The sequence below is a fragment of the Mixophyes fleayi genome, chromosome 7, assembly GCF_038048845.1.
Source record: "Mixophyes fleayi isolate aMixFle1 chromosome 7, aMixFle1.hap1, whole genome shotgun sequence".
NCBI classification, from domain to species: Eukaryota; Metazoa; Chordata; class Amphibia; order Anura; family Limnodynastidae; genus Mixophyes; species Mixophyes fleayi.
Window position 1 is genome coordinate 12,728,819 of NC_134408.1, and position 68,278 is coordinate 12,797,096.

The 68,278-nt window shown below is 41.6% G+C and overlaps 5 protein-coding genes across 5 annotated transcripts; 4 read left to right on the plus strand and 1 right to left on the minus strand.

Annotated features, from left to right (window-relative positions):
• The first annotated feature begins 3,900 nt into the window (after positions 1-3,900).
• LOC142098621 (E3 ubiquitin-protein ligase TRIM11-like) lies at positions 3,901-6,245 on the plus strand. Its single transcript, XM_075181456.1, has one exon. The coding sequence runs from the start codon at positions 3,950-3,952 to the stop codon at positions 5,540-5,542; it is 1,593 nt and encodes a 530-aa protein (XP_075037557.1). The 5' UTR covers positions 3,901-3,949; the 3' UTR covers positions 5,543-6,245.
• Positions 6,246-17,500: 11,255 nt separating this feature from the next.
• On the plus strand, positions 17,501-19,081 carry LOC142098623 (E3 ubiquitin/ISG15 ligase TRIM25-like). The gene has a single exon (XM_075181457.1). It carries the CDS (start codon positions 17,501-17,503, stop codon positions 19,079-19,081), a length of 1,581 nt encoding a protein of 526 aa, XP_075037558.1.
• Positions 19,082-31,059: 11,978 nt separating this feature from the next.
• On the plus strand, positions 31,060-32,641 carry LOC142098624 (E3 ubiquitin/ISG15 ligase TRIM25-like). Its single transcript, XM_075181458.1, has one exon. The coding sequence runs from the start codon at positions 31,060-31,062 to the stop codon at positions 32,629-32,631; it is 1,572 nt and encodes a 523-aa protein (XP_075037559.1). The 3' UTR covers positions 32,632-32,641.
• A 3,290-nt stretch (positions 32,642-35,931) lies between these two features.
• Positions 35,932-45,493, plus strand: LOC142098456 (butyrophilin subfamily 2 member A2-like). Its single transcript, XM_075181301.1, has 3 exons — positions 35,932-35,967; positions 36,841-36,921; positions 44,816-45,493. Exons 1-3 carry the CDS (start codon positions 35,932-35,934, stop codon positions 45,491-45,493), a joined length of 795 nt encoding a protein of 264 aa, XP_075037402.1.
• Positions 45,494-55,167: 9,674 nt separating this feature from the next.
• On the minus strand, positions 55,168-59,442 carry LOC142097349 (tripartite motif-containing protein 75-like). Its single transcript, XM_075179105.1, has 2 exons — positions 59,291-59,442; positions 55,168-57,411 (listed from the first exon to the last, which is right to left on the minus strand). Exon 2 carries the CDS (start codon positions 57,408-57,410, stop codon positions 55,806-55,808), a length of 1,605 nt encoding a protein of 534 aa, XP_075035206.1. The 5' UTR covers position 57,411; positions 59,291-59,442; the 3' UTR covers positions 55,168-55,805.
• Positions 59,443-68,278: the final 8,836 nt, after the last annotated feature.

Consider the following 68,278-nt stretch of genomic DNA (forward strand, 5'->3'; position numbering starts at 1 on the left):
CGGTGATATCTTGATTTATTCCACTAGTCTCACAGAACATCGAGCCCATGTATACCAAGTCTTAGAACCCCGAAGACCTAACAAGTTATTTGCCAAAAGGGAGAAATGTGAATTTGAAGTCTCATGTCTCTTTTTTAAGCAACATCATATCTGTTGAAGACTTCTCTATGGATACCATCAAGATCCAAGGCATATTGAATTGGGCAGTGTCGGTTAATTCCAAGGCCATCCAAAGATTTTTGGAGTTCTCTAACTACTATACGTGTAGTACAGTTACAGGTGTCTCTAGTTATATACACTGCTCCGGGGTATTATACAGAGTTACTCCCGATGCACATGTGAGATGCTGTACACTATAAGAAGGTGAATTTGCACTTTAACAGGCCAAGGCGATTGTCTTCATGGGTTCGATTCTTTGGATTCTCTTAACACCAGAGAAGTACGGAGGGTTATCCACAAAAATATGACAACGGTATCTTTCAATATAGCTACAGTTTATTCAGGAGGTGGGCCCCTGATATAAGTTTGGAATTAACGTAACAGTTTCTTAGCAAGTTGCTGTCAAGTTTCACACCATTCACATGTGAGAAAAAAATCACGTTCACAATACAAGTAACACTACAAGTAACATTTTTATTATATTGGAACTCTGTGTCCCGGACGTTTCAATCATAATAAATCTTTAACCCATCCATAAGTAATTGCATAACATTAAGGGGCAGCATGGTGGCTTAGTGGTTAGCGCTTCTGCCTCACAGCACTGGGGTCATGAGTTTGATTCCCGATGTCCCCCCATTATATAGTTCAGCACTTTTCTGTAGAGGTGGTGCACAGGAGGAGTTGTCCCTAAATTTTGAAGTTACTTAGCATTGCGGATGAGTAAACTGTGCAGCTTAAAGTGAGTATAATTTCTACACTTTAGAACTGTCTCCTGATATATGTATCACACAGACTAAGAGGTATATTTACTAAACCGCTGGTTTGAAAAAGTGGAGCTGTTGTCTATAGCAACCAATCTTATTCTAGCTGTCATTTTGTATAATGTACTAAATAAATGAGGACTAGTATCTGATTGGTTGCTATAGGTAACATCTCCATTTTTTAAAACCAATAGTTTAGTAAATATACCCCTAGGCGATTTTAGTTTAGAAAGTTTTTTTTTCTGTTTCCTGGGGTATTCTTGAGTCATTTAATGCTCTCTTGCAATAAATTAGACACATTTAATAGAAGTTTGAACTCAATATTCAGTGTTTTTTAGTGTTTTGGCAAGTTTATGGAAATTGCACAGCGGATTTAAACAAGTTTTCACAGTTCTGCATAACGGCTTATCTGACTCTTTTCCTTTCTATATGAACGATCAGTTGTGTTTGTGGAAATGAACGTAGCTAGGCAATAGGGATGCCAACAACAAGATGGAGGATGTCTCTGAGATGACAGTTAGTTACAGTTATAAGGTTCTGTCCCTGGACACACATCACACTTATCTGGTGATTAAACATAACTAAATGTTCAGTACATTTCTTCATATGATCTGTGAGGAATAAATAATACTGATATACTACTAAATATGTGAAACTATTTGCTGTTTTCCTGTCAGAGTAACTGTCACTTGCAAACAGGAAAATATATCTCACTGTCTCATCCTCTTCTGTTATCTCTATCTCTTTATCATTATCTCTTTATAATGCTGTCTTTCTCACACTTTTTAATATTTGTCTCAGATTTCTTTTCTCACTGTGTCTCACCAGCTCTGCTCACTGCTGCTCCTCTGTCCCTCTATCAGTTCTCTTGGTCACTGCTGCTCCTCTGTCTCTCTATAAGTTCTCTTGGTCACTGCTGCTCCTCTGTTACTCTATCAGTGCTCCTGCTCACTGCTGCTCCTCTGTCCCTCTATCAGTTCTCTTGGTCACTGCTGCTCCTCTGTCCCTCTATCAGTTCTCTTGGTCACTGCTGCTCCTCTGTTACTCTATCAGTGCTCCTGGTCACTGCTGCTCCTCTGTTACTCTATCAGTGCTCCTGGTCACTGCTGCTCCTCTGTCAGTTCTCCTAGTTACTGCTGCTCCTCTGTCTCTCTATCAGTTCTCTTGGTCACTGCTGCTCCTCTGTTACTCTATCAGTGCTCCTGGTCACTGCTGCTCCTCTGTTACTCTATCATTTCTCTTGGTCACTGCTGCTCCTCTGTCCCTCTATCAGTTCTCTTGGTCACTGCTGCTCCTCTGTTACTCTATCAGTGCTCCTGGTCACTGCTGCTCCTCTGTCAGTTCTCCTAGTTACTGCTGCTCCTCTGTCTCTCTATCAGTTCTCTTGGTTACTTTTGCTCCTCTGTCCCTCTATCAGTTCTCCTGGTCAATGCTGCTCCTCTGTCCCTCTATCAGTTCTCCTGGTCACTGCTGCTCCTCTGTCCCTCTATCAGTTCTCCTGGTTACTGCTGCTCCTCTGTCCCTCTATCAGTTCTCTTTGTTACTGCTGCTCCTCTGATTTTCTATCAGTTCTCCTGGTCACTGCTCCTCTGTCCCTCTATCAGTTCTCTTGGTTACTGCTGCTCCTCTGTCCCTCTATCAGTTCTCCTGGTCACTGCTGCTCCTATGTCCCTCTATCAGTTCTCCTGGTCACTGCTGCTCCTCTGTCCCTCTATCAGTTCTCCTGGTTACTGCTGCTCCTCTGTCATTCTATCAGTACTCTTGGTCACTGCTGCTCCTCTGTCCCTCTATCAGTTCTCCTGGTCACTGCTGCTCCTCTGTCCCTCTATCAGTTCTCCTGGTCACTGCTGCTCCTCTGTCCCTCTATCAGTTCTCTTGGTCACTGCTGCTCCTCTGTCCCTCTATCAGTTCTCCTGGTTACTGCTGCTCCTCTGTCATTCTATCAGTACTCTTGGTCACTGCTGCTCCTCTGTCCCTCTATCAGTGCTCCTGCTCACTGCTGCTCCTCTGTCCCTCTGTCAGTTCTCCCAGTCACTGCTGCTCCTCTGTCATTCTATCAGTACTCTTGGTCACTGCTGCTCCTCTGTCCCTCTGTCAGTTCTCCCGGTCACTGCTGCTCCTCTGTCATTCTATCAGTTCTCCTGGTCATTGCTGCTCCTTTGTCCCTCTATCAGTTCTCCTGGTCATTGCTGCTCCTCTGTCCCTCTATCAGTTCTCCTGGTCACTGCTGCTCCTCTGTCCCTCTATCAGTTTTCCTGGTCACTTCTGCTGTCACTCCACCTCACTAGCTGTCTCTATCTGTTTTCCTTTACATTCTATTTTCCAAGGCTCCTCAGCCCACTCTCTGTTGTTCTGCTTCCTTACTGAATCTCTCTAAGCCGAGACCTTTTTTTAGGGTTTTCCCTGGGTTCTAGTGTCTCTCTTGTATTACCCTGTGACACTGTCCTGGTCCTAGTTTCCAGGTATCACACATGCGCAGTAGCGTCATGCCATCAGGTCACGTCAGTGTCCCACTTCCTGTTACACTAGACCACCGGTAAAGACGGAGACCGCGAATAGCGCTGGTTTCCAACACGATCAAGATCCGGCTGGAGGCTCTGATACAAGAGACTGAGGTGAGAAGTCCTGATGGACACATGCAGAGATTTATTTATCACAGGTCCAGGAACACACAGGACCCAGGGGTTACAGAACAGGAACAGGCTGCAGACCAAATTCTTACATACAGGTAACAGAAATCCAAGGTGTATTATTCCTTATATTACACAAGTTTCCTAATGAACACAGGTGATGACATCAGAATGTACACATTTTAACATGAGATATCAGAACCACTGTTTATATAGTCACTAATATGACTTGTGTATTATAATGTTATATGTCACAGCTTTATTCTTTTTCCAGATAGACATTCACAGATATACTTTCACTGTCATTACATATCTCTCTGGACGAGACTGCTCAGCCCCACCCTGTGTACTGGACTTTGTTATAAGAAAGTTTTGTTTCATCACTTCCTGTGTTCTAGAATGGCGTCTGCAGACCTGAGAGCTGAGCTGAGCTGCTCCATCTGCCTGAGCCATTATACAGATCCTGTATCACTGAGATGTGGACACAACTTCTGCCAGGACTGTATTGTGAGTGCGCTGGATACACAGGAGGGGTCTGGAGCTTATTCCTGTCCTGAATGTAGAGTAAAGTATCGGGAGCGCCCTCTGCTGGAGAAGAACAGGAAGCTGAGTAACATTGTGGACCTTTTTCTATCTACTCAGCCAGAGCAGGAGGAGACCAAGATCTTCTGTACTTACTGTGACTCTTCTGTGCCGGCTACTAAATCATGTCTGCAGTGTGAAGCTTCTTTTTGTGATAAACACTTAAGAAAACACAATAAATCCGCTGAACATATTTTAATGGAACCTACTGTTTTCTTGATGGACAAAAAAGGCACCATATATGAGAAAGTTGCAAAATATTACTGCTTTGAGGATTCAAGCACTATCTGTATGTCCTGCTGGGTGGCTGGAGACCACAGAACTCACCACGTGGAGCTTCTGAATGTGGCCTCTGAGAATAAAAAAGAGAAACTGAGAAATGTTACTGAGACCCTGAAGTCTGAGAGAGAGGAAACTGAGAGAAGAGTCCAGAGACTGCAGGATCACAGGAGAGAGGAGAAGGAAAAAGCCACTGGTGTCACTGAGAGAGTCACTGGTCTGTTTAGAGACATCAGGGAGAAGTTAGACACTCTGGAGAGAGGAGTCCTGAGTGAGATCTCCAGACAGGAAGAGAAGATCTCACGCTCAGTCTCTGATCTGATCTCACAGCTGGAAATACAGAAGGACGAGCTGTCCAGGAAAATTATTAGTATTGAGGAGTTGTGTAAAATCACAGATCCATTAACTGTCCTGAAGAAAGAACTGGAAAGTGATGTCATCAGTCACAGGAGCTGTGATGTCATCAGTGATGTAAGAGTTGCTGGATGTCTGGATGAGGGAATAATCTCACAGATGTTACACACGGAACTTGTACACTTTACTGATAATCTGATTGATCTGAAGATAAACAGACAGTTCTCAGTGATGGAGAAATCAGACATATTACTGGATATAAAAACAGCCTCTAATGATGTAATTGTTTCAGAGGATCTCAGATCTGCTTCTCGTACTGATGTAAATCAGAACAGACCAGATGGACCAGAGAGGTTTATATCCCGGCAGGTATTAAGCTCCTGTAGTTTCTCATCTGGGAAACATTACTGGGAAGTGGATGTGAGTAAAGCAGAGAAATGGCTGATAGGGGTGGCCGGTCATAGTATAAAGAGAAAGATGGATGGTTATGAATCATTCATTGGTTATAATGACAAGTCGTGGGGCCTGTACCGTAAAAACCACATTGGACTAAGCCATAACAATGTACATAGAATTTTAGAAGAAATAAATCCAGGTTCTCCTGTGCAGACAGTGGGGATATATCTGGACTATGAGGCCGGACGTCTGTCCTTCTATCAGCTGTGTGACCCCATCAGACACTTACACACCTTCACAGCCACCTTCACCGAGCCCCTGCATGCTGCGTTCCATATACATTCCAATACATGCATCAAAATAATAAAGGGAATAGTGTAACAATTAAATTCCTGACAAAAACCTTTTTTTTTTAATTTACTGTGAAAAATGTATAACTGAATATAGCTATAATATATTCCTGTGTGTGTTTTTAATTTTTCAATTGATAGCTGCTCTGTACCCATCACATATATTAAAGTTTTCCGATTCTATGAAGTTGCGGCTGAGAATTTTACCAGCTTAAGTAAACTGAAGCCTTCGAACCTGATGCTGTGCTGAACAGTTTGCATAGTATAAATTGAGCATATTCTCCCTGCACATGCCCACGAATAAAACGCACAGATATAACCAACTCTGCATCATCCACTGGATCTGCCTCCTCCCACTTATTTGCATACAATGCCACTGACATTAAAGGGTGTAGAGGCATATAGCTGAATCATTTTATTATTTTTATTTTTATTACTTTTGTAAAAGCCATTTTGTTCCAACATTTTCTGTCATTTGCTTATTGATCTTTGTTTAACAAGAGAACTGTAAGGATATAATTGTGTTGCAGAGAATATCAGGCTGTGTATTCTACCCACAGAGCAATACTGAAATGGCATCTAGATGACTGTACTTTAGTAGTGTGTAACATTATGTGGCTTCTACCTATATATTGTATGTATCTGTTTGCTTGTCCTCTTATTCTCACCTCATCGCTCATTTTCTGTGTCAGAAAATATGTAACCTGTCACTTACAGATCTTTTATCTTATTAATAAAAATATAGAAATACACCTCTCGGCTTTACCACATATTATTATAGTACAAGGGGTTCTCCTCACAAAGCAACATATTTAGAGTTGTATGTGTGAGGCGACTGCCCCCACCACAGACAGAGCCAGACACCCTCTAAGGCAGGGGTAGGCAACCTGCGGCTCTCCAGGTGTTGTGAAACTACAAGTCCCAGCATGCTTTGCCAGTAGATAACCAGCAGAGAGGTGGCAAGGCATGCTGGGATTTGTAGTTTCACAACACCTGGAGAGCCACAGGTTCCCTACCCCTGCTCTAAGGAGAGGAGTAATTCTTCCAGGCACTAGGGGGGTTCCTAGTGCCTGGAAACCCCCCCCCCTCCAAGCCTGGGGCACTGTATAATTGAGGTGGCTGGACCCTGCTCCTGCTTCACGCCGCTCTGCTTGAAAAGGGAGAGCTGCGTGCACCTAACAGTATTGTACGCAGGATTGCCCATGTATATTATGGGGATAGGAAGAGTTGGAGAGCAGCCAAGCACTGTCTAAAATTATAGCTACGTCCCCATGCATGCTGGTCATGCCCACTGGCGGCGTGGTGTGGAAACCCCCCTCTACAAATCCTGCATTTGCCCCTGTAACCACAGAGGTTTTCCGCCATGAACACTGGCAGGAAGCAGGTGACACACTATTGAAGACTGTCATGTGGAATGTCAGTATATTTCTATTTACATGATCACCCCGCTACTCGGAAAAATGAGGTTAGGTTGGAGTGCCCCTTTAAGGACGGATTCCCACTGGATGGAGAAAGGGAATGGCAATAGGAAGCGGAATCGTAAGGTGAACATTTCTGAAACAAATGATTAAGCAGTGTTTATCTCCTATCGAATATAAAAACTTTAATTGTATTTTGTTTACAAAATGTACATTTTGCCTGTTTATAATTAACAATGCCTGCAGTCCAGTGTAACACATTTACTGACATATTGGGGTTATTTTCTAACATGGTGGAATAGTGTAAATGGGCTGTAACCTGTAGCAACCAATCAACAAGCACTGCAGATCAGTCCAGTAGAAGTTACACCAATGAGAGAAGATGGTTACTGCACATGACCACTTCCTAGCCCTGATTGTGGTCTTCTTGGACCTCTAGTAACTGTCCTGGGCTTACATGTAACTGTAACAGGCAAATTGGTATAAATTTCAACATTGTTGGGGTATCGGGGTTCACCTTCAATCACCTTCAATGTCAGTCAGATCTTCCTTGATTTTCAGTCGACTGGTGAACAGAAAAACACTCAACACATGTGTTAGGAACCCCGCTAGCCGGCACAACACAACCCGGGGTCTACTCTACCAGTCAGGTATTCACTGGAGGTCCTGATGATGGGGACAGACTGGGCTGCAGACTGGCAGATTGTCGTGAAGTGTGCACCGGCTAGGGAGAACCCAAGCAGCGGAGTGGAGTCCAAGCAGAGGTCAGAGGCCGGCGGCAGTCAACGGTATCACGGAATAAGCTGAGGTCAAAGGTCACAAGCAGACAGGGAGGTAAGTATTCAAGCCAAAGGTCAGGGTCACGAGATACACAAGCGGGGTCCAAATTCAAGCCAAGGGTCATACACGGGTAAGCAGTAACAGGGTCCAATAGACAGGAACAAGCAGGGAGCAGGCTAGCAGACTGGATACAGAACTATAACCGGCAGTGAGGCTGCAAACCTCACTGCCTTAAATACTAGTGGCCACCAATCAGAGCCTAGCTCTGAATCACACACAGCCCCCTGCCTGATTAATGAATCAGGCATAAATCAGCCCACAGGCTAGTTAAATCAAGCTCCAGAATGTAAAGTACAAGATACTATCTTCTGCGCATTCGCGCCCGGCTTCCTCTGTTGCCGGGACGCAGCGCAGGGAACAGAGCTTCCGACCGTTGCCTTGGCAACGGTCGGCCAGGATCCGGAAGTGACGCCCCGGTCGTCATGGCGACGGCCGGGACGTCAGAGGACGGTAATGAGTGTCGCGGCGGTGCCCGTCTAACAACATGTATGATATAATGCTGAGTAATTCTGATTCTGTTGTAACCAGAGCTTACTTCAGGGTCTTTTTTTATACAGTAGAATATTAGAGGTATAGAAGCTTAACAACCAATTATAAGACAGTAAATTATTATGAAAACAAAATGAAAGCAACAAGCTAATTATGCGTACTCTGCATCTTTCTTATTGATGTTTTTATCTTCTCAGCCATTCTGCCACCAGTGTTGTTGTTACTTTACATAGAACGTTACGTTCAGCTGTGCGTCCTATGATTGTTAATGTTCTCTGAGAACATCCTGTTGTAACATTGTTTCAAGGCTTCAATCTGTTTCTCTTCTCATTCTGAGTACAATATCTGCTAATTTCTTTTAAGGCTATAACATATTATTTTTTAAAGCTTAGCACATGATAGATATTAAATCAATAATCATACAATTTTATTCTTACACTCCCCTCTTCTGATTAAATATCTACTTCTAACTTCTACCTATCAGTCATGGTGATAATCAGCATAAGACAGTTAGCACTTACCTTTACACTGTATGGGATCTTAAGGACACCATATAGATAGAATAATGATTCATTCAGCATGTATCCCTTGGTATCTTTATCACCATAACTCTTCTTTCCCTGTTTAATGTCTTATCCAGGTGTATAGAGGGGGATACTTTGCTGATATCTATTTAGAACTCTCCTCGTATTACATGTTAGGAACAGTTCCATATAATCATTATAGTTAGTTCAAAAAGAAACAGTAACAATGGATAAATCAAGATATTCATTGCTTTCTTCATGGAATAAAATCCATTAACAAATATGTCCCACTAATGATGTGACAATCCATTTTTCAATTCCATCCCACAATTGTCTGCTCATTCTGCTCATAGGCTTTTTTTTAGCTGATTTAGTATCTGACCCGGGGTTCACGCCTGCCCTACGATTCTCATCAATCAAATCACAAAAAGGATATAAATTTTCATTTTTGTGCACAGATTAGGCAACCAGCCACTAATGCCTGTGCTGCTTGTGCAAATCCTGGTGCTATCCAGTATTTATTTGTTAGTGCTACTATAGCACCCTTCCCCAGGTGCACTTTCCCATGTACTTTATTGGCCATAATCGGGTAAAGTGCTTTTGGCAGACATAATTGCTGACCTTTACACCCTTCTCCTTGCACTTCTAGTGCACCTAGTCTAGTCCAAGCTCCTTTCTCATTCTCTGTTGCTTTCTTTTACATAGCTTGGAGTCTGGGGCTACCACGTAGGCAACTTTCCCTTCTGGGATTGGCGTTACATCAGCTTCTCAAGCAGTTTGGTCTACCAGTCTATTTCCCTCTGCCTCGGGCATTGTTTCCTTGGTGAGTGCTTTCACCTTAATCACTGACAGTTTGGCAGGCATCTGATAGGCAGTAAACAATTCTCTTATGTGGTTTGCATGTTTTATGGGTCTGCCCAATGACCCCATAAAGTTTCTGCTTTTCCATATTGGGCCATAGTCATAAGCTAAACCATAGGCATAGTGTGAGTCTGTATAAATGTTGACTTTTTGTCCTTCAGCGTATATACAGGCCAACGTCAATGCTTTTAACTCAGCTTCCTGTGCTGACATGTCTTGGGAGTGATTGCTGAATCAATATGTGTGTCTGTGTAGTAACAGCACAACCTATATACGGTGTGCTGTTTATGTAGTAGTGTGAGCCATCTACATATAGATCTATGTCAGCATCAAGGAGTGGTGTATCATTCAGGAAGTGGTGTATAATGTATGTTTGTGAGGCCCAAAGTCTCTAATTGCATAAGTTCAATACAATGATGATCAGAAAAAAAAGTTTTTTGTTTGTGTATTTCTTCAGTTTCTTCTTCAGATGCTTCACTCAAGTCCTCATATCCCCTGTCTGATGATTCATCTTCTTTGTGACTCCCCTTACTCCTCTCTTTTGAATCATCCATGGGGAGTAGGGTTGCTAGATTGAGGACTGTGAATCTAGTAATTGTTACGCGTGAGGCGCAAAGCAAGGCTACCTCATATTTAGTTAATCTAGACAAATGTCTTGTCCTTGCTTGATTGAGAATTTCTGTGACTGCATGTGGAACTTGAATAACAAGTGCATGGTCCAATACCATATCTGCTACCTGTTCTTTTAGTATTGTTGCTGCTGCTACTGCTTTTATACATGATGGAGAGCCTCTTATAACTGGGTCGAGTTGTGCTGAATAATAGGCCAGTGGCCTTTGTTTCGTTCCATGTATCTGTGTGAGGACCTCTAGAGCATGTCCTGACTACTCATGGCAGTACAATGTGAATGGTTTCAGGTAGTCTGGCAGTCCCAAGTGCTGGTGCAGTAGAGATGGCTTGTTTCAAAGCTTGTACTGCGTTCTCTATTTCAAAAATATTGAGCGCTTCTGTTCCCTGTTGTTTCCTCAAGCATTCATACAATGGTTGCATAGGAATTGAAGCTGAGGGGATCCACTCTCTGCAATACCCTATGAGCCCCAAAAAGTCTCTGATTTCTTTGACTGTTTTTGGTGTCTTCATGTCTCGTATAACTTTAACTCTTTCAGTTGTAAGATGTCTTGCTCCTGCAGAGATACAATGTCCCAAAAATCTTACTTTTTCCTGTACTAGTTGCAACTTGCTTGGTGATACTCTGCAGTCTTGTTCGGCCAGGAAATATAGTATATGATAGTGTTTCTGCTTTGCATTCTTTTTCAATTTCTGCAGCCACCATGAGATCATCCACATATTGGATAAGTTGAGTAGTTGGATTAATAGGCCTCCATCCTTGGAGAATTAGTGCCATTGCCTCTGAAAATTCTGATGAGCTGGTGGCTCCTCCTTGAGGAAGTCTTGTCTAACAGTATTGGTTTCCATCATTGGTGAAGGCTAGAAGAAGTTGACTATCTTCTCTAATGGGGACTGAGAAGAAAGCGTTTGCCAAGTCGATTACTGAGAACCATTTTGCATTTGGGGTGATGCAGGTTGCTGAAATATGGGGGTGATGCTGGATGCTGTAATGTGGGGGTGATGCGGGTTTCTGTAATGTGGGGGTGATGCAGGTTGCTGTAATGTGGGGGTGATGCAGGTTGCTGTAATGTGGGAGTGATGCTGGTTGCTGTAATGTGGGGGTGATGCTGGATGCTGTAATGTGGGGGTGATGCTGGATGCTGTAATGTGGGGGTGATGCTGGTTTTTGTAATGTGGGGGTGATGCAGGTTGCTGTAATGTGGGGGTGATGCGGGTTGCTGTAATGTGGGGGTGATGCTGGTTTCTGTAAAGTGGGGGTGAAGCAGGTTGCTGTAATGTGGGGGTGATGCGGGTTGCTGTAATGTGGGGGTGATGCTGGTTGCTGTAATGTGGGGGTGATGCTGGATGCTGTAATGTGGGGGTGATGCTGGTTGCTGTAATGTGGGGGGTGATGCTGGTTGCTGTAATTTGGGGGTGATGCTGGATGCTGTAATGTGGGGGTGATGCTGGACGCTGTAATGTGGGGGGTGATGCTGGTTGCTGTAATGTGGGGGGTGATGCCGGTTGCTGTAATGTGGGGGGTGATGCTGGTTGCTATAATGTGAGGGGTGATGCTGAACGCTGTAATGTGGGGGTGATGCTGGACGCTGTAATGTGGGGGGTGATGCTGGTTGCTGTAATGTGGGGGGTGATGCCGGTTGCTGTAATGTGGGGGGTGATGCTGGTTGCTGTAATGTGGGGGGTGATGCTGAACGCTGTAATGTGGGGGTGACGCTGGACGCTGTAATGTGGGGGGTGATGCTGGTTGCTGTAATGTGGGGGGTGATGCTGAACGCTGTAATGTGGGGGTGACGCTGAACGCTGTAATGTGGGGGTGATGCTGGTTGCTGTAATGTGGGGGGTGATGCTGGTTGCTGTAATGTGGGGGGTGATGCTGGACGCTGTAATGTGGAGGGTAATGCTGGTTGCTGTAATGTGGGGGTGATACTGGTTGCTGTAATGTGGGGGTGATGCTGGTTGCTGTAATGTGGAGGGTAATGCTGGTTGCTATAATGTGGGGGGTAATGCTGGACGCTGTAATGTGGGGGGGTGATGCTGGTTGCTGTAATGTGGGTGGGTATTGATGTAGTATGAGTGTGTGTGTAGGGTTATTTATTGCTGTAATTTGGGTACTAATAATGTATTGTTATAGTATTTATTGATGTAATTGGGGTGCTAACAATGTATTGTTGAGGTTCATTAGGAGAAATAAATACCCCCCCCACACACACACACTCATAGTACATCATGTTGTACTGCACCAGCAACGAGCACTGCGCCAGCATCAGTGTGCAACAATATAGTGCGCGGAGCCCACAACAGGTGGGCCTGTGTGCTTTAAATGCCAGGGCTGATTCTTTGTCCCAGTCCGGCCCTGTACCCTCCACCCCCTTCCTGACCCAGTCGTGCTCCTTAGCATCAGCCCCAGTCCTCTAGGGCGAGGAGCTCAGAGCTTTGGTGCAAAGTAATGTTTTTTGCCCAATCGATTACATTGGATGAAAACAAGTAGAGGAGTCTAGGTAAGTATGAATACCACTGCACTACAGAAAAAATGAGGCTACTATTAATTATTTAGTAAAATCAGGGCACTATTTTATTTAATTCAAATCAGGTGGCGCCTGTATGTATATTTATATGATCACGAGGCACCAATATTATTATGAATATATTCAGGTGGCGCCAGTATGTACGGTATATTGATATAGTCACGGGACACCAGTATTATTCTGAATATATTCAGGGGGCACTATTTTATGATTTATATTTGTATAGGTGACACAATTATTTTATTTTATCACTGGTACCATTGTGCCGGGCATCCCTAGGTGTGGGGTCCCAAAAGTTTATTCAGATGCCTCCCTAGAGGACTGGGACCAATGCTAAGTAGCACGACCCAGTCAGAAAGGGGAGGAGGACATTTTAACATTACTTATAATGGTTACCCTAAATCGCCCGCAGTTTGGGCTAAATCAATGAAAATTTGATTGGTTTTAAAACCACTACTCATTGTAGCACATTGCCGTCGGTGTCAGTTTTAACCATTCAAAAAGTGGGAGTGATCCCGACAAAGCATCTAAATACTCTGATTCAGTGGATGTTGATACTGCTATGGGGTTTATGTTCAGCTTGATCATTAGATGCATAGTATCAATTTATTATGCATACAAAGGAATATAGTTTATATACAAGGATAATGCACTATTATATTCAATTAATATGGATGTGCTCAGAGAGATAAAACATAGAAATCAGACCCTAGATCTCTTGGAGTGACATGATTGTATTACTTACTCAGTGCCGTAACTAGACATTTCCGTGCCCTGGGCGAGACAGGGCACCGGTGCCCCCCATCTAAGTGGGAGTGACATTTGGCAAGTGGGTGTGGCCAACCTAATGTTGGGGTGTGGCTAACACTATACTGAAAGAATTCTGTTACACATATTTACAAAAGCATGATAAATATATATTTATATATATATATATATATATATATATATATATATATATATATATATATATATATATATATATATATATACACACACACACAGTGGTGGGATTCAAATAAATTAACAACCGGTTCTCTGCCCTAATGACCATTTAAAGTATGCAAAAATATATATCGAAAGGTATTCTGACTGTTTTTTCATGTAGCACACAAATACTTGATAGCTTATTTGTACACTGAAATTTAAAGTTGATATTTGTGTGCTACATGAAAAAACAGTCAGTATTTAGCTTATGTGCAAAACAGAACACTCATTTGCACCCCTTGCATTGTAACATGGTTTTGTCCAAGAGACCGAAATAAGAAGTTTCTCAAGTTAATATCCTTAATGAATCAGGCCCTAAATCCCTAATTTTGTTGAATCTGGAGTGATCAAACTTGAGTTAAATATTATTTTCCAACGTAGGTTTGGGGTACAAATTTGATCACTTCCAAATAGGACCCTTAATATAAATATATGAGGCTTTGCTGGTGTCCGATGGGCCTCTTATTTGTGTCGCCCTTCTGCCAGTGTCAGTGAACATACGAAAGGGACCTCACAGTGATTGCATTACACGGACTGTGTATTACTCTTTTCCAATTACTCTTTTCCAATTTTCTGCTACAAGTACTGCCATTGCAAATGCATAACAACCAATGATTGGCTGCTGCACAGACCAAGAGATGCTACGGAGACTGCTCCGTGCACAGAATGTGGGTAACCTCTTACTGCCTACTAGAAATGTAGAGCAATTAGAGTATTTCACCTGTAGGTGGTAATGTGAATGTGAGTAACAGTACAAACCACTTTTACTATAGATGATACTATCATCATCATCATCATCATCATTTATATATATATAGCGCCAGCAAATTCCGTAGCGCTTTACAATTGGGAATTAGTGTGAACCGTGTGGGATGCGACCTTCTATCCCGTTACTGTCCACAAGAGACCCTGATAAGTCTGCCTTCACTGACCACGAGATGGCAACAGCACCACATCCACGCCACCAGGTGCAACATTTGCACCAAAAATACAGATGCACTGTAAGATCAATACTGCACTTTGGATGTGTTGTATATACATATTTCATACTGATCATTTAGTTAAGGTAAAGTTAACTGCTAGTAGATTATAATTACCTTAGAAGGAAAGTTACTGTGTTCAAATGCGTTGCATTTCTAGTGTACACGTGTCTGTCGCCCACAAAATGTTTTACAGTTAGAGCAGAGGAATGTTGGACTGCTCGATTATAACTGGGATCACTATTATTCATCATGTTGTAGGACCGCCCATTTCACTGATAACCAGTGTGCACTTTAATCCCTATATGTTCCAAGGTTTCATTCTATTACTCTGAGACTGCATGCAGGGTGTCAGGAGAGGTTTGCTGAATGGACACTTGGTAGTAGAAGAACAACTTGTTACCCTGAGGACACCAATCAAAATCCAGGTGGAGGGACTGTGCCAAGAGACTGAGGTAAGAAGTCCTGATAGACACATTGAGAGACTTACTAATCCCAGGTATCAGAACACACAGGATCACAGAATTCCGTGGTGCATTATTCCTTATATTACACAAGTTTCCTAATGAACACTGAGGTGATGACATCAGAATTTATGGATTATAAAATAGGATATTAGAATTTCATGTTTATACAGACATTAATATGACTTGTGTATTATAATGGTATATATCTCTCAGGCATACATCCCTGTCATTACATATCTCTGTCTGTGGATGTGACTGCTTAGCCCCGCCCTCTGTACTGATCTTTATCATAAGGAAGTTTTACACAAAATAATGTCAAGGTCTAGGAAAACAACAGTAGTGGAAAAGTTAGGTTAAAAATGAGAATCAATAATGCAATGATAATCTAGGGGCTGATTCATTAAGGATCTTAACTTAAGAAACTTCTTATTTCAGTCTCCTGGACAAAACTATGTTATAATGCAAGGGGTGTAAATTAGCATTCTGTTTTGCACATAAGTTAAATACTGACTGTTTTTTCATGTAGCACACAAATATCTGCAAAACAGAACACTAATTTGCACCCCTTGCATTGTACCATGGTTTTGTCCAGGAGACTGAAATAAGAAGTTTCTTAAGTTAAGATCCTTAATGAATCAGGCCCCTAATCACTATTCAAATAGGGTTATTGTCGAACCCTCATAGAAAATGACAAACATGGGATTGAGAATGGCGCTGTAATGAGGATGCCCAAGTTACTCTTGTAACACTCCTGCAATGTAATAATATATACTACACGTCTCATTTAACAAATATAATTTATTAAAAACATACAAACAAATTCAATATTATTTTAATATAAAACAATATGTGCCCTAATCACAAATTCATCTATATGCAGCCATCAGAATCACCCAATAGTCAGAAATACACTGGAATCTAGGTAACTGTTTATTTCAGAGCTAGTTTTGGGCTATCCAAAAGCTGTACCTTTCTTTATCAGCATTGCTCCATAATGTACTGGAGAACCAATGTAAAAAGTCTTTTAGGAACTCGGTGCTCATAGATTTCTTTTAGGAACATTCAGTCCCACATTAGAATAAGTAAGGGATCCTATATTGAACGAGTCTGATAGTAAAGGAAAGTACATCTATCAGTGTAAATGGAAATACAACTATCGTCTGTTGGCCACTATTCATCATGTTAGATATTCCCTTTTTGGTTCACATATGAAAACTGAGCTCCAGAATAGTCTGTTTAAATGAAATGCAGATAGTTGATAAATGAACAGCTGATGCATTTCGTTTGACTGATCAAGCATTTTCAAAACTCAGTTAACTAAGTGTATTTGTGACTATTGAAATTTGCAGTGATACGTATAGTTGATTACATACATACAGATTTGTTTGAGAATATGGTATATCATCATCAACATTCAATCTATGGGACAATGGGAGTTTGAAACACAAGGGCATGTGCTACATCATATTGCACACTGGACCAGCTAGAATGCAAGGGTTAAAAGTATTGAGTGGGCTGTATGATCAGTCACACAGCAATGTTAGTCAGAGGGTTGTTGTTTTGTATTAGCTGTATAGAGGGTGGTAATAGGGTAACCTAGGGAGATTAAGATGGTGGTTGAGGAATATCATAAGCTTGTCTGAAGAGGTGGGTTTTCAGAGAACACTTGAAGGTTTAAAGACTAGAGGAAAGTCTTACTGTGCGAGGGAGGGAATTCCACAAATTGGGCGCAGCCCGAAAAATGTCCTGTAACCGAGAATGGGAGGATGTGATGAGAGTGGAAGAGAGACACAGATCTTGTGCAGAACGGAGGTGTCGAGTTGGGAGATATTTTGAGACAAGTGAGGAGATGTATGTTGGTGCAATTTTGTTGACGGCCTTGTAGGTTAGTAGAAGAATTTTATATTGGATTTGTTGAAATACAGGCAACCAATGTAGAGACTGACAGAGTGGCTCAGCAGAGGAAGAATGGTTTGCAAGGAAAATTAATCCAGCCACTGCGTGCAAAATAGATTGTAGGGGTTCAAGTCTGACTTTGGGAAGACCAGTAAGGAGGGAATTGCAATAGTCGATGAGGGAGATGATGAGTGCATGAATTAAGGTTTTTCCGGTGTCTTGTGTGAGATATGTGCGTATTCTGTAAATGTTCTTTAGATGAATGTAACAGGATTTAGATATAGAGTTGATGTGGGGAATAAATGATAGTTGTGAGCCAAGGTATATTTTGTTCATAAAAAAGTTTTGTTTAATTTCTTCCTGTTTTCTAGAATGGCGTCTGCAGATCTGGAAGCTGAGCTGAGATGTTCCATCTGCCTGAGTCCTTATACAGATCCTGTATCACTGAGATGTGGACACATCTTCTGCCGGGTCTGTATTGTGAAGATGTTTAATGCATATGTGTGGTCTGGAGTTTATTCCTGTCCTGAATGCAGAGTAGAGTATCGGAAGCGTCCTGTACTGCAGAAGAACTGGAAGCTGAGTAACATTGTGGAGCATTATTTATCTACTCATTCAGTGCAGGAGGAGACCAAGATCTTCTGTACTTACTGTGACTCTCCTGTGCCGGCTACTAAATCATGTCTGCTGTGTGAAGCTTCTTTTTGTGATAAACACTTAAGTAAACACAGTAAAGGCGCTGAACATGTTATAACTGAACCCACTGTTTCCTTTAAGGACAGAAAATGTTCTATACATGAAAAGGTTGTGGAATATTACTGCTCTGAGGTTTCAGCCACTGTCTGTATGTCCTGCTGGGTGGCTGGAGACCACCGGGGTCACCACAGGGAGCTTCTGAATGTGGCCTCGGATAATAAAAAAGAGAAACTGAGAAATGTTACTGAGACACTGAAGTCTGAGAGAGAGGAAACTGAGAGAAGAGTCCAGAGGCTGCAGGATCACAGGGGAGAGGAGAAGGAAAAAGCCACTGGTGTCACTGAGAGAGTCACTGGTCTGTTTAGAGACATCAGGGAGAAGTTAGACACTCTGGAGAGAGGAGTCCTGAGTGAGATCTCCAGACAGGAAGAGAAGATCTCACTCTCAGTCTCTGATCTGATCTCACAGCTGGAAATACAGAAGGACGAGCTGTCCAGGAAGATTATTAGTATGGAGGAGGTGTGTAAAATCACAGATCCATTAACTGTCCTGAAGAAAGAACTAGAAAGTGATGTCATCAGTCACAGGAGCTGTGATGTCAGCAGTGATGTAAGAGATGTTGGATGTCTGGATGAGGGAATAATCTCACAGATGTTACACAGGGGACTTTCACACTTTGCTGATAATCTGATTGATCTTAAAATAAGGAGACAGTTCTCAGTGATGGAGAAATCAGACATATTATTCGATAAAAAGACAGCTTCTAATACCATTATTATATCAGATGATCTCAGATCTGCTTCTTATACTGATGTAGACCAGAACATACCAGATGGACCGGAGAGATTTAAATCCAAGCAGGTTTTAAGCACTCGTAGTTTCTCATCTGGGAGTCATTACTGGGAAGTGGATGTGAGTAGGGAAGAGAAATGGCTGATAGGGGTGGCCGGTCACAGTATAAAGAGAAAGACACTGGGCAATGAATCATACATTGGTTATAATGACAAATCATGGGGTCTGTCCTTTGTGAAACATTTTAAAGCATTCCATAACAATATACATAAAGAATTAAATGAAATAAATTCAGGTTCACCTATACAGACAGTGGGGATATATCTGGAATATGAGGCCGGACGTCTGTCCTTCTATCAGCTGTGTGACCCCATCAGACACTTACACACCTTCACTGCCACCTTCACCGAGCCCCTGCATGCTGCCTTCTATGTGTATAATTCCTGTGTCAAAATCATACAGTGAAAACTGTAATAAGGAGAGTCCTTGCAACACATCATATTATATTTTATTTTACATGTTTTTGTCACATAGTAACCCCCACCCAAACTTTTTATGATAAAGTACAAAGTACTACATAACTAAGGTGCAGAGTTCCCCTGATCTGCAGACTCCATCAGTCAGAGATCCAGTGCTGATCTGATCTCTGCTACTAAGGAGGGTCTGTGTCAGGCAGACAGTGCTGGTCTGATCTCTGCTACTAAGGAGGGTCTGTGTCAGGCAGACAGTGCTGGTCTGATGTCTGATCTCTGCTACTAAGGAGGGTCTGTGTCAGGCTGACAGTGCTGGTCTGATCTCTGCTACTAAGGAGGGTCTGTGTCAGGCAGACAGTGCTGGTCTGATCTCTGCTACTAAGGAGGGTCTGTGTCAGGCAGACAGCGCTGGTCTGATCTCTGCTACTAAGGAGGGTCTGTGTCAGGCAGACAGCGCTGGTCTGATCTCTGCTACTAAGGAGGGTCTGTGTCAGGCAGACAGCGCTGCTCTGATCTCTGCTACTAAGGAGGGTCTGTGTCAGGCAGACAGTGCTGGTCTGATCTCTGCTACTAAGAAGGGTCTGTGTCAGGCAGACAGTGCTGGTCTGATCTCTGCTACTAAGAAGGGTCTGTGTCAGGCAGACAGTGCTGGTCTGATCTCTGCTACTAAGAAGGGTCTGTGTCAGGCAGACAGTGCTGGTCTGATCTCTGCTACTAAGGAGGGTCTGTGTCAGGCAGACAGCGCTGGTCTGATCTCTGCTACTAAGGAGGGTCTGTGTCAGGCAGACAGTGCTGGTCTGATCTCTGCTACTAAGGAGGGTCTCTTGTCAGGCAGACAGTGCTGGTCTGATCTCTGCTACTAAGGAGGGTCTGTGTCAGGCAGACAGTGCTGGTCTGATCTCTGCTACTAAGAAGGGTCTGTGTCAGGCAGACAGCGCTGGTCTGATCTCTGCTACTAAGGAGGGTCTGTGTCAGGCAGACAGTGCTGGTCTGATCTCTGCTACTAAGGAGGGTCTGTGTCAGGCAGACAGTGCTGGTCTGATCTCTGCTACTAAGAAGGGTCTGTGTCAGGCAGACAGCGCTGGTCTGATCTCTGCTACTAAGGAGGGTCTGTGTCAGGCAGACAGTGCTGGTCTGATCTCTGCTACTAAGGAGGGTCTCTTGTCAGGCAGACAGTGCTGGTCTGATCTCTGCTACTAAGGAGGGTCTGTGTCAGGCAGACAGTGCTGGTCTGATCTCTGCTACTAAGAAGGGTCTGTGTCAGGCAGACAGCGCTGGTCTGATCTCTGCTACTAAGGAGGGTCTCTTGTCAGGCAGTCAGTGCTGGTCTGATCTCTGCTACTAAGGAGGGTCTGTGTCAGGCAGACAGCGCTGGTCTGATCTCTGCTACTAAGGAGGGTCTGTGTCAGGCAGACAGTGCTGGTCTGATCTCTGCTACTAAGAAGGGTCTGTGTCAGGCAGACAGCGCTGGTCTGATCTCTGCTACTAAGGAGGGTCTCTTGTCAGGCAGACAGTGCTGGTCTGATCTCTGCTACTAAGGAGGGTCTGTGTCAGGCAGACAGTGCTGGTCTGATCTCTGCTACTAAGGAGGGTCTGTGTCAGGTAGACAGTGCTGGTCTGATCTCTGCTACTAAGAAGGGTCTGTGTCAGGCAGACAGCGCTGGTCTGATCTCTGCTACTAAGGAGGGTCTGTTTCAGGCAGACAGTGCTGGTCTGATCTCTGCTACTAAGGAGGGTCTGTGTCAGGCAGACAGTGCTGGTCTGACCAGCAGTGTAAGATGTGTGCAGGAGGAGTAAGAAGATGTACTTGCAACCATATTCATATTGCTCATTAAGAACTGTGCTGGAGAGAGTAAGGAGCTGTATATATTTTTGTATTGCTGCAACCAATATGATTATCGTGCTGGAGGAAGAGGAGTGTAAATAAAGAGTTCAGTTTGTTATAGAGATGGTCTGGTGCCCAAATTATTCTGACTTTTATTGCACTGTACCACAAAGTGGCATCACCTGTGTCCCACTACTCACAAAGAGACTTTGTAATAAAATACCTGCATGTGACCCCTATACACCCATGCCCATCAGCCAGGGCTTGAGAAGGATTTGCATGGCCTAACCTGTGCACCTCACACTACACACAGTGACAGCGGGTTGCATACAGTTTAATATATCTTAACGACCTCTGCCCAAAACTTAAGTTTAAGTGCAGTTATTTAAAAATAATGCTAGATTTTTGGATAATGACGAATTTTGTGTGTGTGTGTTTTTTTATTTTTTTATTTTAAGTTATAGGTAATTTGCACCCAGCACATATACTAACATTTTTCCAATTTTATGAAATTATTGCTGGGAATTTTACTAGCATATGTGAAAGCATTTAAATTGTAGCCATTGGACCTAATGCCGTGTTCAACAGATGCTAATTTGCGTTGTATAAATTGAGTGAATTCGCTGTGTGCCTGCCCGCAAAATAACACGCCTGTACCAATGCCCATGTAGCATTATTTGCTTCCACACCTATGACTGCATGCACCTGAAGAGGAATGTTGTGGGAGGGAAGGGGCGTTCTGACATAGTCCGAGCACAGTAAGGCTGGGTTCACAGAATTGTGGCCGATGCAGAGCGGAACTTTGGCTGGATCACTTTTAAATAACTTGTATTTGTATAAATATATTTAAATTACCAGCCCAGTGCGTTAATTAATGTCATTGTAAATGTACTGATTTTGATACTGTGCTATATTTCTGTATTAGGAATGCACTGATTTTCTGAGGCAATAGGCATATGCCAGGGGGAGGAAATGTGTGTTCTGTGACTGTCTGAAAGCAGGTAATCTCATGTTAATTAGACCTTTTCATCTCAGTGGCCAACACATCTATTTAGCGTGAAAGACAGGAGGGGGTAATTAGACTTGCTATCTCTCTAAGACAGGATCTAAGAAAAATAGGAACCTTAACACCCAATTTAAGGAAATCTAGAGATTGATATAAATTTTGTTAAAGCCTAAATTGCGTTAGCTCCACGGTTAAAGGATATATTACATCCAAATGGTAATGATTGAATGTGATTTATCAGACGTTTTGGTGCCAGCGAAGACAAGGGCTGGCTTACCTCCTGCCAAGTTAGGGCTGCAAAACTGTATAAAAAGGATCACTGTTTGGCCATGTAGTATTATACCACCTGTAATTCTGGAGATCACTAATACCTTGAACTAGTGTAGGTTCATATTAGGACTACTTGAGCTAATAAAACATCACTTGCTTCAAGATCCTGCTTTAACGCCTACTTACCTGCGGCAATTCCTGTGACCTTCATATTAGACCAATCTAATCCGTTATCTGGCTGTTCTGAGGTTGGGACCCAGCATTCCAGTACCAACACTCTGCCCGCTACCTTGTAGCTGGCCAGTGTGGTAGGCCAGGGGGAACCATGCACAGCAACCCTGATCTAAAGAAAGAGGTACCTGCCCAGGTGCCCAGCAAGGAGGTACACCAGCAGCAAAAGTTACCCAGAAAGAACCTAGTGGTGGCAGCAGGCTCCTGACAGGAGCGGCACAGTTTTGGATAAAAAAAGGAAACGGTGGCAAGGCAAGCCCAGCTGGTCCCCAACACAACAGACAGAGTGGCATAGGAGGTCCATCCTGTCACAGGAATGCAGATAAGTCTTTTCTTTTAATAAGCCTAAGGGCTGGAGCATTGATAATGACGACGATCGCAGACAATAGCTAGCTACTTCTGATAGGGCTGTTTTATCATGGATTGTGCATATATTATAAGATTTTATGTGTGTACTTAATTTTTTTTCATTTTGCTATTTCAGCTGTATTTTATGCAGCTTAGTAGCAAAGATGTTTTTCCTTATTAAAATAAACGTTTCCAAATATTTATTGTGCTTACACCCTTTTTCTGCGCATGCATATGTGAATGTCGGCATGCCTGCCGCAAACCCGAAGCGTGTACTACAGATGCAGAGCTGGACACAACTTGACGTGTATCTGATTCAGATATTGGGCTGTAATATACTGTTTATACATACGCATTTTTGGGATATAATTTGTGCCCACGTTGAGTTCAACTGTGCTGCATCGGACTAATTTTTTCCAAATAACGAACACTAATAGAATGCTGACTGGATCTGCCTCCTCACACTCATTTGCATAGAAAGCACCAGTGATATTAAAGGTTGTGGAGACATATAAATAAATTGTATTATTTTTATTTTATTTTTATTACTTATATAGTAGCCATTAGTAGTCATTGTGTTTTAAACACCAAATATTCTCCCTCTGCAAATTCCCCTTCTAACCCTTATATTAAACGTATAACTACTTACTACTTGAAATAAGTCACAGACACAGGTTTGAATTTTAGCACACTAAGGTCACATATTTAATTGTATAAATGATTGTGGCAGCGAAAGCTAATACTATACAAGCAAACATAGGAATGGTCATCTGGCCCAAAATCCCAGGTAATAACTTAGCGACGTCAGAGATACTACACCCCTTATGGACGCAAAGGGCACGTTGGCATAAATGATACCCAGGACACTCCCACAAATGACCCTAACAGAGACATAGCTCGAAAGGGCCATTGTATTATTTGCACCATGTATTACCCACTGACTGCACTGCTTTCCCACCAAAAGCTGTGCTTTTTAATGAACATGCAGCCCTCCACCACCTGACCCAAGAAACTCCAGTAAAGAGCCATACATTTGGGCTATAAAGACACCTAAACCTACATCTGTGAGATGGATTCCATAGAGTCTATAAAGATGAAGGTGGCAGAATTTAATCAAAGAGCAGAGCAAAAACCAGGGCTGTGCGAGAGGGGCGAGTGCCCAGGGTACAATGCTGAAGGGAGGCACAGTTTATGAATATTTTAGCTTCATTTGGTTAAAATTGAGGGCAACCCATATGAAGGTTAGAACCATAATGCTACAAGGTCCTTCATCTGATGAAAAATTGGGTAAATCCTTTCCTGGCCTCATTCCCAGGGGCGTGCTGGGCCGGGGGGCAGGGGGGCATCGGCCTCCCGGGCCGCTCAGTCTAGCCACTGTTAGGGCCAACCGCCCAACCCCCCTCTCCCCGGATGCAATATTGCTTGATTGTTAACGGCGTACAGTGCACAGGCAGCCGCATCAGATGACACGCGATGCAATCACGCCATTGATGACGCGGCCGCATCGCGTGTCATGTGATGCGGCCACCTGTGCGCCCCCCGGTCTGAAATTTGCCAGCCCGCGCCTGCTCATTCCCAATAGCTGCCCTGATTGGTTACTTGCAGACAGACCCTTGCCTGACATTTTCATCTGGAGCAAGTATTCCATCGCCTATGAAAGTTTTTAATTTTATCAATTGGATTACCAGTTGAAGAAAAGAAGATAGAAGGAAAAGAAAAGAAGGAAGATCCTTAAAGAATTAGGTAAGCATTAAAGATCACAAAGAGAGATTGGGTGAGCCTTTATCTCAATCAAAGGACATGTAATACTGTGTGTATCTGTTTATTTCTTTGGACTTTAGTCGGTGCATTACAGGTCCCAGTGGGTAGTTCTACAAAGCACCAGTATGCATTGGCAGGCATGGGTGTGCTGGTGCTAGTAGTTTTAAAAGTGCCAGCATACACTTGGTGAGCTGCTTTTCTCAACCAGGCATAGGGCAATGTGGCCAATCTATTCCCAAAGAGACAACACAAATGGAGGTAGCAGTTACTGTCCTATTAAAAGAGGTGTTTTGAGCAGAGTGATTATCCGACACAAGGACGGGTAAATAGACAACAGTGATTGTAGAAAACTAAACTCGACGATGCTGTAACACAATGCATTGTGCTCCGGACACCGGCTTAAGTCAAAGGTCTCATTCTTGGGTCAAATGGACAATCCGAAAGCTCTCCCCACTTAACTCACCCAGCGTACACTTGAATGACAAAATACATAATCGAAGAATGTTATTATTGATAATGATCTGTGTTAGAAAGAAAATCATTACAACACTGGGGTCATGAGGTCAATTCCCAACCATGGCTTTATCTGTCTGGAGTTTGTATGTTCTCCCTTTGTTTGTGTGGGTTTCCTTCCACACTACAAATACATACTAGTAGGTTAATTGGCTGCTATTAAATTGACCTTAGTCTCTCTCGGTCTCTGTGTGTGTGTATGTTAGGGAATTTAAACAGTGAACTCCAATGGGACAGGGACCGATGTGAGTGAGTTGAACAGCGCTGCGGAATTAGTTGCGCTATATAAATAGACGATAAAGATGATGATTATATAGTAGGTCCTGTAATGAAGAGGACTTATCTTCTCATAGCTGCAAGCAAGGAAGGTAGCTTCCATTTTAGTGGAAAAGTTGGGGGAAGTTGAGTAGCATAGTCGTTATTAACACAATAGATCTTGTACCCCATACTACATCATGCCTCAGTCCTATGTGGCTATGATTGCACACTTAAAAAATGGTTGTACATCGACATTCCCTAAATAATTTAAAAACAGGCGATTTCACTCCAGTTAAGAAAAATTTCAATTAAGCAAAAAGGCTTTAGCTGTGGAATTATAACATTCCTTAAATTATATATCACTTAGAAATTCTTTAAATTATTTATAATGATACATTCTTTATACTAACATATAAAGGGTGCATCTTGCAATAGGTGTACCGAAATTGTCTGCTGCCCTTCTCATCCACTATTTAATCTATCATTAACATTAGTATATGAATTATGCGTTCTTTAGAAGACATATATGACAATAGTAAGCATTATTAGGTCTACCAACAAGGTAAGTCCCACTAATTAAAATTTAAGCTTAAAGATAATTGGCATTTTCTAAACACCGGCCCCCAACTCTGCTCCCGGTCTATCTTTGAATAATACTGAATGGGATCAGTTCACTTCTGCATCACGTGACCTGCAGGATAGATGAGACAGGATAGAAGATGAAGAAGAAAGATGATGAAGGAGTAGAAAGAAGGGAAAGGAATGGGGGTATGAAGGAGAAGGATAGAGTGGGAAGAAGGATGTAGTAGATGAATAAGGAATGGGGATGATGAAGAAGGAGAAGTAGGATGAAGGAGGAAGAGTAAGGAAGGAGGAAGGAGAAGGAGAAATAGAAGTATAGAGGAGGATGTAGCAGAGGAATAAGGAAGGATGGGGATGATGAAGAAGAAGGAGAAGGAGGATGAAGGAGGAAGAGTAAGGAAGGAGGAAGAAGGAGAAGGATAGAGGAGGAAGGAGGAGGATGTAGTAGAGGAATAAGAGAGGATGGGGATGATGAAGAAGGAGAAGGAAGATGACAGAGGAAGAGTAAGGAAGGAGGAAGAAGGAGAAGGATAGAGGAGGAAGGAGGAGGATGTAGTAGAGGAATAAGGAAGGATGGGGATGATGAAGAAGGAGAAGGAAGATGACAGAGGAAGAGTAAGGAAGGAGGAAGAAGGAGAAGGATAGATGAGGAAGGAGGAGGATGGAGGAGGGGTATAGAGATGACCCCTTTACAATTCACATCCCATGCCGGTGACCCCAGGAAATGAGCAAATTATGATGCATAATAATAAAATAGCTGCATTGTTTTACTTGCAATACATCCAGGGGCAAACGCAGGATTTCTACAGGGGGATTTCCAAATGTTTGAATGTTGAGGGGGTGTGGTCAGATCATTGAAGTGGCGGGACTTGTGCTTAATAAACGGTAATCCTCTTCCATCCCGCTCTTTGATCCCTTGTAATGCTACGTTTGGCTTGCTAATACAGCATTGCAGCGCAGCACAGCCCAGCACAGTCCTGCCTGTGCGGATTAGTGGGACTGGGTAAAAAAGATCTCCCCTTTTCCTGTAATTTATTTCCCACCCTCCCTCTTCCATGTAATTAATATTTTTAATTAACTGCCCCATATTTCATTTTCCATTCCCACCCATCATGGGTTTATCCATCCCATTAAAATAAGATATATAACGATTCAGGGGGCTGGTCTAGCTCCACTCATGGGTGTTTCTAGTGAAACCCAGCGATGTGTCTACTACCAACAGGTGGAAAAGATATATCAAATTACCAGACTCTGCTGGGAGTCCGGTTACAACCATATAGAGAGACCCAACTGACCATCATATTATATTGAGAAAGAACAGCATACATTATCGCACACACAATCCCATAAAATAAAGTGGGGCTCCCCTGAGGGTAGAGACCTCACTGTGAGTTCCAGGCTCAATCAAGGTTGTAGAAACTAAACACTGCTGATTCAGACATGCTCCAAACAGCACTGAAAATCCTTTCCAGGCAATCAGCACGGAGTAAAACACTTTATTTTAAACTGCATTTAAAAAACAGCATATTAATTATTAGTGACCCCATGAAAACCTTAAGTAAAACCAGATGGGCCATCCAGCTGTAAACTCTGATATCTTTTGTGCCTACTTGGCACAATAAACCAGTACTTACATAAACCTATGGCTGGAAGGGAGGAAAACTACATTTGGACAACAGCAAATACCAAGTAAAGGTGGTATCTAGCTTCAGCATTCAGTCCTACTATTGCAGCAAATAGACAGCCCGGGGTCTTGCACAGAAAGCATACCGGTCAACAATTCTCTACACAGTCCCTCACAGTGGAAGGAAGTGATGAGTATAAAGTACCTCCTTATTTCTGTCCCCCGCACAGCAGCTTTCTGTATTAAAGCACAACTTGCTTTCAGGTTACTACAGACGCTCCTAGCATCAACCCTGTCACAAGTTAGCTATGCAGGTTTGATAGCAGTGATGTGACAAGTGATGGAGGTCAATAATCCATATTAAATGAATAGCAACAGCTGTCCATATTTATGAGCGGTGCCCATTTTCTTGGGGCCTGAGAGGTTAGTTTACATACCACTGTAATAATTTCACAGTATTTTACACATTTTACACAGTTCTCAACACACTATGCCACACCCAAACCCTTTACACATGTAAGCCCAATAATACTTTTAGCTCTCTAGTTGGTGCATACTGGTGACATGTGATCCTTCACAATATATCCCTATGCATAAACAAGGCACAGTGGCTAAGTGGTTAGCACTTCTGCCTCCCAGCACTGGGGTCATGAGTTCAATTCCCAGCCATGGCCTTATCTGTGAGGAGTTTGTATGTTCTCCCTGTGTTTGTGTGGGTTTCCTCTGGGTGCTCCGGTTTCCTCCCAAACTCCCAAAAACTGATTGCTAACAAATTGACCCTAGTCTGTGCGTGTGTGTGTTTGTGTCTGTCTGTCTGTGTGTGTTAGGAAATTTAGACTGTAAGCCCCAATGGGGCAGAGACTGATGTGAGTGAGTTCTCTGTTCAGCGCTGCGGACTTAGTGGCGCTATATAAATAAATGGTAATAATAATAATAATAATAATAATCCTTAGACGCAGTACTTTACACAGGTGCCTTTGAAGAGAGACCACTTACATCCCTCTTACATCCCTGGTGATCGTGTTATCAATTTTCCCTAGAAACAATAGCACACTCTCACTCTGTGCAAAAAAGCACCTTGAATTCAAACAGTCACTTGAATAAATAATGTGTAATCACATACAGCAGGTAACAGGATAAACCACTTGAAAAAATCCAGCTACAGATTTCCATAGCAAATATCACAACTTTCTCTGTAAACTCAAAATGATTGCTTCTCATGGGCTGAATTGTAGTCACACAAAATGGTGGGTAACAAGCTCAATTCTCTCTGTTCAGCAGCTTTATTTGTTAGAGCAGCAAACTATATCACTTGAAGGAGATCAAACTCAGTATCTCAAAACTAACCACCCTCTCTCCCTAATCACTATTGCCCTTGCAAAATATATCTCAGTACAAAAAGGCATAACACAAAATCCCATCTTCAGGACTCCCCACACTATCCATAAGCTCTTCACTCTAAGGTGTATATTTACTAAACTGCGGGTTTGAAAAAGTGGATATGTTGACAATAGCAACCAATCAGATTCAAGTTATCATTTATTTAGTACAAAATGATAGCTAGAATTTTATTGGTTGCTATAGGCAACATCTCCACTTTTTCAAACCCCCAGTTTAGTACATATACCCCTAAGACTAGTATCTCAGCCTAGCAGCAAATAATTCTTCCACTCCAAGTTACTTGTTTGGACTCTCCTTCAATGGCTGCTGTCTTTCACTTTGTTACTGCCAACATGACTAACAGTGCAAACCACTTTTACTATAGATGATACTATTAGTGTGAACCATGTGGGATGCTGCCTTCTATCTCCGTTACTGTCCACAATAGGCCCTGATAAGGCTGCCTTCACTGACCCCGAGAGGCTAAAGGCAACAGCATCACATCCACGCCCCCATGTTTAACAATTGCGCCAAAAATGCAGCTCACTGTGCGCTCAGTACTGAACTTGTGATGTGTTGTATATACATATTTCATACCGACCAGTTAGTTAGAGTAAAATTAACTGCTAGTGGATTATAATTACCCTAAAAGGGAAGTTACTGTGCTAAAATGTGTTGCCTTTGTACTGTACATGTGTCTGCCACCCCCAAGAGGGCAAAAGTTTTACAGTTATATAGAGGAATGTTAGACTGCTAGATTATAACTGGGATCACTATTATTCATCATGTTGTAGGACCGCCCATTTCACTGATAACCAGTGTGCACTTTGATCCCTATATATTCCAAGTTGTCATTCTATTAGTGTGAGACTGCGTGCAGGGTGCCAGGAGAGGTTTGCTGAGTGGACCCTTGGTAGGAGAAGAACAATCTATTATCCTGAGGACTTTAATCAAAATCCAGGTGGAGGGACTGTGCCAAGAGACTGAGGTAAGAAGTCCTGATAGACACATCGAGAGACTTACTAATCCCAGGTATCAGAACACACAGGATCACAGAATTCCGAGGTGCATTATTCCTTATATTACACAAGTTTCCTTATGAACACTGAGGTGATGACATCAGAATTTATGGATTTTATCATAAGATATTAGAATTTAATGTTTATACAGACATAAATATGACTTGTGTATTATAATGGTATATATCTCTCAGGCATACATCCCTGTCATTACATATCTCTGTCTGTGGACGTGACTGCTTAGCCCCGCCCTCTGTACTGATCTTTATCATAAGGAAGTTTTGCACAAAAAAATGTCAAGGTCTAGGAAAACAACAGTGGTGGAAAAGTTAGGTTAAAAATAAGAATCAATAAGGCAATGCTAATCTAATCACTACTCAAATAGGGTTATTGTCGAACCCTCATAGAAAATGACAAACATGGGACTGAGAATGGTGCCATAAAGAGAATGCCCAAGCTACTCTTGTAACACTTATGTAATGTAATAATATATAATAAACGTCTGATTTAAAGAAATCATTTATTGAAAACATACAAACAAATCAGACTTATTTAAAATAACACAGTATGTACCCTAATCGCAAACTAATCTATATGCAATCAACCATATCACCCAATAGTCAGAACTACACTGGAATCTTGGTAACTGTTTATAGCGGAGCTAGATTTGGGCATCCAAAAGCTGTATTTAATTTCATCACCATTGTTCCATAATGTACAGGAGAATCAAATTTTCATAGACCTCTTTCTTAAGAACATTCAGTCCTAAGTAAGAGATCCTATATTGAACGAAAACTATATGTCTGTAGTAACGGATAGAACATCCAACAGTGCAAATGGAAAGCAATAGATCATCAGTATCGAGATACAATTACCCCCTGGTGGCCACCATCCATCATGTTAGGTCTTCCCTTCTTAGTTCACATATAAAAGCTGAGGTCCATAATATTCTGTATAAATGAAAAGCAGTCTGTTCCCGATAGTGGATAACTGAACAGCTGATGCATTTCGTTTGGCTGATCAAACTCTTTCAAAGCTCAGTTACCTAAGTCCAAATGTATTTCTGACTACTGGACGTAGCAGTGATGTGGGTAGTTTGAGAATATGGTATGTATTGTTCATAAGAAAGTTTTCTTAATTCCTTAATTTTAGTATGGCGTCTGCAGACCAGGGAACCAAGCTGAGCTGCTCCATCTGCCTGACCCATTATACAGATCCTGTATCCCTGAGATGTGGACACAACTTCTGCCGGGTCTGTATTGAGAAGATGATGGATACTCATGCGCGGTCTGGAGTTTATTCCTGTCCTGATTGCAGAACAGAGTATCGTAAGCGTCCTATACTGGAGAAGAACAGGAATTTGAGTAACACTGTGGAGCGTTTTCTATCTACTCAGCCAGAGACCAAGATCTTCTGTACTTACTGTGACTCTCCTGTACCGGCTACTAAATCATGTCTGCTCTGTGAAGCTTCTTTTTGTGATAAACATTTAAGTAAACACAATAAAGCCGCTGAACATGTTATAACTGAACCCACTGTTTCGTTTAAGGACAGAAAATGTTCTGTACATAAGGAGATTGTGAAATATTACTGCTCTGAGGATTCAGCCACTATCTGTATGTCCTGCTGGGTGGCTGGAGACCACCGGGGTCACCAAGTGGAGCCTCTAGATGTGGCCTCAGAGAATAAAAAAGAAACACTGAGAAATGTTACTGAGACCCTGAAGTCTGAGAGAGAGGAAACTGAGAGAAGAGTCCAGAGGCTGCAGAGTCACAGGAGAGAGGAGAAGGAAAAAGCCTCTGGTGTCACTGAGAGAGTCACTGGTCTGTTTAGAGACATCAGGGAGAAGTTAGACACTCTGGAGAGAGGAGTCCTGAGTGAGATCTCCAGACAGGAAGAGAAGATCTCACTCTCAGTCTCTGATCTGATCTCACAGCTGGAAATACAGAAGGACGAGCTGTCCAGGAAGATTATTAGAATTGAGAAGTTGTGTACAATCACAGATCCATTAACTGTGTTGAAGAAAAAAATAGAAGGTGATGTCATCAGTGACAGGCGCTGTGATGTCATCAGTGATGGAAGAGTTGCTGGATGTGTCGATGAGAGAATTATCTCACAGATGATACAACAGGGACTTTCACAAGTTGTTGATAGTCTGATTGATCTAAAGAGAAACAGACAGTTCTCAGTGATAAAAAAATCAGACATATTACTGGATATAAACACAGCCTGTAATCACATTATTATATCAGAGGATTGGAGAACTGCTTCCTATACTGATGTAAATCAGAACAGACCAGATGGACCAGAGAGATTTAAATCCAAGCAGGTTTTAAGCACTCGTAGTTTCTCAACTGGGAGACATTACTGGGAAGTGGATGTGAGTAGGGAAGAGAAATGGCTCATTGGGCTCTCCAGTCAGAGTATAGAGAGAAAGATAGTGGGTAATGAATCATACATTGGTTATAATGACAAATCATGGGGTCTGTCCTTTGTGAAACACCTTAAAACATGTCATAACAATATACATAAAGAATTAAATGAAATAAATTTAGGTTCTCCTGTGCAGACAGTGGGGATATATCTGGACTATGAGGCCGGACGTCTGTCCTTCTATCAGCTGTGTGACCCCATCAGACACTTACACACCTTCACTGCCACCTTCACCGAGCCTGTGCATGCTGCCTTCTATGTGTTTAATTCCTGTGTCAAAATCATAAAGTGAATACTGTAATAAGGAGAGTCCTTGCAAGACACAAAATATATGTTTTTTTTACTATAAAACAAATCAATTATATTGTTATAATGTATTTTTTTAATTTTTTTTTCAAATTACCAGCTATCATGAACGTAATTACAAGGACTGACACAAGACTGTTGTTGAGTTGAGATCTGATTGTTCTTGAATTTATATATGTGTCTGTCACATAGTAACTCCCACCCAAACTTTTGTGTGGAACAGGCCCCCTTAGTAGCAGAGAACAGAGCTGTGGTGACCAATGGAGGCTACAGTAGGACCTGCTAGATATGGGGAACAGCTGCACCCTTGCAAAGTAGAACTTTATAGTTTATAACTTAGTGAACTTCTCATGCAACAGGGGTGAGTTAATTGATCACAGTAATTTATAATTAAAGTGGGATTAAACCTTTATATGTAATACTTGTGATATTAAGATTATACTTGTTACACAATAATATATTTATCACTGTTTATCTATAATGACAACTTTAAAACACCACCATGCATGTCTTATTAAATATTGTGCGGCAAGCATTTAAATCTTTTAATTTTGTGTTGTGCAGTTATCATTTTTTTGATACAACTCTTAATCAACACAGTAGTTATGCAATGAATCAGATGTAATTTTGTGTTTGTGCAGTTGTATTCTTTTATGAATTGTTCCCTCAATACATCAATTATCAACATTTTTATTATGAAATATCTTCTGTATTATATATCCCAAATTAACGCTTGTGTGAAACTGACACTAAATCCCTACAAGATTATGTCATTATATGTGAAAAAAGACACATTGGTTTTTTAACCAAAAAACTTTACTTATAAACCAAAACAAAAATCTCCAGCAACTTTAATCATCCAGTAGACGATTTTTTTCACATCTTGGATTATAATTGTCCATAATTGTCCATGCCTCCCATAGAATTATCTTTACTGAAAGTAATTACTGAGAAACAGGCAAGTCAAGGAAAATGATATCTATCTATCTATCTATCTATCTATCTATCTAGCAAAATGTTTGATATATTATTCATGTGGCAAAATTATACACAATTAATAGACCATTGTCTTCTAAGCACTTCAATAAACATATTGGCTTATAAATTAAGAATTGCGTGTGAGAGTCATTTGTATAGATGGGGGAGGGGGCAAACAAGTCAAGAAAGGGAGGATGGGTGGAGAAGGGGGGGGGGAATTACAGCTTTGTCTTAGGAGCTGTAGTTTTATTTTAGAAATGTATATGGGGGGTTGCATTAATTAAATATTTTTAGCCTGCATATGTCATATGTGACTACTTTATACTACAAATGCTTCCAGTTACATGAATAATATATCAGACATATACATTCTTTCTGGTATTGACTCTATAATAGTTACCTGGTTGGGGGGCACGGTGGTTCGTCCTCCACCTCCATCTCCACCTTTAAATCAGAGGTAGAGGAGACCAGGCCCACCTCATATTACTCCTCTTCTGCCTCCTCCTCTGGGCCTACCATGGTGCGGAGCTCCTCCTCTTCTGGGCCTACCATGGTGCGGAGCTCCTCCTCTTCTGGGCCTACCATGGTGCGGAGCTCCTCCTCTTCTGGGCCTACCATGGTGCGGAGCTCCTCCTCTTCTGGACATGCCAAGGTGTTGGGCTCCTCCTATTCTGAGCATGATGGGGTGTGGGGTTTCTCCTCTGGACTTACCATGGTGTTGGGCTCCTCCTCTTGAGGGCATGTCGGGGAGAGGGACTCTTCATCTGGCCCTAATATCATGTGGGGCTACTCCTCCTCTGGGCATGCTGGGGTCCTCCTATGGGGGTACCATGATGTGGAGCTCCTTCTCTTGAGGGCATGTCAGGGTGTGGGGCTCATCGTCTGGGCATACTATGGTGTGGGCCTACTCCTCTTCTGGGCATGCTGGGGTGTGGGGCTCAGCCTATGGGGCTACTACTCTGGGCCTGCTGGATTTGGATCTCCTCTTCTGGACCAGGTAGGGATAGAACATATTCAATGTACATGTACAATGTACTTCTTGCATGTGGGTGAGGAAGGCAGGGGCACACTTTGTACACTTAAAAGTGCGACAACAAGAATATTAATTTTTAAATGGGACTCAGGATTTCTGGCAAGAAAAAATATTATGCCACACATGTGGTTCTTAGTAACCATTTATAACAAAGTCTGAATGGTCAATCTATCTATTTAATAATATATTATCTATCTATCTATTTTTGGGAGGTCATTCAAGAACCTTAAAAACCTTTTCCCCAAAATGTACAGAAAAAAATGTTTACAATGTTTTAGACAAACTATAATCATCACAAATTGGTTTTTTTAAAACACCCTAACAAGTGCTGTGTTTGATGTAAACATACAAATATGAAATCCTACAATGCCTAATACTCCTCCGCAGAGGCAGATCTGACTGTCTTCAGGTGAGATCATTCGTTTTCCTTTGGACTTGGCAGATGTCGCGCTGCACCCCCAGTCTGTGCCAAATTTTGTGGCAGTTGACCCTATAGACCACCAACTTCATCCAGCAAGGTGCATGTCCCTGTATTTTACATTCAGGTTCAGTTCAGCCACTGAGAAATTGTTACCCTCATGGTCTGATTTTCTTTTTATATAAATTTTAAGCTGTTTTCCACACTGACTGGCACATCACATGGGGCTGCAGAAGAAGACATCAGGATGCTAATGAGACAGACGCCCACTATCTGCAGAGCAACCAAGTTGCCATTTTAATTAAGTTGACATCGCTATTGCTACTACAATGGCTGCTGCGACTAAGACACAAATAGGACTAATAAAATAACCCGCATAGTTGGCACTTACTGTACTTCTGATGCACTTACACCCCTTCATAAAAGTGTAAGATGTGCAGAAGGAGCAAAATTTGTGTACATGTGCATTGTAACATTATGTATATTATGCAAAAAAAATTATCCTTACAATCAACTCTACATGAGGCCCTGTAGGTGTACATGAATATATTGTCACTGCATGTATGAGATGATGTATTGTAACTTTATGTGTGGATCTTTGTTTCACATTCTCAGACCATGATGTTAGACATGAAATCAGATAAAAAATTATATAGACCACTTAGAGAGACTGTAGAAATGTGAAATAGGCTCTACATTGTATTTTGTTTATAGATAAGCAACTGTAAATCTAACAAATATAGCACATACAGTTCACATTTTTTACTTAGGTACAGTACTACTGCCATCTACGGTGCACAGTTAGTATTGGTTTCTGAAACTTAAGTTTTGGAATCAATTATTTCAGGTTCGTTAAAATGATGAAAAACATGACCGTTCTCCTCAATCAACAGGTATATATCCAGGGAATTGTTTATTACTCTTATTTAGAAAGTTAAGAAAATCATAGTGCTATATATTATTTGTGTCAGCTTGTTATTATTTTTTATGCTAGTATTTTAGGATTGAAGCTAAAGTTTAAATTCTGGGTGCAGTTCCTTAAGAATAATGCTATGGATTTGGAAAATAAGCATTTAATCTACATGATCTGAGATAATATACATTACAATCTGATTGGATTACTATATTTAAATAATGCATTTTCACACAGTGGGCATGTAACATGTTAAAATTTGTATATAACCTTTGTTTGCCTGGGTGGTTGACTGCAGTGTGTTGTGTATAGCTATTAACAGGTGTGCATAAAGGTGAGCTCCCTAACTAGCGGTGGTAATCGTTTCTACGATTACCACAATTCCGACACAGACAATCCCTGCAAAAAAAATTCCAAAATAATGAAAACCCGAATGATAATTAAACAGAGTTACCTTTAATCCGACGATGGAGATCTCCGATTGGATCACCATGCTGACAGCAAGGCATTCCGATTGAAGAAGTGTTCGGCACTGCAGGGTGACGTCATCGCGATGTCTGTCAATACAAATTTGAAGCTCCTATTAGACCAAGGAATCTTATTAGACCAGGAGGGTAGTGTCACAAATGGTAGGCCACAGACCTGAGCATCTGGATGGCTAATTGTGCAGTAGGACCAACATCAGGGTCACTGTAGTCCTTCATCAGTCCAATAAAATGTAAATAGTCATCGGGTAGGTAGATGGGGCTGATCATACTAAATGATGCATGTAGTGTGTAATGATGTAATAACTAATAATTTTTAAAAAATCAATTATTGTGACTAAAATCTTTTGCTTTTGTTTCTTCTACAGATGTTGGATGAGTTGCAAGGCACCACAGACAACGTGAATAGATCCTGGGACTGCGGAATGAAATCCAAAACGTCCGGTCAGGTATCTCCAACATCGTATAATACCTGAAATTATTGGAGGACTTCATCTAGCTTTTATATATTTTACAAAAAATCCTATTTACTAATTATTTTATTTATTTTATTATGATTAATATTTGTTTTAGAAATCACATATATCTGATTAAATAATGAGATAGTGATTAATCAGCGCTTCCTATATGAAAACATTTGAATGCTTTCAATAAGGGAATGTGAGGGGGATTCTGACCCTCTCACCGGTAAGTATAGAAAATTATTCCCAAAGGAGCAAGGTGTGGTGCAAACACTAGATCAGGGGTCAGGGAACTTTTTTACCTTTTACCCCCAAATATATTTAGATACGCCGACGTTACCCCCTTGATTTGAAAGGAAGGAAATTATATATTATTAATTATTGGAATTCAAAATTTTATTGAATCTATTCAAAATTTCTTTGAAAGCTTCAACTTCAAAACTTCAGGTTTTGGAGAAATGATGTTGCTTCATTTTTGATACCAGAGCATCAATATTGGGGTATGTTGATGTCAGAGCAATTTGGATACAGTCTTCAGCGTCCAATCGATTTCTCTGCTTTGTTTTTATGTTCGTTAGAGTGGAAAATCCTTGTTCGCAAAGGTAGGTTGTTGCAAAAGGCAGCAGCTTTTTGACTGCCTCCTCATGTGCAATTTTGATGCCTTTGCAGCTGCTGACATCCAAAAATATGACAGATCTGCTTTGTTTTCAAATACAATACGTGCTTCATTATTGTATCAAAGCTCAAGAAGTGCCTCTGCCAACCCTTGAGGCTCTTCTGGTACAACAGCAATTTCACATTTAAAGGGGTCTACAATCCAACTGACAGCATGTGAATCGGCAGCATTACCCCCAGGAATTTAATTTTTACCCCATTTGGGGTAATTTACCCCTGTTCCCTGACCACTGCACTAGATGTTAGTGTGCTGGTGTAGAAGAATATACACACAAGAGGTACAGGTGGGTGAGAGACTAGTGTAATAGGTAATAATGCAAGTATAGGTGAATTCAGCACAAAAAGGCTAGTACAAAAATATATATGTGAAACACAAAGCCACAAAAAACAGTTCACAGTTCCTGCAGAGCAGGAATAACCCTAAAACCATGCAGAGTTTGTACTATTATTGACCTTAATGCAGATCGAGTGCAGATCCTACCAAGCGCTTTGCACTTGAGTACCGAGTACCTGTGAGCATATCACGCTCTACAGGATAGGCGTCTTGCTATAGGTGAAGACCTATATCTGCCTTGTTCTAATATATTATCTAGTTTCCAGCGGGAGCCCGTAACACTTTGCAACTGAAATTCAGAAGGCAGTGGAGGAATAATATCACTGCAAAAACCTAACCTAAGCATGTAATTTCAGTTTGAAATGGAAAAAACATATGGATACCTGAACAGAGAAATAGAATTCCTTAAGAAGATGATCAATGACTTGGAAAATCGAGAAAGTCACAAAAACCTCCATATAAGGAACATCCCAGGACTGATAGTTACCAGTGCACAAAAATTACCTTATCAACCCATCAGATTTATCTAAAACTGTTCTAAACCCAAGGACTTGGACCCTCCTTGGGATGCTCTACGTGGCACCTTCTTCAATAGTGAAAAGAAGAGATCTCAGAGAAGCGACCTGCACACTATGAAGTAATATAGATGGACTTTCAGACTGATAGTACATATAGGAGGCAGATAGATGAAGGCAGGAATCTGGAAACAAACATCCTCATCATTCCTTGCAAAAATAAACTCTTTAACATTGCAGATTTGAATAGGCTCATAAACAATTTTTTGATCCAACAGAGTCTGTAAACAACTGAATATCTATTGAGAGGAGAAATGCATTTCTTGTTAGCTGGAATGAACGAAAGAAGTTTGTGATGGCTTAATCAAAACATCTTATGACAAAAGCATAAGATGCTCCCTAAGCGAACAAGCTGAGAGCAAAAGGCCATTAATGGTGTGAGAGATATCTTGAATGCGACCCTAGAATCATGCAATCTGCAGGGCTCACTCTCGATCAATACACTCAGTAATCTCAACAGTATTTGTCATCTTGTAATTTACCTAAAATAACTGAAGCTCCTTCCAGAGGTTCAACCAACACAGTTCAGAGGAAGATATCCTTAAAAATACAAAAAACATCTAAAACTTCTGTCCTTGACCGCTTCTCAATGACTTACTATACGACATTTCTACAAAAATTCATTCCTCAGCTAGTTCAGTTTTTATCTATATATTACACACAGATTTAATCAAATCCAGAATAATCGTAATTACAAAACCCAACAAAGATCCCATCAGATGCTCTAATTATAAACATAGTTTCCCCCTGAACTGTCGAACAAATGTAACAATAATTTGACCACTCTCATTGACTCAGACCAACTGGGTTTTGTCCCTGCAGATTAAGCAACAGATAAAAGGAGAAAGTTAAACCTCATCTATCATATCAATAAAATCAAACTCCCCCTTTAGTGGTAGATGAGGAAAAAGCACTTGACCGTGTATCTTGGCCCTTTATGTTTTCTACACTAAAAAGTTTGGATTTCAGGGAGATCTTTTTGCAAGATATTCAACCTCTATATTAAAAACCTTTATCTCTCGTTATGACAAATGGTCAGGCCCGGCGCTCCCATTAGGCAAGGTTAGGCACTTGCCTAGGGCGCCGGGCTCTGGAGGGCGCCTGGAGGGCGCCACAGTATTCTAAAATACTTTAAAACTGTGCGGCGACCGCTGACCATACCTGTCACGGCCGCCGCACAGCATTCAGATGGACGGGGAGGGGGGGAAGAGGCTATTTTGTCACCACCGCCGCCTCTCTGCTCCGTCTCCTCCCCTCCACTTACTAGTGTCAGTGAGTGGAGGGGAGGAGACAGAGCAGAGAGGCGGCGGTGGTGAGACAAGGTAAGAAGAGGAGGCAGGAGGGAGGCGATTTTTGCGGGGGGGGGGAGGGCGGTGATTTTTGCGGGGGGGGGGGCGCTTTTTTAAAAATGCCTAGGGCGCCGTGGACCCTAGCACCGGCCCTGCAAATGGTTTGAACTCAAACTGGTTCATTTTGGGCAATGGCACAAGACAAAGGTGTCTTTTATTTCCATTATTTTTGTCCTTTTGTTTTGAGCAGCTGAAATCAGAAGAAAGCAAAATCTCAGGGGTTTTTTTTGTGATTGCATACTTCTCACCTTAGCAATCTCACTTCCCAACTTATTTGTAGAATTAAATAAATATGGTACTCTTTCAGGATATAAAATAAATTATCCAAATTCGGAATTCTCCATATATTGTACCTCATTAAATATTAGTAGGGTTAGAATCAAAATTTAAGTCTCTGTGACGTCCCTTAGCAATTTAATATTTGGGAGTATATCAGACTATCTATAACTATAAGATTATGCACAATTATTTTAAGTGAACTATAGTCTCACACTGATCGCTATCCACTAAGACAGCAGCAATACATTATATCATTTGTAGTTTGGCAGCGAAAATGTAATTTAAATGAATATTTAATCCAGATTATCGCATTTATTCCAAACACTTCACCATCTTTCAAAATTATTTTCTTGCAGCTCGTTGAATCACACAGTCTCATGGTTCTCTAAAACTGGATTTAAAACGTGGGTAGATAGCGTCAATTGTGTATAAACTATAGATTTGATTGAACAAATCACATACATTCTAAAACCTTGTGATCCACTAGTAAATCCTTTGAAAAATTTGAACACATCAGAGGAATGGTTGATAATACTATTATATAATATGGCAAAATACCTTGAAGATAAAGAATAGAAGAAATCTACCACCCATCTAGGAATGCCTAAACTAATTGTATCTGGAATGTATTGTAGAACAATACTATCATGACACACCCCAACACCTGGGAACCCTGGTACCAGTACAGGAACTATGTTTATAAGCTACAGTTAAATGTTAAATATTACTTCCTACAATGCAGTTGTGTTGCTCCCCACTTTAGTATCAATTAACCTTCACCCTTTACTATTTAAGTTAAAAAAAAGAAACCATGCAGAGTTTGTACTATTAAAAACACTGGGAGAGAAGTAAACCGATCTCCTCCAGCTCAGGACTGAAAATCCAAGTCCTTTTGCCTAGATGAAAAGGATGTGCCTCTCTGTGTCGCTCCGCACAGCAAGGAATTCCCCTAGGAGTGTGCTCTTTTCACCCCATTATGTCATTTCAATAATCTCAGTCCCCAAAACCAGGCGCACCTGTATACCTACTCTGCACCAAAGTACGCCCTCACTTCACTCTACGGCTGGCCACTGCAAGCTTCTCCTCCGCAAATGTCTCCATGCAATTTTACCAGTGTTATAAGACAGTGGTGGAATGATAGAGCTCAATCAACATCAATATTAAAGCAAATGGGAACATAAACATATCTGTTGTTGCAATGCTTTTAGATAAAGCAAATCTCTGAAATTTAAAAAATACATTCAGAAATTCAAATAATATTCAAATTATTAATTGTGCTTGAATTTAGGCCATGTGGATAGTTTAACAGCATGGTACAAAGACCAATGATGTACTTTAACCCACAGCCACCAATCAGATCTCAGCATTACCCAGTCTACGCTAATCAGACAAATGAAACCGGACAACTTTTTGGCTGCTATGAGTTACAGCAGATTGTATGTTTTTGTACCATGTTATTAAACAATTAGGGTACGCTCTCACTTGCTTCCTTTACTCTCCTAATCAATAAGAAACCGCCGGGTAGCAACCAAAAGCCTGGTCTGACCCCAACGGTGGGGTCAGGTGGGTTGGGCAGGTGCAATTTGTATTTTGTGGCCAGCCTGGCCTGCGTCTGCACTGTACTGTACTTTGCAGAGTTTGGCAGCCATGAGACAGACAGAGGGCACTCCCTGGCCAGCCCATTGTAGTTTTTCTTAAAGATTTTAAACTCCAATAATTTATGGTCAAAATAAATGAAGCTTGATGGTAACAGTTCAGTTTCAATTGGTCTTAAGTCTTTGCTAAATCCTAGTGTTGTACAGCTGGGAAGCAGCAGCAGTTGGATATGACAGATAATCCAAATTCCACTAAACTTTTCCAATCTCCAGTCCGTAGTTGAAGGAAGACAACTAGGGGGTTAGACCATCCTCAAGGGGATCCAACAATGTCACCATTCCTTCTGGCTTCATCATCTCTTCTGTGAAAACTTCCCAAGAATGTCTTTGACTTTTTCTCCAGCTACAGTCACGAAAGCCTTTACTCTTTCATGGGTAGTTTTATCAAGTTAGGATTTGATTACTTTTATATTTGCCTTGATATACTTTATGTATGACTCCTTGGTGAAGCAAGTTTTCTGAAGCTTATAGTTTAATATCAAATTAACCCCTCTGACTATTGCTGATCCTGCCCCCTCTTCCACCCTCTCAGCAGACACATTTCCACCAATGAAAACATCATCATTTGCACCTTGTTCTCTGGTGACCCCTGTTCCCCCACTGTAGTGTCAGTTATTTTGTAGATGACAGAGAACATTTAATCTCCGTTGATGATATCCTGTAGATGATCATGGTGGTCGGCTGGGTGTTGTCGCACCAGAGCAGTCTCCAGGACTCTCAGTGTTGGCGCAGGGTAGGGAGCAAAAAAGGGATCTGGTGATTTAAACACAGTTGAGGTGACAATGGAGCATCCTAGGTCTGCTTCTTATCCTAGTAGTATATCTTAAACGGACAGAGATCAAAAGAGATAGTTATAGAGAAGGGTTAGTAGAGACCTAATGATAGGCGTAATAAAAAAAATTGATCAATGGCGGCAATAAATAAAAATCACTTAATATCGCAATTTACCAAGAAAATTGTGTCAACATGAAATTGCGTCCATGTGCATGCTGGCAATAGTAGTCTTCTGGCAATCTTAGTGCACCAAGTATATAATATAAATGGTGCCCACATCTTGATATAAATTTTGCCCCATCATACTTATCTCCCCCTTAATTTCATTATAAAATAATATTGAACCCTTCATTTCATTATATAATATTACTGCCCCACTTAATTAAAAATTAATTTTTGGCAGAATAATTTCATTATGAAATTAAATTTACCCCTTTAGTCACTCAAAGGACTGATTGTGTGATGGATTAGTTGTGATAATTACTTCATCATCATCATCATCATCATCACCATTTATTTATATAGCGCCACTGATTCCGCAGCGCTGTACAGAGAACTCATTCACATCATTCCCTGCCCCATTGGAGCTTACAGTCTAAATTCCCTAACACACACACACACAGACAGACATAGAGAGAGAGAGTGAGAGACTAGGGTCAATTTTGATAGCAGCCAATTAACCTACTAGTACGTTTTTGGAGTGTGGGAGGAAACCGGAGCACCCGGAGGAAAGCCACGCAAACACAGGGAGAACATACAAACTCCACACAGATAAGGCCATGAACAATGAGATCTTAAATGTAGCTATTGCTCCCCATTGACAGCTTTTCTCTCTTTCTCAACTTAGGCTTATACTTGAGTCAATAAGTTTTCCCAGTATTTTGTGGTAAAATTAGGTGCCTCGGCTTATATTCGGGTCGGCTTATACTCGAGTATATACGGTATGTGTATATACATATATATATATATATATATATATATATATATATATATATATATATATATATATATCATACAAGAGAAAAGTGGCAAATATAGTGTAGTATTATCCAACAAATGTCAGTAAACAGTAATGTGCTCTAATCAATATCCACGTACCAAAGAGAAATAAATATAAAGCTTATCTGATGTCTCTTTATTTGTTTTCTTTCAAATGTTTGACTGAAATGTTTCTTAAGTAATGTGCTGTCTGGTTCATAAGAAAATAGGAAATATTATTGTGTAATATATTATAGTGTATCATAATATAATGTAGTATATCATAGTGTAGTATATCATAGTGTAGTATATTATAGTGTAGTATATCATAGTGTAGTATATCATAGTGTAGTGTATCATAGTGTAGTATATCATAGTGTATTATATCATAGTGTAGTATATCATAGTGTAGTATATTATAGTGTGTAGTGTATCATAGTGTAGTATATCATAGTGTAGTATATCATAGTGTAGTATATTATAGTGTAGTATATCATAGTGTAGTATATCATAGTGTATTATATCATAGTGTAGTATATTATAGTGTGTAGTATATCATAGTGTAGTATATTATAGTGTGTAGTGTATCATAGTGTAGTATATCATAGTGTATTATATCATAGTGTAGTATATCAGTGTAGTATATCATAGTGTAGTATATCATAGTGTATTATATCATAGTGTAGTATATTATACTGTAGTATATTATAGTGTAGTATATCATAGTGTAGTATATCATAGTGTATTATATCATAGTGTAGTATATTATACTGTAGTATATTATAGTGTAGTATTTCATAGTGTAGTATATCATAGTGTAGTATATTATAGTGTAGTATATCATAGTGTAGTATATCATAGTGTAGTATATTTGAAAAATTAGGAATATTCAGATGTTGTAGCTGCATATGTGTACCAGAATATGTTATATACTGGGACTTTAGATTATCATTCAGAAATCCAGATTCATAAATTTCAAATAGAAAGTATGTTTAATGAACATAAAATGATACAGTGTTAGTGCATTAGGCGTAAATTCAATTAAAACATCAAGCTTATCTGTAAGGCGTCCAAATGAGATCTTGTAATCAATGAGACACCCCTGACCAGGAAACGGAGAGTCCCAGAGTCCAAATTGCCTCAGATAAGCAGCAACGTTCCAGGTGTGACAAACGCGTTTCGCAAAGTGACTTCTACATGGGGTGCATTCCAAATGAGTGACATTCGTGGGTATAAATAGTTCATTCCATTAAATGTACACAGTCCGCTTGCTGTATCAGAAAGCACTGCAATGATGTAAGAGATGCTGAATGTCTGGATGAGGGAATAATCTCACAATTACACAGGGAACTTTCACACGTTGCTGATAATCTGATTGATCTAAAGATAAAGAGACAGTTCTCAGTGGTGGAGAAATCAGACATATTACTAGATATAAAAACAGCCTCTAATTACATTATTATATCAGATGATCTCAGATCTGCTTCTTATACTAAGGTAAATCAGAACAGACCAGATGGACCTGAGAGGTTTATATCCCGGCAGGTATTAAGCTCCTGTAGTTTCTCATCTGGGAAACATTACTGGGAAGTGGATGTGAGAGAAGCAGAGAGATGGATGATAGGGGTGGCCGGTCATAGTATGGAGAGAAAGATAGATGGTAAGGAGTCATACATTGGTTATAATGACAAGTCATGGGGTCTGTACAATATTGACAAGCTAGGAACATGTCATAACAACATACATAAAATAGAAAAAGAAATAAATCTAGTTCCTGTGCAGACAGTGGGGATATATCTGGACTATGATGCCGGACGTCTGTCCTTCTATCAGCTGTGTGACCCCATCAGACACTTACACACCCTCACTACCACATTCACTGAGCCCCTGCATGCTGCGTTCTATGTGTCTGATAATTCCTGCATCAAAATCATACAGTAATTACTGTAACACAGAGCTGAGGTGACCATTGGAGGTTACACTCGGACCTGCTAGATATGGGAAGAAGAACTTTTTAAAGCTTTGAGGATTCGCAATGCTTAGTTTTGGGTGCAGTTTAAGAACAATGTCTTAGATTTGGATGATGACCTGAGCTTGACATTATGAAGTAATATATATATATTACATTCTGATGGGTTCTATGTTTAAATAATAAATATTGACTTGCATAAAATAACTGAGTTTGTTATATATATATATATATACACCGTATATACTCGTGTATAAGCCGATTTTTTCAGCACACTTTTTATGCTGATAAAACCCCCCTTGGCTTATACACGAGTGAACTTACCTGTTCCCCGGTCCCTCAGCTCTTAACTTCCACAGTGGAACGTATGTGCATTCCACTGACAGGAGGTTCGGAATTTGGAATGCAAACTTGCGTTCCACTGCGGAAGTAAGTAAAAGACTGAACTGATGCCCCACTATTTTCTGTTTGTACTTTCTTGCCTACTGCTAAAGGTATCCTGCATAGGAAGGGGAATAGACCTATTCAGCCACTGCACTTAAGCTCTATTTTCCCTTAAGCACTAGAAGTGTGTCTGGCCGCTTTGTGAGCTATCAGACTTCATTGAATACAGAGGCACAGAAAAGCAGCCAAATAAAACTGTTATGACAAGTTGTTGTTTGTTCACAGTGTAAAATATGCTCTAAGGAAAGAACCTACTTTTCTTTTAGGTGTGTATGTGTCAATTAACAGGAGTGTTTGCAATAGGGAGGAATCTTGTTCTTGTGGCTGCTCTGTTTTTCCTCCAGTTTATGTGCAGTTTGTTCCCCATGTTCAAACGCCCTTTCAGCATTTGTATATGAACAATGAGATCTTAAATGTAGCTATTGCTCCCCATTGACAGCTTTTCTCTCTTTCTCAACTTAGGCTTATACTCCAGTCAATAAGTTTTCCCAGTATTTTGTGGTAAAATTAGGTGCTTTGGCTTATATTCAGGTCGGCTTATACTCGAGTATATACGGTGTGTGTGTGTGTGTGTGTGTGTGTGTATGTGTGTGTGTGTGTGTGTGTGTGTGTGTGTGTGTATATATATATATATATATATATCATACAAGAGAAAAGTGGCAAATATAGTGTAGTATTATCCAACAAATGTCAGTAAACAGTAATGTGCTCTAATCAATATCCACGTACCAAAGAAATAAATATAAAGCTTATCTGATAATAATAATAATAAAAGCGGGCCTGATTCATTAAGGAAAGTTAACCAAAAAACTGAGTAAGCTTTCTTACTTAAGTGTACTGGAGAAAACCATATTGTAATGCAAGGGGTGCAAATAAGTTTATTATTTTGCACATAAGGGAAATAGTGACTTTTTTTTCATGTAGCACACAAATACTTGATAGTTTATTTGTACGCTGAAATGTAAAGTTGATATATTACATCCCCTACCCCAACTATAAATCTGTAATCACATTTTAAATTTACCTCACCCTCCTATGCAACATGGTTTTGCCTTACTTGCTTACTTTTGCTTAACTTTCCTTAATGAATCAGGCCCAGCGTCTTTACCCAAATGAGTTAGGCCATAAGCTGCCCCAACAAGTCTTGGGAAAATGCCTTTGGAGCAACACTACCTAGTCCATCTTTCATATTATTATTATTAGATTTGTAAGGTGCCACAGTGCTCCGCAGCGCCATACAGTAAGAAAAACAATGCATAGATAAAACAAGGATATACAAAGTAGACAATATAAATGCAGACATGAAAACAAAGGGTATGGAGGACCCTGCTCATTAGAGAGCCTACATTCTTGATCATATCTCTTGCACTTTCAGATGGCTTTTTCATGTAGGGAACATACCTGTTACACATCAATAAATTAACGAGAAACATTACATTAACTGATGATGGCATTTTGTGCCAGACTTATAAGTGGGGTTGCTGTTTTCTTAGTAGCTTCATCTGCTCTTATGTCACCTACCGTGATCAGTGTTATATGTTTACTGATTTACAAGCCGTTGACTGAGATAGCTTTGAACCATGTAGTTAGCAATACAACATATGCACACAAATATATACACTATATGGACAAAAGTATTTGGCCATACCTGTTAATTATCAGACCCGTTGCCAGAGATGTATAAAATCAAGCACTTTAGCCATGCAGTCTCCATTTGCAAACATTTGTGATACAAAAATGTTAATTCTGAAGAGCTCAGTGACTTCAAGCATGGTATTGTGATAGGATGTCACCTTTGCAATAAGACGGTTCGTGAAATTACATCCGTGTTGGATATTCCACGGTCAACTGTAAATGATTTTATTCGATAGTGGAGGTGATTAGGAACAACAGCAACTCAGCCCTGAAGCGGTAGACCATGTAAAATCCCAGAGCGGGGTCAACGACTGCTAAGACGCATGGTGCGTAAAAGTCACCAACACGCTGCTGATTCCATAGCTGCATAGCTGAAGAGATCAGAACTTCCACTTACATTAATGTAAGCACAAAAACTGTGTGGTGGGAGCTTAATGGAATGGGTTTCCATGGCCGAGCAGCAGTATGCAAGTCTCACATCACCAAGACTAATGCCAAGCGTCAGATGGAGTGGTGTAAAGCACACTGACACTGGACTGTGGAGCAGTTGAAACGTATTCTGTGGCGTGTCAAATCACGCTTCTCTGTTTGGTAAGCCTGGGTTTGGCGGATGCTGGGAGAACGTTACCTGCCTGACTGCATTATGCCAACTGTGAAGTTTGGTGGAGAAGGGATAATGGTGTGGGGCTGTTTCTCAGGGTTTTGGCTAGGCCCCTTATCTCCATTGAAGGGCAATCTTAATGCTTAAGCATACCAACTCATTTTGGACAATGCTAAACTTCCAACTTTGTGGCAACAGATTGGGGTTGGCCCTTTTCTATTTCAACATGACTGTGTCCCAGTGCACAAAGCAAGGACTACAAAGACATGATTTGTTGAGTTCGGTGTGGAAGAACTTGACTGTCCTGCACAGAGTCCTGACCTCAACCCCATCGAACACCTTTGGGATGAGCTGGAGCAGAGATTGCGAGCCAGGCCTTCTCCTCCAACATCAGTGCCTGACCTCATAAATGCTCTACAGAATGAAATGTCATTACAGTTCCTTTCTAAGAACCGTTCTCTAAGTATTTGGGCCTGTGTTTCATATCATTCCTGTTTGGAACCATTTTGCCATAATCAGTTAAACTGACCTTTCTGGATGTTTTGAATCCAGTTGGTGTGATGACTGCTGGTAGAGGGGATGTAAGAATTGGAGTCAACCTCCTTGAAGAAGACTTTGGTTTAGTTTCTATTTGTAGAATGGCTGCAAGCCAGTGATGGCTGCATAGTTAGTGTGTCTAGTTCTAAGTGTGTCAATTACAAGTGTAACAAATTTAAATAGCATAATTCGGAGTTATACCGGAGTTACACAGGAGGAAACAGGAGAAGAACATTCTGCCTATTAACTCAGCTACACAAGGACTACAGTCGGTATTCACTTGAAACTCCATATTCTACCTCTGATGTTTTCAACTCACCCTGGCTACAAGCTCCATGCAGCATGAGGACTGTTTTGGACTCTGATCTTATTTTCTTCTCATCTCATGAAAGTTTGTTTTATCTGTCAGTTTGTTTTCACTGCAAAATCCACTATGTTTAATCAGCCTGCTGTACTACTTGCTCAGCCACTCCCTACCCATGCTACAGCTATTTCAGTCCCCTATCTCATCACTGTGCTTTAAATTCTACTTAATGCTTTGTCTGACATCACAAGTAGGAAGAAATTATACTGAATTTGAACCACTCTCCTCTCTCGTGACTCAGCTATTCAATCACCTGCTCTTTAATACTCTCCATTCAACACTTCCACCCATTCTCCCACATGGCTCCCACATCATTACTCTATACTATCCATACATCCAGGAATTCACTACATTTGCTGCAGCCTAGCTCTGCACTACTTATCTGATTACACTGGAAATTGTAATTAGGTAATTCCTTTAATTCCCTCATTTTTGCTATTTAACTCATAAATCCCAATGCTTGCCAAAATATTTTTCTTTCTCTCTTTTCATGGCATTATCTTTAGGACTATATCTTCCCTTACCCATCCTGCAACACACACCTCTGTCCACATTGCCCCTTCATTACTTCACTCACCTCTAGTGAACACTCATGAACTGTTTTCCTATTTAAATTCAATAACTTTAACAGCCGCACTCTGCCACCAGAAACTTAAAAGACACACATCTTACAATCATCTTTCCTACCTTTCTTCCTCCATGCTTCTATTAGCTGGTGATATATCACCTAATCCAGGTCCCCCTCACTTCTCCCACACACATATATCTGAACAGTACAGAAATCCAGCAAACCTCAAATGCATCACCTGTCTCCCCTCTCTTCCAAATTCCTTTAAATGTGCCCTTTGGAATGCACGTTTTGTTTGTAACAAACTTACCTCCATTCATGATCTCTTCCTCTCAAACAACCTCAACCTTCTGGCAATAACAGAAACATGGCTCACGCAATCAGACACAGCCTCAACTGCAGCCCTTTCACATGGTGGTCTCCATTTTACCCACACCCCCAGACCGGGAGGCAGACAAGGAGGGGGGGTTGGAAAACTTCTCTCCCCACAGTGCATGTTCACAGTTCTACCAAATGTCCCATCACTCATGTTCACATCTTTTGAAGTACATGCTGTTAGGATTTTTAACCCATTCTCTATGCGTGTTGCTGTCATCTATCGCCCCCCTGGTCCACACCAACAATTTCTTGAACACTTCTCTGCATGGCTCCCACACTTCTTATCTACTGATATCCCCACCATCATCATGGGTGATTTCAACATCCCTATTTCTAATCCACGTTCCAATGCTGCTTCCAAACTACTCTCTCTAACCTCCTCACTTGACCTCTCCCAGTGGATTGAATCCGCTACTCATCAGGATGGCCACTGTCTTGATCTTGTTTTCTCCAGACTATGCTCAGTTTCTCATTTCCTTAACACTCCTTTCCCCCTCTCAGATCATCACCTTATTAGCTACTCGCTCACCCCCAGTTCTTTACTCTCTGTAGTGTCAAACTCTTCCAAGCCTCCTCACAACCGCAGGAATTTCAACTCTATTGATTTTCAACAGTTTTCCACCTCTCTCCAACACCTTCTCTCCCCAATTTATACATTCTCCTCCCCTGATCGGGCAGTACCCCATTTTCATCGAACCCTAGCAACTGCCCTGGATCAAGTGGCTCCAGCGACACTACATACTTCGCGCAGAATTCGTTGCCAACCGTGGCACACTACAGTAACACGAACGCTACAAAAACTTTCTCGTAAAGCAGAACATTACTGGCGTAAATCTTGCACCTCTAATGATTTCATCACATATACTGATATCTACCACTCCTATAGAAATGCTCTGGACACTGTTAAACAAATCTATTTCCAATCTCTCATATATGCTCAGGTTTCTAACCCCAAACGCCTCTTTAACACATTTAAATCTCTTCTGAATCCTCCTTCCCCAAATCCTCCAACTACCATCAGTGCACAGGATCTTGCGTCCTATTTCAAGGACAAAATTGATAAGATCAGACTTGAAATGATATCATCTCCCTTAACAAGCAACAGCTCAATTCCTTTGTAGCAACCTCTGACACTCTCTCTTCATTTGATCCCACAAATGAAGGGGAAGTTTCTACTCTCTTCTCATCTTCCTACTCTACCTCCTGTCCTCTTGATCCCATTCCCTCTCAAATTGGTATGTCCCTGTCTCCTGTGCTCATTCCTCCTATAACTAAAATCTGTAATCTATCTCTTTCTACTGGTATTTTTCCATCACTATTCAAGCATTCAGTGATTACTCCCATTTAAAAAAAAACAGAATTCTGACCCCAACTCTCTCGTAAATTACCGCCCCATCTCCCAGCTCCCATGCCCCTCCAAGCTTCTCCAGAGAATTGCCTACACTCGCCTCACACACTTTCTTACAGCAAACAACCTATTGGATCCTCTTCAGTCTGGCTTTCGCTCTCAACACTCCACAGAGACTGCGCTGACCAAGGATGTCATTATATACAAGGCAATAAAGTTTTTTGAAAAAAAAAAAAAAATGTTATGAAGCCCAAAAACCCACAACCCGCGACCACCAGAAAAACCCCCGCAACTCTGGAAAAAAACCCAAGCCCAATTCCTCTTGTTATAAGCGGAATTGGCAACTATGGTCACAGCACTTATCTCAGTAGGTTGCTGTAGATCAGTCTTCTTGTGATTTATTCCACGTCCTCCTCTGACTCCGCCCACCCGCAAAGCGCCACTTCATTGGATGAATTTGCTGCACAACCCGCCCACAAAAAAAAAAAAATGAATGTAACAATCAGAAAATAGTGACAGAGGAAAAAAACGATTATGCAGCCTGAGGACTGCATAAGCCCAAAAACAAGCTACCGGAGGCAGTGAAAAAAAACCTGCAAAAGAAGCCCAATTCCGCTTGTTATAAGTGGAATTGGCAACTATGACACCTATTAAAGCACTAATATATATAAACCCAGCCTAGCTCCATCCCCTGCATCCATAGGCTGCAGCATGTCACCTGACATAACCCTGTAAGGTAAGTGGCTGCTTTGTGACAAACAGATGCGTTTATCTGCATTCAGTTTAAGGCCTCATTTTTAATTATCTTCAGTTTATAAGGTGAGCAGCACGTTTATTGGTGTTCGATCTGAGAATTAAAAAAAACCAATACACAGTACATTGCTTTTCATTCTTTTCTGGTTCCATTTTGCACCAATAGAACCTCTCCCGGCTATTTGAACGACATTGTGGAAGGATTCTGGAGACCTTCACCTGCATAATGGAACTGTGAGACTTTTTATACATATTTTTTTTGCTCCTTAGGGGTGTGACGCTGGTCATCCACATTCCTATTAATTCTGTGAACTGTGCAATTTGCAAATAAAGGGGGCAGTTCAATCCCCTGCGATGTATTTCCGCAACAGTTGTAAAGACATTCCTCGGTGATGTTCCCCTACTAAGTATTATTGCACCTATCACAACCTGGTACTGGATTCTCTCATGGATCCTGGAATGTTGGGAGCTATTGGAAAATGTAAATATGGAAAACTGAGCAATAAGTTAAAACCATACATAACACTGATCACGCAGTATATAATACATACATTATAATAAAATATTACATTTATCACAGCCTCCCCAGCCACATCACACCACCCCTCAGCTTTATCACTCACCCTGTTACCCCCCAGACACACCACGTCACCCCTCCACACATACCACATCACCCCCAGAAACACCACGTCACCCATCCACACACACCACGTCACCCCTCCAGACATATTACGCAACCCCCAGTTATATTATCATGCCACCCCTAGACACATTATAACCCCCCCAGCCCACTATTATTATTATTATTATTATTATTATTATTAAAATCAACTTTATCATTGATCTTATAAAGACAAAACGACCCATAACATCAGTCTGTACTTGTTCTAACACAAAGTGTACTTCTTATTGTATCCAAACAGATGCACCCCTAGGGTTTGATGAATGCTTGGCATGATAAAACTACTCATCCCATGTTTTCTTAAGAGAGAGAAGTTTATTATGTATTAAATGTGTTTCCTCCAGGCACAATTTATCAAGACGTTTGGCAGCTGCATAGGACGCCCCTGCTCTGTGGGACGCCACTGACTCAAGGTATAAATGTTAATAATGTCTTATAATGTTAGCAGCAGCCGCTGGTATAGTTAAGCTCACCGCCGCACACCTTTTGAATTAACCAGGAGTTCAGCAAATCATTGCACAGTGCAGCAAGGCGCCCTCCCCTTCACTTCTACACAGCTATTCTCCTCCCATGAAGGAGCTTATGAAGTAATAATGGCGCCCAGAGCCTCACCATGGGCGAGATCCCGGATAGGTACTCACAGTCAGGGTGACATGAATGTTCTCCGGGGGTGCCCCTGCCGACACCTCGTCCATTGGTCTGTGAGAGCGGGGAAGTGAGGGGGAATCTGTACAGTCGGAGGCAGCTTTAGAAGCAGTCTCTGGGGGAAGCTGGATTGTGTGTCCAGCCAAAGCACCCAATGAATCTACGGCCTTGTACATTCAGCTGCAGCCTGAAGGCAGCCGAGAGAGCTAAGAGTCAGGCAGGGGAGGTGCTGTGGTGGCAGAACTGCATAGAATGGCTGTGAAACAGGAGCAGCTCTGTCCAGCTGGACTAGGAAACTTGGAGTGTAAGGTAATTAAACATTTCCTGAATTCTTCTAATAAGCTGCCTTTTAGGCTATTATTTAACTAAAGAAAGTCATGGGTGTTGGCTTTACTTTAAGTGATTTTTTGAGAGTTTGTGATTTTAGTGCAATGGACTATTTACGTAACATATCTTGTGGAAATGGCCCTCCATTAAATACAGTGGTTAATGACACATCAGCACGGTGGCATAGTGGTTAACACTTCTGCCTTACAGCACTGGGGCCATGAGTTCAATTCCCAACCATGGCCTTATCTGTGAGGAGTTTGTTTGTTCTCCCCGTGTTTGCGTGGGTTTCTTCCGGGTGCTCCGGTTTCCTCCCACACTCCAAAAACATACTGGTAGGTTAATTGGCTGCTAACAAATTGACCCTAGTCTGTCGGGTCACCAGCTTTGTGACAGCCTGACAGGCAGTATACATTCATTTTTGGTTAAGATAGTGACTTTAGTCATGAATAAATAACCATAAATAATAACCTATAAATGTCCATTTATACTCATCAATGCAGAAATTATCGAGAAAGATGTTCTACTCCCAATAAGTTCACACTTAAATTTTTTTATTTTTTTTTATTGTCATAAAACATATAAACAAGTTTAATAGCAAAATATAAAAAATTTAATGATATTATTGATTAAAATCAGGTTCAGGATATGTTGCTTTTCTACCTCACGTGTAATATTTGTGCATTATATCTCAACACTAGTGTGGAAATTATACATCCCTTATCATCTATTTCATTTTACGATATAGTGAGTATTTGTTCTCTATTTTGTTAATCTCTGCAAATTTTGGCGCTATGGAAATGTGAATTTTTGTTTACTATTAAAGTAAATCAATTGCATTTTACATTTCCTTTAATCTTACTTGAAGCTTTCAGTTCTCCTCTTGATAAGTTTATGAGTATGGGTCAATGGTTATTTGGGGCAGTGAGGCTGAAGCTTTGCCTAGGGTGCCCAGAAGCCTTGCACCGGCCCTGGATATAAGGCTTGATAAATAGGCGCCTAAATCTGCATGTGCAGGAACACGTGTGTGCTAACTGTGACCTACAGGGGTCAAAAGCAGGGAATCTGCTAAGCAAGCTATAGAGTTCACCTGAAAATTGTTTTTATTTATATTTATATTTATAACTATTCATGTCAGTGAATACTGCAATAAGGTGTCAGCTGATATAATATGAACAAATTGTGTGTATTTTGGCAGTATCTTTACTGTACTCTAAAAACCAGTCATTATAAACTATAACTAAGATGTAGGAGGACAATTCGGCTCTCTACCGCTTTCAACAATTTTCTAGAATCGCTCTGTATTACTAACCTTAGCTTTATTTATCCCATGTGTAACCAGTAATGATATTGATTCATGCATATTTACATAAATTCACTTTAATCTACATTTCAAAGTTGTATAATAAACAGTTCCCCAAATCCACACCTTGTAAAATAAAAATGAAGAAACCCCGCCCTTATTTACAGTTGCGTTTGAGCAATGTAAAGATGCAACTTGGTGCAACACTGATGCACAACTTGCATGAAGATACAAGTAAAACAAGACACTTTGAGATGTGACTTATTTTGAGCTATACGGCATAGTTGCCGAATTTGTGACTCTGTCCTCCGGGAGGACAGGTAATGTGACAGGGGAAGGGGGGCGTGGTGATGTTTTTGCGTCACCGTAGCCACGCCCCCACTATAAAATGCCTAAATTCACGACATTGAATGGTGGGGCTTAATGACGTGTTTGAGCCCCGCCCCCGATATTCAATGCCGTGAGAGGTTTGCATGGGAGTTACTATCTGACAAACACATATATGAACATTGAGATTCTAATTCTATAACAGTCATTGATAAGTCCTTGTTTGTTATGTTCCTTACAGTTGATCATATAAAAAAGAAAACAAACACTTTTCTCTGAAGAACATGATTATACCAATATCCAATTATTAATTTTCCACAGTAAATTAAAGTATATTTGGATTTCTAGGAAGTAATTAACTTGTAACAGCATTTACTTTATGATTCTGATGGAGGAATTGTTATATATACGGAACGCAGCATGCAGGGGCTCAGTGAAGGTGGCGGTGTGAGTGTGTAAGTGTCTGATGGGGTCACACAGCTGATAGAAGGACAGACGTCCGGCCTCATAGTCCAGATATATCCCCACTGTCTGCACAGGACCTGGATTTCTGTCTTCTATCTTTTTATGTGTATTATTATGCTTTGTCCCAAAGTAGTTCACAAGAAACAGACTCCATGATTTGGTATTATGACCAATGTATGATTCATCACCATCTATCTTTCTCTCTATACTATGACCGGCCACCCCTATCTCCCATTTCTCTGCTTCACTTACATCCACTTCCCAGTAATGTTTCCCAGATGAGAAACTACAGGAGCTTAATACCTGCCGTGATTTAAACTTCTCTGGTCCATCTGGTCTCTTCTGATTTAACTTAGTAAAAGAAGCAGATCTGAGATCCTCTGATATAATAATGTAATTAGAGGCTGTTTTTATATCCAGTAATATGTCTGATTTCTCCATCACTGAGAACTGTCTCTTTATCTTTAGATCAATCAGATTATCAGCAAAGTGTGAAAGTTCCCTGTGTAACATCTGTGAGATTATTCCCTGATCCAGACATCCAGCATCTCTTACATCACTGATGATATCACAGCTCATGTGACTGATGACATCACTGCTCCTGTGACTGATGACATCACTTTCTAGCTCTTTCTTCAGGACAGTTAATGGATCTGTGATTTTACAAAACTCCTCAATACTAATAATCTTCCTGGACAGCTCGTCCTTCTGTGTTTCCAGCTGTGAGATCAGATCAGAGACTGAGAGTGAAATCTTCTCTTCCTGTCTGGAGATCTCACTCAGGACTCCTCTCTCCAGAGTGTCTAACTTCTCCCTGATGTCTCTAACCAGACCAGTGACTCTCTCAGTGACCCCGGAGGCTTTTTCCTTCTCCTCTCTCCTGTGATCCTTCAGCCTCTGGACTCTTCTCTTAGTTTCCTCTCTCTCAGACTTCAGGGTCTCAGTAACAATTCTCAGTTTCTCTTTTTTATTTTCCGAGGCCACATTCAGAAGCTCCATGTGGTGACCCCGGTGGTCTCCAGCCACCCAGCAGGACATACAGATAGTGGCTGAATCCTCAGAGCAGTAATATTTCACAATCTCCCCATGTACGGAGCATTTTAGGTCCTTAAAGGAATCAGTGGGTTCAGTTATAACATGTTCAGCTGATTTACTGTGTTTTCCTAAGTGTTTATCACAAAAAGAAGCTTCACACAGCAGACATGATTTAGTAGCCGGCACAGGAGAGTCACAGTAAGTACAGAAGATCTTGGTCTCCTCCTCCTCTGGCTGAGTAGATAGGAAACTTTCCACAGTGTTACTCAGCTTCCTCTTCTTCTCCAGCAGAGGGCGCTCCTGATACTCTTCTCTGCATTCAGGACAGGAATAAACTCCAGACCCCTCCTGTGTATCCAGCGCACTCACAATACAGAACCGGCAGAAGTTGTGTCCACATCTCAGTGATACAGGATCTGTATAATGGTTCTGGCAAATGGAGCAGCTCAGCTCGTCCACCTGGTCTGCAGACGCCATTCTAGAAAACAGGAAGAAATTAAACAAAACGTTTATTATGTTACAGATCAGTGCACAGGGTGGGGCTGAGTAGTCACATCCACAGACAGAGATATGTAATGACGGTATGTCTGAGAATGAGGAGAGGATAGAGCTGTTCTATATAACATTATAATGCACAGCATAGGCAAACCGAGGGGGGGGGGGGGGTTTGTTAGTGCCTGGAAACCCCCCTCCAAAACTGGGTCACTGTATAATTGAGGTGTCTGGACCCTGTCCCCGCTTCACACAGCTCTGCTTGAAAAGGGAGAGAGAGTTGTGATAAATGGAACATTTTCTAATTGGTCAAAGGTCTTAAGTGGAGTACCTCAAGGTTCCGTGCTGGGGCCTCTCCTTTTTAATATATTTATTAATGACCTTGGTGATGGTTTAGAGAGTAAAGTTTCTATTTTTGCAGATGACACTAAACTCTGTAAGGTAATAAAATCAGAGCAAGATGTAGCTTCTATACAGAGGGACTTAAATAAACTGGAGGATTGGGCGGCTAAATGGAATATGAGGTTTAACACAGATAAATGTAAGGTTATGCATTCAGGGATCAAAAACAAGAACGCAATCTATAAATTAAATGGAATTAATTTGGGAGAATCTATAATGGAAAAGGATTTGGGAGTGCTCGTAGACAGTAGACTTAGCAATAGTGCTCAATGTCAAGCAGCAGCTGCAAGGGCAAACAAAGTATTGGCATGCATAAAAAGAGGCATAGATGCAAGGGAAGACAGTGTAATTTTGCCACTGTATAAATCGTTGGTAAGACCTCATCTTGAATATGTAGTACAGTTCTGGGCACCACTCTATAAAAAAGATAATTTGGAACTAGAAAGGGTTCAGAGAAGGGTGACAAAATTGATAAAGAGTATGGAGTCATTAAGTTATGAGGAAAGGTTAGCCAGTTTAGGCATGTTTACTTTAGAAAAGAGGCGTCTAAGGGGAGATATGATTACTATGTACAAATACATTAGGGGTCAATACAGAGAGCTTTCATGGGAACTTTTTACCCCAAGGACCATACACAGGACACGTGGTCATCCCCTAAGGTTAGAGGAGAGGAAATTTCACAACCAGCAAAGGAAGGGGTTCTTTACAGTAAGGGCAGTCAAGATATGGAATTCATTGCCAGGGAAGGTTGTGATGGCAGATTCAATAGATATGTTTAAGAAAGGGTTAGACAAATTTTTAGCGGAAAGGTGTATCCAGGGATACGACCGTTAATTTAAAATAAAGGATAGTAGTGGATATAGGGTAAAAATTGGATTGCAATATTAAGTCTGGGGGGATTTTCAAAATTGAAACAGATGGGCGGTTGCTTACTCTGGATTAATTTCAAATATAAGTGCAGGATCGCAGGAGATCCAAAATAGGTTGAACTTGATGGACTGGTGTCTTTTTTCAACCTCATCAACTATGTTACTATGTTACTATGTATGCACCTAACAGTAGTGCACGCAGCATTGCCCATGTATATTATGGGGATAGGAAGAGTTGGAGAGCAGCCAATCACTGTCTAATATTATAGCCACGCCCCCATGCATGCTGGTCATACCCACTGGCGGCGTGGTGTGGAAACCCCCCTCTACAAATCCTGCGTTTGCCCCTGCACAGGTCATAGTAATATCTATAAACTGTAGTTGTGATATGCTATCTTATAATCGGTAAATTCAGAAATCACAATGTCAATGTTCATTAGGAACTTGTATAATATAAGGAATAATGCACCTGGGATATATGTGACATATATGAATCATGTGGTCTGCAGCCTCTTACTGTCATGTAACCCCTGGGTCCTGCATGTTCCAGGATATGTAGTAAATAAGTCTCTAGTGTCTATCAGAACTTCTCACCTCAGTATCTCGGCACAGTGCTCCCACCTGGATCTAGATCGGTGTCCTTAGTGTATTAGGCTGTTTGTCTCCTACCAGGGTGCAGTCAGCAGACCCCTCCCAACACTCTGCATGCACTGTCACAGAAACAGAAAGATAACTTAGAACATTTATTAGGAAAGAGAAAGTGGATGTTGGCCAATATGGGCGGACCTACAAAAAAATCACACATAGTAGCAAAGTGATAGCCAGGCCAGCAGTTCTCTACTCTATTAACCTGTTCCCCTTTGGGGGGCGTCAGACACATGTACAGTACACATGCAGCACACAGTGTGAGCACAGTAACATTCTGTCTATGAGAAATATAATCAGCTAGCAGTTATCTTTTCCCTTAAAATGTTTAATGGCTGATACCTTTCCTTACATTGTACTCTTAATCATCTAAATATAACCATAATCATCATCATCATCATTTATTTATATAGCGCCAGCAGATTCTGTAGCGCTTTACAATTGGGGCAAACATTAATAAAACAATACTGGGTAATACATACAGACAGAGAGGTAAGAGAACCCTGCTCGCAAGCTTACAATCTATGGGACAATGGGAGTTTGAAACACAAGGGCATATGCTACATCCTATTGCACAATGGACCAGCTAGAACGCAAAGGTAAAAGTACTGAGAGGGCTGTGTGTGTACCAATGTTGATCAGAGGGTTGTTGTCTTGCGTTAGCTGTGTAGAGGGTGGTAATAGGGTAATCTAGGGAGATTAAGATGATGGTTGAGGAATATCATAACCTTGTCTGAAGAGGTGGGTTTTCAGTGAACTCTTGAAGGTTTGAAGACTAGAGGAAAGTCTTACTGTGCGAGGGAGGGAATTCCACAGAGTTGGTGCAGCCTGGAAAAAATCCTGTAACCGAGAATGGGAGGATGTGATGAGAGTGGAGGAGAGACGTAGATCTTGTGCAGAACGGAGGTGTCGAGTTGGGAGATATTTTGAGACAAGTGAGGAAATGTATGTCGGTGCAATTTTGTTGATGGCCTTATATGTTAGTAGAAGAATTTTATATTGGATTCGTTGAAATATAGACAGCCAATGTAGAGACTGACACAGTGGCTCAGCAGAGAGATCCAGGAGAATTAGAAGAGAATAAAGGTTATTATTTTTTGTCAGTGTAAGGACGCTGTTGGTCTCTTACGTGGGCGTGAGCTCAGGTGTTAGGTAAACTTCAGCGTAAACTCCTCTTGGGGGAGCCTGTCTGTGTTGTATGCAGTAGATATGGAGAGTATATATGCGACCAGACAGAACATGATGTGTGTAATTATAGTGTAAAGCTAGGGATATATTGTAGTGTACAGAGAAAACAAACCCATAAAGTGCAGCTATAACTCCTGAATCTTCATCTTTAGTCACTGTAACTGCAGAAACTGCTGCAGATCCCATTACTATTAATATTATCTTGATAGTTGTATCACAAATAAAAAAAAAATATTACATTTTTGCTTTTTTGGGCTCATTTTAGGATTGTTTGGGCTTGTTTTTCATTTCAGAGTTGGCAACCCTGGCTGTGACAGACACACGATCGCTGCACTTATAGCAGGTAACACTGCTATATAACACCCTCCCCTCCCATTCAGTAAGCTGCTCATGTCAGAAGACTGCTTATACTGTTATATCATGGGGCTGTGTGGAATAGACATACCAGTGTCCTACATTACAGCATTTGCTTTTTCATTTGCCATATCAGTGTATAAATGTGTCCTCTTGTGTTTTATAAAGGTTTTCTAAATGGAGATTCAGTGTAGAAATTAGTGTTATAGAAAAGGACGGTGCCCTGTAAGTTGGGCTTTTTTGGGGCTTTTTAGGATTGGTTTGGGCTTGTTTTTCATTTCAGAGTTGGCAACCCTGCAATGGACGTGTTCTCTCCTGACTTCAGGAATCCTGTGGTGACTGCTGTGCTGCTGTCAGGCTGAGTCTATATAGAGTTATTAACAGTTTTATTAATTCTTTTTTTCTGTCAATCTGCTTAGAGCTTGTTGCCTTTTATTATATTCTAATCTCTTGGTTTTTCTTCATTTTTCCTCTCTTTTTACCTCACACTATCTGTGGTTGTGTTTATATCCCTCATTCCTGTCACAATTTTCCTCCTGCCCTCCAACATGTCCAGTCCTAGGAGAAGTTAACCCTCCAGACAGCAATTAGGGTCCTGCCCCCCCCCCCCATCATATTCCCCACAGGGGATGGGGCAAATAGTGATGTGCCTGGAACTGCACAAATAAGCCAGATAGACAGAGTGATGGCAGAGCATGGTCACCAACCAGCTTCCCCCTCTCCTTCCAGACATGCAGGTAGTGGCAGATTCCCCTGCACCCCCACCCCAGCCCATTCATGAGGCACAGCACCCCCCCCAGCCCATTCATGAGGCACAGCACCGCCAGCCCATTCATGAGGCACAGTATCCCCCCAGCCTATTCATGAGGCACAGCACCCCCAGCCCATTCATGAGGCACAGCATCCCCCAGCCCATTCATGAGGCACAGCACCCCCAGCCCATTCATGAGGCACAGCATCCCCACCAGCCCATTCATGAGTAACAGCATCCCCCCAGCCCATTCATGAGGCACAGCACCCCCCCATCCCATTCATGATGCACAGCATCCCCACAGCCCATTCATGAGACACAGCACCCCCAGCCCATTCATGAGGCACAGCACCCCCAGCCCATTCATGAGGCACAGCATCCCCCCCAGCCCATTCATGAAGCACAGCATCCCCCCCAGCCCATTCATGATGCACAGCATCTCCCCCAGCCCATTCATGAGGCACAGCACCCCCCCAGCCCATTCATGAGGCACCGCATCCCCCCCAGCCAATTCATGAGGCACAGCATCCCCCCAGCCCATTCATGAGGCACAGCATCCCCCAGCCCATTCATGAGGCATAGCATCCCCCAGCCAATTCATGAGGCACAGCATCCCCCCAGCCCATTCATGATGCACAGCACCCCCCCCAGCCCATTCATGAGGCACAGCACCCCCAGCCCATTCATGAGGCACAGCATCCCCCAGCCCATTCATGAGGCACAGCATCCCCCCCAGCCCATTCATGACACACAGCAACCCTACAGCCCATTCATGAGGTACAACATCCCCCCCAGCCCATTCATGAGGCACAGCACCTCCCCCAGCCCATTCATGAGGCACAGCATCCCCCAGCCCATTCATGAGGCACAGCATCCTCCCCAGCCCATTCATGACGCACAGCACTCCCACAGCCCATTCATGAGGCACAGCAACCCCCCCAGCCCATTCATGAGGCACAGCATCCCCCCAGCCCATTCATGAGGCACAGCATCCCCCCAGCCCATTTATGAGCACAGCACCCCCCAGCCCATTCATGAGGCACAGCCTGCCCCCCCAGCCCTTCCACATTCAGTCAGTGTCATCAAAGATCCTCCCAGACTGTCAGCAGAGAGTTACACAGATGGCAATGTGATAAGGAGCATCACCTGGTGGCAGGTAGTGGGCATGTTAATTATAATTCATGTACACTGCCTCCCACACACTTTTCAACAAATTTAACACCTCTTAAGCTCTTTCATCTTTGCGTGCCACTTTGGAATGCTGTTACCTACACTACTTACTACTGAGATAACACTAAGATCATGTCAGAGTTCAAGCTAATGGCATACTACATGCTGCACTCCTCTTACTTATACTACTTACTACTACAGAGGACACATGATAACACTCTTCTAGACAGTAAGATAACACTAAGATTATGTCAGAGTTCAAGCTTATAGCACACTACATGCTGCACCCTTTTTTATAAGGTACATTTTAACCAAATTAAGTGAGCGGTGTGACTGTTCCGAGGTCCACCTGTGTTCCATTGTACTTTATGCATTTTAATAAATTTGCTGGAACGCTATATTCAAGGAGTTACTTGCTGGAGTAGAATGACTGGGCTATAACTCATGGTACATTTACATGACGGCATACAAACTCTTTAGTATTTGTGCACCACATAGTTCCACTTGTCTGATATTCTACTTGGGTGCAGCTATGCTGTCCCCCGTTTAGCACCCCCCTTTCCCTAGTGAACATTCATATGGTTAAAATAGACTGTTAGGATACTATTGCTTTCTTTAGCACGTTTAGGGTGAGTGAGCTAGTGGCACAATCATGGTACGAGCTTGGGAATGCATTGTCTGCCAGGCATATGTTTATTGATGTTACTCAATTGTCTTGTCAAATCCTTAGATCCAAAACAGATCAGTCGGCTCGGGGTCATTGGATTTCCATTTCTGCACAAGATGATAGTGATATTTGTCGGTAGCATTGTGTAATGAATTTCAAGGAGTTAGACCCCAAGGGGTAGAACCCTGGTTAGTTCACGCTGACAGGGCTCCTCTCTCTAAATTTCAATTCAGAGCTATAATCAAGCGTGCGCTAGTGCACGTGGGTTTAGACCCGTCACTCTTTGGCACTCACTCCTTTAGGATTGGGGCGGCTACTGCAACTGCCGAGAGTGGCTCTTCCATCAGCCCCATTAAGGCTTTAGGCAGATGGAACTCTGATGCCTATAAATCGTATATACAACCAAACAGATAATTTCAGTACGCAGTATGTCACTCCCTCCCCCTTGGTAACCCAGGGCTTGTCCGCTCGTCGTTTTCACACAAGGGCATAAAGGGATTTTCTACCATTTCCTCCTCAGAACAGACTACAGTATACACACGAGTATGAACAATAAAACTTCAAATCAGAAAAGAAAACTTTTTTTTAATCATAAAATAAATCGACTTTTAACAGTATAATATTTATATCAATATTTATTTTAAACTACAATAAAAAAAATTACATTAATTACATGAAGATGTTTTCAATGTGTATTGTGCATACAATACATTTAGTATATTTTAGTTGCATACAGTTGATCTGTGATAGCTAGTGGCACACATATGGGTAACTTGTAAATCACAGACTATGCCGCATCAGTCATCACTATAATCCGACATTTACACCTGCCCTGTAGTGGGTGCAAATAATACGGCTTAAAACAAGCGCACTTACTTATGACAATCACAGGACTTGAATCAGCCGAATCTGTGTCGGGACTCCATTACTGTACCTACGTTAGTCCGCTCCGTCCCTCGGCCGTTTCACCTCTGAAGTCGCAGGCAGTCGTGTCATTTGCATTCAGACAGGCTGTTTCTGGGCGTGCGCAGAGATATTTCATGGAAGATATGCTACGCAAATGGGTGTACGTCCAACCATAAATCAGACCCAGTGTGTGTAGAAATGTTACACGTCTTTGTGTCTGTGTCCAAGTTGTTCATCACATGACAAATATATTAGTGCAGGGAATACTAAAATGGATTTCTCCAAAGAGTGAAAATTTGACCTGCTCATCTGTAACAGGTAGGATATTGCATTTTAAGGGAACTTGAAACCTAATAGCAGGAATTTGATATAGTCTAATTATACTATAAACGCAGGAGATGAGTTAAAACTATAAATGATTTGCTCACCTAAGCAACACCTTTATGAATGTCGCAAATTTCAACAATATTCCATTCCAAAAGAGATTTATTTCTACGACTTAAAATGCTTATAATAATATAAAATCAACATTGCTATACCGTAATAAAAGTAATTACCTGTAGGGATTTTTAGCCTTAATACGAGATAGAAGTCCAAAGCTGTTCAGAAGATTTACAGGTGGTTAAATCCATAAGATGAAATAAGCCTTTCCTTTAATATCAGTAATGTCCTGGAAACTATTATCTCTGACGCGTTTCGTGAGCTTCTCGCTCAGTTCTTCTTTTTTCTGATAGCGATCATCAGTTACTATGTAACACTGTAGGGGAGGTGGGTCTGGAACACTGAAGTAATACTGAATATTAGTATATAAAACATATTGCACTCCAGATGCTTGTGTAATAAATGTTATACAAATGTTATAAACACATCGTCCATGTTTAGCCAAATGCTGCATTTATAATAAATGTGGATAGATGATAAAGTCACACCCCCTGTATATGTTGTGAAGACTGTCCAAAACATTAATTAATGATATAAACATTCATTTCGAAATTCTATTCTGAATCCAGGACAGGGGGACAAGTTACCTAAAGGGGTGAAGGGACTTCCAAAGTGTCTGCTTGATTTAGCACAATTGTAAGTGCATATTTTTATGTTTAACACCGCTGGAGAGACGGGGTTTTGTTGGATGTGCGATAGGCTGAGGAAACTACATCCCCCAGCAGCCTTCATGTCAGCAGGAAGTGAGAGGCTGGATGGGGGCGGAGCAGAGGAGTAGCACAAGGATAAAAGGGGAGGGAGTGAGCAAAGGGTGACAGTTGGTGAAGCTGACAGAGAGCTATCTACAGAGAAGTCTGTGAAGAGGAATAAACAGTACAATCTGTGGAGAGACAACAAAGTCCTGAGAGAGAGTCTGATGAAGAATTGAGATGGAGAGAACGAGACACAGCCCATGTGGGAGTTTCAGCTTTAGTGTAAATCATCATTTCCTGCAGGAGCACCAGGAGATCTCCTGCTGACACACATATAAGATTGGCTGCTATATCCATCACTGTCAGTGCTGATTAGTGAGAGGCTGTCTGTGGGAGTTATGCACATGTAGTGTAACCAATAATAAATAATACACTTACTGAGAGATACTACTGTTACTAATGAGGTGATTTACATCAAAATCCTGATTATATTACCAAAGAAAACTCATCAAGCAGTACCAGTAAGAATTGTTATGTGGTTAATAGGAAGCCCAGTTGATATTTTACCTCAGTCAGAGAGAAAACCTGTGACAGGGACAGAGGCCATTTTAAGAAAGCCTGTGACGGACAGAGGCCATTTTGCGTGAGCAACGGCTTTAGTCCAAATTGTATTGTTGCAGGAGAACACCGGCGAGTACAGTCAGGGGCCAGAACTTTACTTTATTCCTAAATTCATAAACTGTGGCTAAAAGTACTGTAGGATATTGGCAGAGACTGTCAATATTAAAAGCCATAGCCCAGAGATATCTTTATATATTTACCTGTGCTTGTGTCTAGCTATCATTCCCATCATCTGTACAGTTCTGGAGACGCATTTCCCAGACAACACTGCGCCAACATCAGCTGCAACAAGCTCTCATAGGGACTGCGGGGAAGTAGGACGCACTTGCTTTCAATTAGAATATTGTATATTGAAGATACAACTTTTGCATTTATTAATAACTCTCAAGACACTTTTCTCTCATGTGTATGTAGATGTGTGTGTAGAAAGACTGGAGTGACAACTCTCAGGAGTGAAACATAACGTGTTTACTCAGCATGACAAACATAGCTAGAATGCTGAACAGAAAACAGGAATTTTCCCAGCATGCCTAGCCAATGACCTCACTGCCTGCCAGGCTCTGGCAGGTCATACATTTACATCCTTACCTTCAAGATAGGTCTAAAAGGGCAGTGGGACAGGATGGGGCGCCAAGCTAATGGGAGAAAAGGCCATGGAAGAATTACCACTAAGTCACATAGTCCTGGCATTTCGGGTTAGGCTTGGGCACCCGACCAGACCTCATGATGATAGAAAGCTTCACTGGTTGATGATTTCCCAAAAGCCCACCTGAGCATACAGGCATGTCAAGTGATAGTCTAGAGTATAAAGGTATGGTCATGGGGCCATCATAGCTTGACTCCTTGGAAGTGGGATTAAGTTCTGGGTCATCCATACTTTGCATTGGTTGCTGGAGGACCTTTCGCAGGCACACTCAGCAGGTGGCCACGGTTACGCTCATAGGTGGTACCCTCAGCTTGTACCACGTTACTGTTGGGATGAGCCGATTCACGAAGGACGGTGACAGGTCTATCGTATTCACTAGGAGTTTGCATTCAGGCACAGTTTGATCTGGAGCAAGATGTGAAGGACAATGCGCTGCTGGGTCATAACTTCTTTTGTTGGACAGCTGCTTTCAGGTAAGTACCGTTTGTACTCATGTTTGTATTTGCTGTTCCAATTTAGAGTCCTGGTGCGACGTGACAATAACCAGTGGGCAAGTGATGGTAAACCATCCTGTGGTGTATTTCTTAGGTTAAGCAATGCTGCAAAGATATCAGTGTTATCACGTGTACATTTTTCCAGCAGGTGTTTGGCTGAGCAGACAGCCAAGCTAGCCCAGTGGATTGAGGATAGGGTGGACTGCTGGTAGATTGTTGAAAGTGTCTGGTATTTACAAACTCTTTGAACTCTCTACTCATGAATTGCATGGCATTGTCCGTGTCCATGATGATTTGTTGTGGGATGCCATGTTTATCAAAGTGTCTCTTGGGTTTGGCAATAACAATAGCGCTGGTGAGATTGGGTAGGTAGTCGATCTCAAACCAGCCTGTATAAGAGTCCACCAAGACTAGATGTTCCTTTCCTCTCCATTTAAAGACGTCTGCAGCAGTGACAGACTAGAGCACGTCAGGAATCTTGTGTAGGTTCAGAGGTTGCTTTGGTTGATGTGCTTTGAGAGCACTGCAGGGACCACATATGGAGACTTCTCTTTCAATGTCACTGAACATGGTGGACAAATATAGTGACTCTCTGACTCTCCGCTTGGTGGCTTCAAGGCCCGGGTGCCCCTGGTGAAGCTGCTTTACATAGTACTTCTGCAGGGTGTATATTATTATGAATTGTTAACCTCTCAGCATGACAGACAGAATAAGCTCATCTCTCATGGCAAAGTAGGGGTCCAAATCTTGTGAGATATCCCTAGAGGACTGGGGCCACCCTTGCAGTATGATTTAGACAGCCATTGGAACAGATAGTCTGCGAAGGTGTCACGCTGTAGCTCATCCATTCGGTTGGAGGATAGTATTTGCACAGACATGATGTCATATTCATCCTCAATATGTGGGCACTCAGTGTGAGGTAAGTAGGCCCGGGAGAGGGCATCAGCCACAAATAATTATTTTCCATGCTTGTATACACCAGAATCTTTGTAACTTAAGCATCATTC

Coding starts and splice junctions, on each gene's coding strand:
- LOC142098456 (XM_075181301.1), top strand. CDS start 35,932: ATGATGAAAAACATGACCGTTCTCCTCAATCAACAG. Junction 35,968..36,840: donor CCGTTCTCCTCAATCAACAG/GTATATATCCAG, acceptor TTTCTTCTACAG/ATGTTGGATGAGTTGCAAGG. Junction 36,922..44,815: donor AATCCAAAACGTCCGGTCAG/GTATCTCCAACA, acceptor AAATGTACACAG/TCCGCTTGCTGTATCAGAAA.
- LOC142098621 (XM_075181456.1), top strand. CDS start 3,950: ATGGCGTCTGCAGACCTGAGAGCTGAGCTGAGCTGCTCCATCTGCCTG.
- LOC142098624 (XM_075181458.1), top strand. CDS start 31,060: ATGGCGTCTGCAGACCAGGGAACCAAGCTGAGCTGCTCCATCTGCCTG.
- LOC142097349 (XM_075179105.1), bottom strand. CDS start 57,410: ATGGCGTCTGCAGACCAGGTGGACGAGCTGAGCTGCTCCATTTGCCAG.
- LOC142098623 (XM_075181457.1), top strand. CDS start 17,501: ATGGCGTCTGCAGATCTGGAAGCTGAGCTGAGATGTTCCATCTGCCTG.